General features: G+C 44.2%; 1 protein-coding gene across 4 annotated transcripts; it reads left to right on the forward strand.

Annotated features, from left to right (window-relative positions):
• Positions 21,401-42,903, forward strand: LOC110434908 (protein DEHYDRATION-INDUCED 19 homolog 4-like). 4 transcript variants are annotated; one of them, XM_021459853.1, is made up of 5 exons: positions 21,406-21,612; positions 26,556-26,695; positions 40,432-40,509; positions 40,602-40,891; positions 41,712-42,274. In XM_021459853.1, the coding sequence occupies exons 1-5, from the start codon at positions 21,513-21,515 to the stop codon at positions 42,043-42,045; spliced, it is 942 nt and encodes a 313-aa protein (XP_021315528.1). In that variant the 5' UTR covers positions 21,406-21,512; the 3' UTR covers positions 42,046-42,274. The 4 variants fall into 4 exon arrangements, with proteins under 4 accessions (XP_021315529.1, XP_021315528.1, XP_021315530.1 ...); XM_021459855.1 differs by lacking the exon at positions 41,712-42,274 and adding an exon at positions 42,468-42,903 and having other exon boundaries at positions 21,413-21,612; XM_021459856.1 differs by lacking the exon at positions 41,712-42,274 and adding an exon at positions 42,486-42,903 and having other exon boundaries at positions 21,415-21,612.

Raw genomic sequence — 72,089 nt, forward strand, 5'->3', positions numbered from 1 at the left:
TACTCTTGTATGCACATATTAAGGGGGAGTTTAGACTATATATTGTGAGACTATTGGTTTCTTTCAAGTGTATGTTGTGCAGTCCCACACAATGGAAAAAGTAAGTTGGATGATTCCAATGGATTCTCTTAGTGCTTCACAATTATTCTAGGATCTTGGTTTTTATAAACCAGGTGCTCCCAGTTTAATGTCGAATGCCCCAATCCTTAGTGGAACTGAATTTGAATGAGTTGGAGAAAATAACTGAATAATGAGCTTTCATGGCTATTTCTCCTCTCTAGAGCTCTCAAGTTTTCACGACTCATCTCATTGATTACCCAGGATCTTGTCAACAAAGAGTGGTAACTCCTAGTTCATAATTTGCAAATTTCATGAATTTTACCTTTTGCTCTCTATGTGGGTTGCCTTAGGTAAAGAAAGAACTAGGAACATAATTTGTATCTTGGATGATCATAAGAGCTCTAATCCACCACATGTCATCAATTGAGAAATATATGTCCATCCAAATCATTGGAGTCTCACTTATGATGGTCATATCAATGAAAATTTGTGTGGTAATCTATCTACCTTTGTGGTGGTATGTTCCCTTGGCATAATTTGAATTATTGCAAATTTATGATGCCTTGACCAAGATATAGGATGAACTCCTCTTGACTCTTAAACCGACTCAAATGCACTTTACAAGTAATTCAAGTACTTGCTGCATATATTAAGGGGGAGTCTATTCTATGTCTTGTGTCTTTGAGACTAACCTTTTCTTCAAGTGAATTTGTGTAGTCTCTTGGTGAGAATGAGTTTCTCATGGGTATGCTACATTAACTCAATCCAAATGGGTAAAGGTATCTCTCATATTTACATGGATTGCAATTTTACCACTTAAGTAGCTACTCTCCATAATATAGCTTAAATTCCCTTATTTGGACTTAATTGACCAAAAGTGCATATGTTCTTGCCTTCCACACATATATGTATGCACTATCAAAAAGGGGGAATTTAGTCTATGTTATGAGGTTTTGCAATTAGTGACTTACATGCCTTCCACATCCAAAAGGTCACTAGTTGTGAAACTCTAGCTTGTGCAATTTGATGTTATCTCTTGTCTTGTGAGCATTACCTAGGTGACAATATGAGATACAAGCATCCCATCCAATTGGCATCAGCTTTTGAAGATTCCTTCAATTGGTGTCAAAATTGAGAAGATCATATTTCAATTGGTATTGGTGGATAATCTTTCAACCTGTCATATCAAGAAATATGTCTTCAATTGGTATCTCAAAATGACAACAAGAGCTGGCAATGGACTTTCCACTGAAATCAAGCACAAGTTTATGATATCTCCTTCAAGATGATGATCAAGAGAGATGGGCACAAATGAAGTCTTTTTGCATTTTGCCAACCCCATCAAAGCACCAAATTCATAATATCATGATCACAGTGGAGATTATGAGGTTTAGAACAAAGGTATATCGCTCCATGAACTCTTGTATTACCTTTATGCATCTAGGCCCTTACATGCTAGTATGTGCATGTGTATGCAATATTTGAGCCACACCATGAGTTTGTTCTTATGGTGACGATTAGAGAATGACTTAGATATTTGGTTGATACCTCTGTGGTGATAAAGTGAGTTTGTCTCATGTTAAAACTATCATCTAAGTGAGGTATGAGCTAAATATGCTAACTTCTCAAGAATCTTGACTTAAGGTGTTGCATACTTGGTTTGGTAGAAAACTTAGGAGAGAAATCCTATATGCTAAACTTTTACCTACCTCTTGCCCTCATTTGTCTACCATTATTTCTTCCTTTCGGTTGAGAGATCCTTTTTGGAGATTAATGCCAAAGGGGGAGAAATATTGGGAGAGAGTGTAAGGGAGGAGAGATTGATATGTGGATTGAAAGGGGTAAAGGAGAGGCATATAAGATTTTTCAAATTTTTGTGTGGTGTGTGCAAGGATAGTTTATGCTCTTGATAAGGACTTTTTATGTTAGTATGTGCTGTTCTTGACTTGAGTGGTGGTTGCATTTACTTTTGTGCTGCTCTGGCAAGTGCGGCAGTGCTGCCCTCTGCTAGTCAGCAAACCTTGAGTGCATGACCTACCATGAGCACCACGTTTATCATGTTGACACCTTGCACCCCACAAATGCTAAGATATAGAAGAGTTCCCACACTTCATCTTGAATATGTGCATTTGGCATTTGAGGCCAAAACATGAAATTCTACTCTATGCACATATTTAAGGGGAGCTCACTATATCATAGGATTCAAAATCTTAATGTTTATCAATCTCTTGTAAGCTTTAATTGTGTTGTCATCAATCACCAAAAAGTGGGAGATTGAAAGTGCATCTAGCCCTTTGTGGGTTTTGGTGAATTGAATGACAACATGATTAAAGGTCTAATAAGTTTGCTAAGTGTTGAACAGGATATTGAGTCTATTGCACATACTTGTGGACTGTGTATTAACAAGTATGTTCAAGGCTCAACAAGCAGGCAAACTTGATGATATGCCACATAGTGTTGAAATGAAGGCCAAGTTGTGTATTGTTGTATTAGAGGATTATGGAAACAATCTAGGTCAAGAAAAAGACAACAATGCAAATAAAATCTATAGAATGGCTTATATGCTGTGGGATATCATAACATCATGAGAAAGCAAGCATATTTGACAAATGGCAAAAGAGACATGAGTTGATGTTCTTGGATTGGTCTCTACAATGACTTGCTTTTCATGAACAAGAAGAGCTTGATAGTGAACTAGGTTTGATCAAGCTAGAAGTATGAAGATCAAGATTGAAGTGAGTATTCAGTGTCAAGCCAAAATAGAGAGGATATAAGGTGAAGCTTGATGTTGATCCATATATGTCTCTATGTGAGTCAAACTGAAGCTTGATTGATCTCAATATTTATATCTAGAAGATATTCAAGCAAGGATCACAATATTGAAAAAATGATTATTCAATGGATACTTAATGTGATATGACTTGAGTATGGCTTGATAAGGTGAAGATAGCAAGGAAAGGGCTTCGAGGGACTAAGCGGAGGTGAAGGGATAAGCGATGGCTTAAGGACCGAGGTACCATGGCTAAGGTGAAGAAGAGAGTACTTGCATTGAGTCGAGGAACTAATCAAGCTATGAGAAGTCATATTGTGTTGAGGATCAAATCTTTAGTAGAAGTGACTTGAAGCCAGGGAGGTGAACTCATATGTGTTGAAATGGGTCAAGTCACATGCTCAAGATGTGTTTGCTCAAGAAACGGAGACAAAGTTGATTGCAACCCTTTATGGAGTAATATTGAGAAGAAATGGCATATGAAGACATTGAAGACTCAAGTGGTTAAATTAGTTATATTCTCTTGTTCTTGAGTATAGGTATGTCGTACTATCAAGGGGGATGCAATACGAATGATAGACAAGTCTCAAGTGCTCAAACTAACCGAACCCAAGTGCTAACATGAGAGAAAACACTTAGCACTGCACCTGCACAAGTTGATCTTGGAGCTTGTTCTCTGCAGGGTTAGATAGCCCTCGAAATAAGCTTTCCGAAAAGTCCAAGATCACTGCAAACGGAGTTTGGAGTAAAAAGTTATGGTTTTTTTCCGTAAGGTGACCTGTGCTGTTTTTACAAGGGCGGCAGTGCCGCCCCTGTACAGTCACAACGGCTAGTTTTCGAATCCTAACGGCTAGTTTGAGTGGGATGAGTATATATACCCATCCCACTGCTTCTGGTCGTGCTGCTGATGCTCCAGACCTTCCTAACCTTTGCAAAGCCTCTCCCCAACCCTCTCTTTGTGAGAGTATTGTGCTTAGTGCATAATTTAGTGTTGGGGCTGTGTGATTAAGTGTTAGAGAGCATATTAGAGCAATCCTAACCTTGAGCACTTGCTGAGCTTCGTCGATCTTTGTTGTGCATTTGTTACTCTTGGAGGTGAAGCCTCCTAGACGGCTAGGCGTCGCCCAGCGAGCTCCCGTGCTTGTGGTGAGTAGCGGGACAGTTTGTAAGACTCTATTGCAGCTAGTGAAATCACCCCTCCTTCAAGAGGTAACACTCTTGTTTGCAGAATGAAGGAAGGGCAAGCCTTGGTAGCAAGCCGGTCCTTGTGTGGGCACCTCAACAACGTGGACTCAGGCCAGCCTTAGTGGCGACGCCGAACCACGGGATAAACATTGTGTGCTGATTTATATTCTTGCAATATTGTTGTTGAGGTGATTGTCGGGTTTGTGGCCGATCTACTTGGTGGTACTTGTTCTGCTACGTATAATTGTTATTCAGTGACTAACATACTTGCAGGAAGCTAGGAAATTTATCTAATCTAAATTTCCTTGGTTGAATTTTGAATTGTGCTAAGTTTCTCCTGCGTAGGCCGGCAGTGCCGCTCTCCAAGGCCGGCAGTGCTGCCCTCTAATCAGATAGAGTTTTGAGTTGAAACTTTGCAGATTTGTCACTCGATACCTCTAGTACTTCTTCACCAAGTTTGGGCTCATTTGGACACACGGTTGCAGGAAGGCAGTGCCGGCCTCAAAGGGAGGCAGTGCCACCCTCAAAGGGAGGCAGTGCCGCCCTGAGTATTAATTTCAGTTTGAGCTGAATTTTTGTAGGCCTATTCACCCCCCTCTAGGCCTCCTAGGCGACATCAAGGTCCTATCAATTTTGAAGATATTTTACTGTGCAAAGATCGCCTGGTCGGTCCATCGGCAGTTTTCTATAACGGTAATATTGCCGATGAGCACATAAATGGGGAGGTTCGGTTCAAGAGGTTGAGAAATTCGAGGGATTTGTAGGAGAATCGGGCTAAGGTTGTTTAGATTTGGCGGCTGATTACTAAATTGGGAGAAGTAATTGCGGAAAGGCGTCATTAATGCAGAGAATTTCAGAGCATTAATGATTTTATACTTCGAAATTGGGGGGCATGTGTTGACACCGTTTTTGGACACGTATCGTTTGATACGCACCTGGAGTTAATGGAAAGTAGATCGGCAGATGGAGCAATGGTGATTAGTCTACAGGGGAGTTGCCGATGAAGGTGGTTGCCGATGAGGGAACAACTGAAGATGACTAAGTCCAGAAGTGGTGACGTGTTCGTGCCGATGACCAGTGCCGGTGTTTGCCGATGGCCACAACAGGTGGTCTACCGATGACTTTGAAGAAAAGCATGGAGGTTGCTGATTGATCCGTGGCGGTGTCCCGATCGGTTATGAGGGGGTAGTTTAATGTTTTCCTTAGTCGTTAGGATTCGTTTTGTATAAGGATTCCGTTTAATTTGGAATTCGAGTTCTAGTCGTGTCTATTTATACCTCTTCGGACAGGGTATAAATATAGACCCCAGGGCTATGTAATAAAATATCTATCAATCAATCAAACACAAGTTTTTACTCATATTCCAGCATCTACTTTTCGACGACTTCGTCATATTTTCCTTTTACTACGAGTTCTTCGGAATTCATCGATTCAAACTCGGCGTGTTCTCAAAGTTCTGCGTGAGCACCTCTTGGCCGTGACATCTGGGCGCATCGCTGTTGTCGGAACCAAAGTGTTCGAGTTATCACCTTTGTCGATTACAAGTCAAATCGGCTGGCACGCCTTAACGTTTGAATCGAGTATTAGCCCTTTGTGTTTGCAGATCAGCTTTTGCACCAACATGCTCTTCTTAGTTACATATGAATTGGTCTCATATACAACTGACGGGTGATTTTAATTTTTTAGACCTTGCTACAAGGCTCATACTTCGTCTTCCAGCAAGCTCGGGTGAAAGCCCTAGTTTGGTTTTGGATAATTGATGAAACCCTTGTACTAACCTCTATACTAAGTGTGTGTAGACTTAATAAGGTTGGTACATGCCAAGTGATGGAGCAAGTGATGATCATGGTGATGATGGTGATGACCACAAGATGATCAAGTGCTCAACTTGGAAAAGAAGAAAGAGAAAAACAAAACCCTATGGAGATCAAGGCAAAGGTATTGCTTAGGGTTTTGGTTTTGGTGATCAAGACACCATAGAGGGTTTGATCACATTTAGGATAGATAGCCGTACTATAAAGAGGGGAATTCTTTGGCTAAGCGGTTATCAAGTGTCACTAGGTGTCATTGTTCATGTGCATGCATTTAGAACCTAGTGAGCTAACTTAACTCCTTCGAAGAAAATGATTGTGAAAATGCTAACACATGTGCACTTGTTGGTACACACTTTGTGGTGTTGGCACACTTTGAGAAGGAGGTGGAGTTTGAAGGGTAGAGAGAGGATGGGTTCCTCTCTCCCTCCCGCCGAGCTTGCTGCAAGGCGGGATTCGGCGCTTTTGAGAAAATGAAGTGCATATTTTCTATTGCGCCGATGGGAAATTTGGAGAAGTCGTGGGAGTGTTCCTCGCAGAGAAACACTCACTGGACGCTGGTCTTTGAGGCACCGGACGCTGTGGCTAAGCGTCCGGTGTGCTGTGGTGCTAGGGTTAAGCACCGGACGGTGAACACCGGACGCTGGGGAGCTCCTGTTCATGCGTCCGGTGCTATCTGACTTCGGTCGGAGTGTTTGACTGGAAGCACCGGACGCTCGGTGGTTAGCGTCCGGTGTGCGGGCGTTTTGCGACCCTCTCTGCGCATGAGTCCGGTGTGCACCGGACGCGTCCGGTGCCAACTTGCTCAGCGTCCGGTGACCCTACAAGTTTGTAGAGCTCTCTACGCACGGGTCCGGTGTGCACCGGACGCGTCCGGTGGAAACTTGCTCAGCATTCGGTGCTCTACAGGTTACCGTTAGACTCCGACGCGTGGCTGACCTTGGAGCACCGGACGCTGGTGTTGAGTGTCCGGTGCCCCTTTAAGAGCGTCCGGTGACCCCGCAGTTTGCCCAGTGAAAGAGCCAACGACTCTATTTGTTTGAGGGGCTATTTATACGTGTTTGGCCGGCTTGGGGCTCACACTCTTGGCATTCTTGACTACTAGACATCCTTGTGAGCCTAAGCAAACCCCTCCCACTCATCTCCTTCATAGATTATACATCTTTATGAGATTGGGAGTGATTCCAAGTGCATTTGCTTGAGTGGTTGCATCTAGTGGCACTTGGGGATCGTTCTAGCTGCGGTTTTCTTGTTACTCTTGGTGGTTGCCGCCACCTAGACGGCTTGGAGCAGCGGAGGAGGATTGGCACGAGTTGGTGATTGTTCGTGGCCATCTTCCGGTGATTGTGAGGGGTCTTGTACCTTCCCCGGCGGAGAGCCAAAAGGTAACTCTAGTGGATTGCTCGTGTCATTGAGTTACCTCACTTGCGGGTAGGTTCTTGTGGTGTCCTAGTGAGGACGAGGTTCGTGATACACCTCTTAGCCATCGAACTACCAAGTGTTGGTCGACACAACGGGGACGTAGCGTGCCGGCAAGCACGTGAACCTCGAGAAAAAAATTGTGTGTCTCCTTTGTGATTGTTCATTGGATTTCTCCCGGTGATTGGACTTCATATTATTGATTGGTTCATCCCCTCTTCGCGGCGGTTTAAAGTTCAAACCATCTCTTTTACATTCCCGCATACTAGAGTAGCTTACTTACTTGTATAGAAACTTTAGGTAGCTTTCTAGTGTAAGTAGTGACATAGCTCTTGTGTGCCTAGTGATTATATCAACTAGAATTGTTGGATAGGTGGCTTGCAAACACCCCATTAGAGCTAGAGCAAAAAGCTTCACTTTGTTTTTTACTAAACTCTTGCTCTAGTGAGTTTGTAGAATTCTTAAAATAGGCTATTCACCCCCCTCTATCCATATTAGGACCTTTCAAGTGGTATCGGAGCAGTGGTCACCGTTTTGTGAAGGCTTAACAACCTCGGTGCTCAAATTATGGCTCAAATAGTGTTCAACCATGTTGGGGGCAAACCACCATTCTTTGATGGGACAAGTTCTTTTGACTATTGGAAGAGAAAAATGAAAATGTACCTTGGATCAATCAATGATAGAGTGTGGGAAGTCACGGAGAATGATTTTGTGATCCTTGACCCCGCCAACCCAACCGACAATGAGAGAGCAAACAAGCAATGCAATACTATGGCTCTCAACACAATCTACAATGGCATTGATTCAAAAGTGTTTGAGGAAGTCAAAGATCTTGAGAAGGCAAGTGAAGTGTGGACAAGGCTTGAAGAAACATATGAGGGCACTACAACGGTAAAAAGTGCCAAATTGTACATGCTCAAGGACAAGCTATCCAACTTCAAAATGAAGGATGATGAGTCTATACCGGAGATGTTCTATAGGCTCCAAGTCATCATCAATGATCTCAAGGGCCTTGGTGAGAAAGTAAAGGATGAGGACTTCATTCATAAATTCTTGATGTGCTTGCCCAAGAGGTTCAAGACATTGAGAACAATCATCTTTAGAGGTGGATTGACCGGTGTATCTCCCAATGAGGTACTTGGAGACGTCATGACCGAAAATCAATATAATGACAATGATGATGATGAGGTCATGAAGAAGGATGATGATGACAAGAAGAAGAAGAGTGTAGCATTCAAAGCTAGCTCTTCATCCAAGAGCAAGAACAAGGGCAAGGCCAAGAAGGAAGAATCAAGTGATGAGGAGTGCTCCAATGATGATAGTGATGATGAAGCACTAGCACTCTTCGTCCGCAAGTTTGGCAAGATGATGAAGAAGAAGGGCTATCATACAAGAAAGAGAAGAGATCACTTCAAGAACAAGGAGCATGTGAGGCTATGCTACAAGTGCAAGAGCCCCGATCATATTGTGGCGGATTGTCCTTACAATAGTGACAATGATGAGCATGACAAGAAGAACAAGAAGGAGAAGAAAGAAAAGAAAGAGAAGAAGATGGTCTTCAAGAAGAAGAAGAAGGGTGGATCCTATGTTGTGACATGGGATAGTGATTCTTCTTCAGATGATGATTCTAGTGATGATGACAAGGCATCCAAGAAGAAGGCACTTGCAAGCATTGCTATCAACAAGCCATCACTCTTCGACACTCCTTCATGCTTCATGGCCAAGGGCCACAAGGTACAATATGATGAGAGTGAAAGTGAAAGTGAACATGAACATGATAGTGGTAGTGATGATGAAAATGAATTCACTAATGAACAACTCATGGACATGTTAGAACAATCCGATTCTCTCATTCAATCTAAAAACAAGAAGTGCAAAAGAATTGGCCAAGAAATTAAAAGCTCTTGAGCAATCCTTTGATGAGCTCAATGCTAATCATGAGAGGCTAGTGGAAGCCCATGAGAAGCTTGGCAAGGCTCACACCAAGCTTGAGAAAGCTCACTCCTTGTTGTTAGAAGAGAACAAGGAAAAGGTTGTTGTATCATGTGATATGGGCACAACATGTGACTTAATTAAAGAATCACCCAACCAACCTATTATTGTTGCCACTAACTCTTCTTGTAGGTCTTCATCCACCACCACCAACTCTACCTCCACTTCTAGTGTTAGTGTCACTTGTGACACCTCACTAAAGGTTGAGAATGAGGCTCTCAAGAGAGAGGTGGATGAGCTCACTCATGCCCTAGGCAAAGCCTATGGTGGTGAGGCCCGCTTGCTAAAGTGCTTGGGTAGCCAAAGGTTTTCTCTCAACAAAGAGGGATTAGGCTATACCCTCAAGAAGGGCAAGAAAGCTTTTGCAACTCACAAGCCTAGCTTTGTGAAGAGCAATGGTCGGTATTGCAACAAATGCAAGCAAGTTGGGCACCTAGAGCTTAATTGCAATAAAATGAACAAGAATAAGAAAATTGCTAATGTACCTTACTTTCCTTTTGATTCTTGTTACGTGCTTACCAAGGGTGAGAAGGGTGTGCATGCTAAGTTTGTTGGTACACCAATTGTGGGTCCAAAGAAGAAGGTCATTTGGGTACCAAAGAGCTTAGTCACTAACCTCCAAGGACCCAAGCAAGTATGGGTACCTAGGAAACATTGATTTGTTTTGTAGGTAAACTATAAAGCCGGAGGAAGGCATTGGGTGCTTGATAGTGGGTGCACACAACACATGACCGGTGATTCAAGAATGTTCAATTCAATCAATCCAAATGATGACAATGGTGTTGACAGTATCACATTTGGTGACAATGGCAAAGGCAAGGTCAAAGGGCTCGGTAAAATTGCTATATCCAATGACTTGAGCATTTCCAATGTGCTACTAGTAGAGAGCTTGAACTTCAACTTGCTATCCATAGCTCAACTTTGTGATCTTGGTTTCAAATGCATATTTGGAGTTGATGATGTAGAGATCATAAGTGTAGATGGCTCTAACTTGATATTCAAAGGCTTTAGATATGAGAATATATACTTGGTTGATTTCAATGCTAGTGAAGCTCAATTGTCAACATGCTTGCTCACTAAATCTAGCATGGGCTGGTTATGGCATAGAAGGCTTGGTCATGTTGGGATGAAACAATTAAACAAGTTAGTCAAGCATGATCTTGTTAGAGGCTTGAAAGATGTCACATTTGAGAAAGACAAGCTTTGTAGTGCATGTCAAGCCGGAAAGCAAGTTGGCAACACTCATCCAAAGAAGAGCATCATGAGTACATGCAAGGCATTTGAGTTGTTGCACATGGACTTATTTGGACCAACCACATACACAAGCATTGGTGGAAACAAATATGGATTTGTGATAGTGGATGATTTCACAAGATACACATGGGTATTCTTTCTTAGTGACAAGAGTGATGCTTTTGCAACTTTCAAATCATTTGTCAAGAGAATACACAATGAGTTTGAAACAACCATCAAGAAAGTGAGAAGTGACAATGGAAGTGAATTCAAGAATACAAGAGTTGATGAGCTTTGTGATGAATTTGGCATTAAGCATCAATTCTCGGCCAAGTACACTCCACAATCAAATGGTCTTGTTGAGAGGAAGAATAGAACAATTGATTGACATGGCAAGATCAATGTTGAGTGAGTACAATGTGAGTCATTCTTTTTGGGCCGAAGCAATCAATACGGCTTGCTACTATAGCAACCGACTCTATTGTCACCCAATGATGGAGAAGACATCATATGAGCTCTTGAATGGTAGAAAGCCCAACATTGCGTACTTTCGGGTTTTTTGTTGCAAATGCTACATATTGAAGAAAGGCACTAGATTGAGCAAATTTGAAAAGAAATATGATGAAGGATTCTTGCTTGGTTACTCAACTACTAGCAAAGCTTATAGAGTTTGGAATTTGGCTAGTGGTACTCTTGAGGAGGTGCATGATGTTGAGTTTGATGAAACAAATGGCTCTCAAGAGGAAGAAGAAAATCTAGATGATGTGAGAGGCACTCAATTGGCCGATGCAATGAAGAATATGGACATTGGTGATTTAAGGCCTAGAGAAGTGATTGATGTTGAAGATGACAAAGATCAAGTGCTTCCTACCTCTAATGTGCAAGCTAGTGGTTCTCATGATCAAAATCAAGCTAGTACAAGTTGTACTCAAGTGCAAGATCAACAAGCTAGTACATCATCTCATGATCAACCAAGTGCAAGCAATCAAGTGCAAATACTCCAACCAACAAACATTGCAAGAGATCATCCATTGGATCATATCATAGGTGACATTCAAAGAGGAGTGCAAACTAGATCAAGATTAGCATCATTTTGTGAGCATTTCTCCTTTGTGTCTCACATTGAGCCAAAGAAGATTGATGAAGCATTGAGAGATGTTGATTGGGTCAATGCTATGCATGAAGAGCTTAACAATTTCAAGAGAAATCAAGTATGAGAATTAGTTGAGAGGCCTAATGATCATAATGTCATTGGTACTAGATGGGTCTTTCGCAACAAACAAGATCAAGATGGGATAGTTGTAAGGAACAAAGCAAGATTGGTAGCACAAGGCTATACTCAAGTTGAAGGTCTTGACTTTGGTGAAACATATGCCCCGGTTGCAAGATTGGAAGCAATTAGGATCTTGTTGGCCTATGCTTGTGCACATAACATCAAGTTATATCAAATGGATGTGAAAAGTGCATTTCTCAATGGCTACATCAATGAAGAAGTTTATGTTGAGCAACCTCCCGGTTTTGAAGATGATAAGAAACCCAACCATGTTTACAAGCTAAGAAAGGCATTGTATGGTTTGAAGCAAGCACCTAGAGCATGGTATGAGAGATTGAGAGATTTCTTACTCTCTAAAGGTTTCAAGATGGGCAAGGTTGACACCACTCTCTTCACCAAGAAGATTGACAAAGACTTATTTGTGTTGCAAATCTATGTTGATGATATCATATTTGGGTCAACCAATCAAGAATTTTGTGAGGAGTTTGGCAACATGATGGCTAATAAGTTTGAGATGTCAATGATTGGAGAGCTTAGCTACTTCCTTGGTCTTCAAATCAAGCAATTGAAGAATGGCACATTTGTGAGTCAAGGCAAGTACATAAAAGACATGCTCAAGAAGTTTGGTATGGATGATGCAAAGTCAATTAGCACTCCAATGGGAACAAATGGAAGCTTAGATAACGATACAAGTGGAAATATGGTGGATCAAAAGTTGTATCAATCTATGATTGGAAGCCTACTCTATGTGACCGCATCAAGACCGGATGTCATGTTTAGTGTATGCATGTGTGCAAGATTCCAAGCCTCACCAAGAGAAAGTCATTTGAAAGCAACAAAGAGAATATTGAGGTACTTGAAGCATACACAAAATGTTGGTTTGTGGTATCCCAAAGGTGCAAAGTTTGAACTTGTTGGATATTCCGATTCGGACTATGCGGGATGCAAAGTTGAAAGAAGAAGCACATCGGGCACATGTCAACTATTGGGTAGATCACTTGTCTCATGGTCATCCAAGAAACAAAATAGTGTTGCACTATCAACCGCCGAAGCAGAGTACATTACGGCCGGTAGTTGTTGTGCATAAATCCTATGGATGAAGGCAACATTGAAGGACTTTGGAATCAATTTCAAAGAAGTGCCATTGCTATGTGACAATGAAAGTGTCGTGAAGCTCACCAACAATCCGGTTCAACACTCAAGAACAAAGCATATAGATGTCCGCCATCATTTCATAAGAGATCACCAACAAAAGGGGACATTTGCATTGAGAGTATAGGCACCGATGATCAACTTGCCGATATATTCACCAAGCCACTTGATGAGAAGAGGTTTTGCAAGCTAAGAAATGAATTGAACATACTTGACTTCTCAAATATGTGTTGATGCACCCCCACTTTATGACATGCCTCTCCTTCGAGCAAAGCAAGGTGAAATTGTTTGACATGTCATCCATCTTTGCTAAGGACTTGTTTAGTGCATCTAGTCATTTCTTACATGTCCTAGGATCATTCATGAAATTCAAATGAATTTGATGCTTATATGGTACCACTATTGCTTGTATGCTTGACTTGATCTAGTGGTAGCATATGACATGTTTGTGGGCTTGCAATCCTAGTGTTTGATCTAGAATATGAGCTATAAGTGTTTAACTCAACATGGTACAAGATAACCCTTATTTGGAGGTGTGAAGAAGCTTGTCCTTGGATCAAACTGAGTTAAATATCTTAGGCAAGTAATCTAGATTGGACCAATTTGGTAAAATGATCTCACTTTACATGGTTTCACACTAACCTATCTAAGATTTGAGCTCACCTTTTGTGGTCATTGATGACAAAGGGGGAGAGAATTTCCCAAAGTTTTAAGATAGGGGAGTAACATGATAAAAGAAGGGGATCAATTAAAATTTTGAAGCACACAAGTAGAAGGAGCAAGCTCATAAACTTGTATGTTGCATTTGTATGTGCATCACATATGGTTGCTTGCATTTGCATTAGCTTTAGAAGCTTTCTCTTCGATGCCTTGCTTGTGTGGTGTATGCTAGTTGTAAGTTTGTTTGGTGAAATGAAGAACTAGCATGCATAGATAGTGTAACTAGACTTTTAGTTATTTCACAAGTGGTACTAGAACCTTGTTTATAATGTTGATCTCACGAGGTGTTCTAGTTTTTGTGAATGTCTAGTTACTAATGGTGCTAAGGATGGTATACATTGGCAACTCCGATTGGTATCACGCTTCAAAGGTCCATTCTTTACACCTTAGCATCATTTGGTAGAAATTGACTCCTATATTTCCTATTCAAGCATATGTGTAAGCTTTCAAATCCAAACTCTTGTCCATAAACTTTGCTACCAATTTGGGTTTATGAAACTTGTCCATAATCTTTGCACATGGTAAAATGCTTGGACAAGCAACATGAATCCAAGAAAATTTTATTGAAAATCTTTGTAAAAAGGGTTGTCATCAATTACCAAAAAGGGGGAGATTGAAAGCCCTAGTTTGGTTTTGGATAATTGATGAAACCCTTGTACTAACCTCTATACTAAGTGTGTGTAGACTTAATAATGTTGGTACATGCCAAGTGATGGAGCAAGTGATGATCATGGTGATGATGGTGATGACCACAAGATGATCAAGTGCTCAACTTGGAAAAGAAGAAAGAGAAAAACAAAACCCTATGGAGATCAAGGCAAAGGTATTGCTTAGGGTTTTGGTTTTGGTGATCAAGACACCATAGAGGGTGTGATCACATTTAGGATAGATAGCCGTACTATAAAGAGGGGAATTCTTTGGCTAAGCGGTTATCAAGTGTCACTAGGTGTCATTGTTCATGTGCATGCATTTAGAACCTAGTGAGCTAACTTAACTCCTTCGAAGAAAATGATTGTGAAAATGCTAACACACGTGCACTTGTTGGTACATACTTTGTGGTGTTGGCACACTTTGAGAAGGAGGTGGAGTTTGAAGGGTAGAGAGAGGATGGGTTCCTCTCTCCCTCCCGCCGAGCTTGCTGCAAGGCAGGATTCGGCGCTTTTGAGAAAATGAAGTGCATATTTTCTATTGCGCCGATGGGAAATTTGGAGAAGTCGCGGGAGTGTTCCTCGCAGAGAAACACTCACTGGACGCTGGTCTTTGAGGCACCGGACGCTGTGGCTAAGCGTCCGGTGTGCTGTGGTGCTAGGGTTAAGCACCGGACGGTGAACACCGGACGCTGGGGAGCTCCTGTCATTGAGTTATCTCACTTGTGGATTGTTCGTGTCATTGAGTTACCTCAATTGTGGGTGAACTCTAGTGGATTGCTCGTATCATTGAGTTACCTCACTTGTGGGTAGGTTCTTGTGGTGTCCTAGTGGGAACAAGGTTCGTGCTACACCTCTTAGCCATCGAACCACCAAGTGTTGGTCGACACAACAGGGACGTAGCGTGCTGGCAAGCACGTGAACCTCGAGAGAAAAATTGTGTGTCTCCTTTGTGATTGTTCATTGGATTTCTCCCGGTGATTGGACTTCATATTATTGATTGGTTCATCCCCTCTTCGCGGCGGTATAAAGTTCAAACCATCTCTTTTACATTCCCGCATACTAGAGTAGCTTACTTACTTGTATAGAAACTTTAGATAGCTTTCTAGTGTAAGTAGTGACATAGCTCTTGTGTGCCTAGTGATTATATCAACTAGAATTGTTGGATAGGTGGCTTGCAAACACCCCATTAGAGCTAGAGCAAAAAGCTTCGCTTTGTTTTTTACTAATCTCTTGCTCTAGTGAGTTTGTAGAATTCTTAAAATAGGCTATTCACCCCCCCTCTAGCCATATTAGGACCTTTCATCGGGGACTACATTGGTAAGTATCAGAATTTCTATGTGGACTTTTCTTTTTAGACCTGGCACCACGTGCCTACATCACCTACTACCAGGCTTGGGGACTAAGTGGGCACACTTGACCTTATGGTGAATATGCTTGTTTGTTGATGGACTATACTTTTCAGAAAACTAAAGTGGGCACACTTCATTAGGAAAGAATTTTTTTTCTCAACAGCACCATGCATTATTCGAACAACCTACTTCTTCGATGTCGACATTGATCAACTGTCAACTGTTTGGGTGATTTTCCTACTGGTCGGAGACGTCAGGCCTCACTAGTCGAAGAAGCTTAAGAATGCGTGTTACATCATAATACATGGTGCTCAGGGACTAGCTGTGGGGGTATAAACCCCTATACCCTTATGGCTAGACTTGGGCCAGGAGATTTGGCCCATTACAAGACAGTTCAAGGCTTGATCCAACTACTCAGAGTTACACGCAACGAAAAAAGGCGTGGAGATCAAGCAGGATTCTAGTCGGTTAGAATAGGAATTGATATCGTATTATCTATGACAATTGTAACCAACTAGGATTAGTTTCTAGATTTGTAACCCTACCCTCTAGACTATATAAGGAGAGGCAAGGGACCCCCCTTAGTCAATTCAACACATCTCAGATCAATACAATCAGACACAGGACATACGTATTACGCCCACACGGCGGCCGAACCTGGATAAAATCCTTGTCTGTGTCTTGCGTCACCATCAAGTTTGTAGCTTGCGCACCTATCGGCCGATAAACTACTACCGTAGGTATACCCTAAGGTAGACTGCCGACTACTTTTCATCGACAATTCTTTCCTGATGAAGTGTGTCCACTTTACTTTTACATTAGTGAATAGTTCAAAAAAAACAAGCATATTCACCGTAAGGTGAAGTGTGTCCACTTAGTCCTTGAGCCTGGTAGTAGCTGTCATAGACACGTAGTGTCAGGGTTTAAAAGCAAAAGTCTACATAGAAATTCTGATACCGAAATGTATCTCTAGATGCATCGTACCGATATAGTCTCCAAGTTTGTTGGAAGGTGAAGTATAAGCCTTGTAGCAAGGTCTAACAAAAATCAAAATTACCGCTCAGTTGTATATGTGTCTAATTCATATGTAACTGAGAAGAGCAGTCCCGAAGCTGTGGTCGGAGAGTGATCGAAGCAAGTCCCTAAGCACGGTTGGAAATGTAAACATGCTCGGTGGTCGGCATAGTCTCCGAGCATGTTATAGGGACTGGTGGACAAGTCCCCGAGCGTGGTTGGAAAAGTAAACATGCTTGGTGGTCGGCACAGTCTTTAAGCATAGCGTAGAGACTACTCGATAAGTCCCCGAGCAAGGTTGGGAACGTAAACGTGCTCGGTGGTCGAAGCAGTCCCCGAGCACAGCATAGAGAATGGTTGATGAGTCCCGAGCGTAGCTTGTTAACTGCGCCAAACTCCTAAAAAATAAATATAGAGAATATGTAGTTCATGATGTATAAACAAACTCTAAATAAAAAATCAGTAGTGATGCAAGATTTTAGCTTTTATGTTAAATTAAAGTTAATACGAGTAGTTAATTCATCCTAGAGATTGTACCAGCTCTAGTCTGGCTAACAATCTGGAGCATGAGATGCGAAACCTAGGCACGTGTAAGATCGCCAGCCTCGACAGAGAGCTACTGCCGACCACCCGGAACGTAGAGGGCGGATCTTGTGCACGTGTGGAGAGGTGTGGGAGACAGTCTCGGCTCTAGAAAACTCGTGTAGGAGAAAAACTAGTCAGCTAACGAAAAGTTATTTTGAAGGATAATAATGTCAAAAATATTATGTAAAAAATAAATAAAATATTAAAAGTGCACTTATCTGGTGACAAAATTGTCTCGCCTTCGAGCTTTCTAACGTGTTGTCATGAAGGCGATCACAGTTGTCGTAGCGTTGTTTTTCAAGTAGGCCAAATAGCTTGGTCGATAGTCGCCGAGTAAATCGGTGTTGTCGATTTGCCTCCTTTTGTAGCAGAGACGTGGGCAATGCGTTGTCGGTGTGGTCGGAGATATTGCTGGAGTGGTCGGAGCCAAAGCTAGCGTGGTTGGAGCTGTAACCGAAGTTGGTGAAGAAGTAATCAGCGCAGATCGGATCTGCACCTCCACCATGGTCGTGGCGGTGAAGCTGTTGAAATCGGTGGTCCAGGTGATCTAGCTGACGGTTAACATGAGACTGCTCACCACGGCTGCGGAGTCAGGGCTCGCCTGGGAAGCTGTATGCACCTGGCGCGCCACTGTCGACAAAAGCTGGTTGGCAGTCTACCTAGGGGTATAACCAAGATAGTAGATTGTCGGTAGATAGGTGCGCAAGCTACAAACTTGATGGTGACGCAAGACACTAACAAAGATTTTATCCAAGTTCGGCCGCTGTGAGGGCATAATACGTACGTCCTGCGTCTAATTGTATTGATGATATGAGATCAATGGGATCTGTTGAGTTGTCCTCTAGAGGACCCCTGCCTCTCCTTATATACTACTAGTATATTGCCCGTGCTAACGCTACGGTTATATCTAGAAAAAATAAATCATAAAAGCAAGTCAGTTTATGCAGCTCCTTGTTGCTTCTGAATATTGGTATAAAAGTAATATAATAATGGTATTGATACTTCCAAAAGAAAACTATTGCCTAGAGCAGTATTGCATAAAGTAAGAATCTGTAAAGACTTGAAAGCAACCAACATTTGCTAACTCCTTCAGATTCGAACCATGTACATGAATGAGCCCCTTCACAAACTTATCACACACACATTGTATTACAGACATTGACAAAATCTCTAGATAATTATTCTTCTATAGAGCAGGAAGAATCGACATAGCGTCCACATTTGTGCACTCACAAATTCTCTAAGAACTAAATGTCAATTTCAGATGAAGTGAGAAGAGAACATCGGCACAGATTTAGGGAACAACCAGATAGCTCTACACTTGCAAATTTAGGGGCCAGCCAGTTAGCTCTCTTTTGCTTTTTATGTGTAATGTGATTCCATACAAGCAGAAACTGTTCGTGAGTTGTGCTGAATCTCTATGGAATCCACAGGATCAAAATCTGGCTTGTCCTCACTTGAGCTCAGCAATGATAAACTATCTTTTGCAACCATCTTGACCCTAAACATTTTGTATAACAATGGCTAACTAACTTGATTCAGACATAATAACCTCACTGATTCAACAAAGGAACCCCACCGAAGCTATTATCAGTTTTCACTCGGTCAGTGAAAAAGCAACACCAGTGTTCCTTAATAAGGAGCCCACCCATTCAAATTCCTGCTATCAAACAAAACCTCGAGTCATTAATGCATTCAGGGTCTATTTTTGTGAGTTATTCTCAATTTCTCATCGCCACTGGAATATGAACCTGTGCAATATTTGAGAAAATAAAAGTTTTGTGCTTTTCTTCTTGTATGAGCAATGAATTTGCAAATGTAACATGGTTTATAAAATGCAAACTATAACATATTCATATAAATATAATTTAGCCCTTCTTTTTGGAAAAGGCAGAGCAATTAGTGTATGAAGTACTTGCCATGCCGGTCGAAGAGCGCCGAAATAGCATCAATCTCTTGTTCGCTCCAAATTAAATCCTCTGTCTCATCGTCCTCTTCAGCACCATTCTCAGTATATATCTGGTCACTAAATTCTGACTCCTCCATCTCCTTGCCGGGACCTCTGTCAGTACCAGATTACTCTGACGAGCAAGAAATCCGAGACATCGAGGGGAAAGAGCCATGGCTGCAGAATCCCCGGGCTCTGAGCTTTACCAATGCGGGGCAAATGGCAGGCGCTGCCGGGAGCAGCCAGCTCACCAGCGTAGGGGCGGCCTTCACTTGGGGCATCAGCAGTGGATAATCCAGAACAGAGCTGGGGTAATTCAAACTTCAAATGGATCCGCCCTGAGTCGCTGGGGGGCCAGCCACCGGCTACCTTTGCAAAGCCGACGATCCGCAGTCGCCGGGCGCTTGGGCCTGGCCGCCTGGGGGTTTGAGTCTCAGCAATAGATATGTAGGATTGATGTCTCCGTTGCAGCAGCTATGAAAACATTAATATTTTTTGGTCCGCGTCATTATTTTTACAGTTCATCATAAAAACGGACTTACAGTATTTTAAGTCAACAAAAAAATGTATTAACAATCTCTTGTACATACGTTCTTTTTTCCTATGGAGAGGTCTGCATGTTCACTCATTGCACTTAGCACTTTTGCATCAGTGTTGCTTTGCTGGCCATTGTCTTCCAGTGACAAAGCAGAGTCGTAGAGAGATATCCTCCGTGTCAACAATTACCGTTATCCAATAATTACTACCCATTATCCATCGGCTATGGGTAATTTAAATTTAAATGGGTCTGGGGAGGGTGTAGATTTGGGAAAGACCTCGTAGGTGTGGATGTGAAATAGCACGGTTATGCCCAAATGTTACCCAATGGCATCATTTTTGTTATTGTTATCTATATAATACATATATAAACAGTATTTCTGATAAGAAAAGCATGGCGAAAAAAACAGACAATTCCTTTGTAAGAATCCCAAAGTAATTCAACACAGCATGACAAATTATAGAACATTTTGGCATTTCCAGATGCATTGCTTTTATTTTGTATCTAGACATATATTTAGGTGCATAACAAAAGCTATATATGTAAAAAAGCCAAAATGTCTTATAATTTGGAATGAAGTACAAAAATAGAAGCACAACTACTTATATAATCTTGAGTTCTTAACTATCAACATAGAGGTAGGGAGAGTGATTCAAACCTTTTCCCATCCTCAACGGTTGCGCTCAGGCGGCAGAGGGCGGTTGAATCCACCACGGCGGTTCATGTACTGGCGCGGCTGGCGCTTGGTGACGACACGCACCCCGCTGATGTCGGCGTCGGGCACGTGCTTTCCCTTGGTGGAGTCGACCCCGACGGGGATGCCCATCATCTTCATCATCGCCAGTTCCTCCGCATCCACATCGCCGTCACCCACCGCCGCGGCCGCGGCCGCGGGGTCCCCTCCGCCCTTGGGTGTCGCGTGAGAGTCGGTGGCCTTCTTATCCTCCTTGTGGTGGTGGTCGGCGGTGGCAGGGGAGGCCTCGCGGCGGCGCTTGTGGCTGGGTCAGGATTGGGGAGGGGCCGAGGGCGCCGCCCGGCGCGCGCCGAGCCCCGCGGCCGGTATCCGCAGCCGCCCCTGCGCCGCGCCGGATGCACCCCGCCGACCCACGTAACGAGCCCCCGAGTCCCTGCTGCCCCCTGCGCCGTGCACTGCTGACGTTGCCGCCGGCAGATGCGCCCCGACGCCCAGCACCTGGAGGACCTGCCGCCGCGTATCGCCGGGGAGAAAGCAGAGTTTTTTCAGAGAAATTCAATTGGAGTAGGAATCGAACCTGCGTGGTGCGGGGAGGAGCACGACTCGTTACGTAGAGAGGACTCAGGAGAGTTGGAAGCGGCTTCTAACATCTTAATCTCAGACGTTGGATTCTTAGTTGGTGTGTTCTGGGCCGTTGATCTTGAAGGAGGGAGGTGACTTGAAGAAGATTTCAATTATAGTAGAGATAAAGGGACAAAATTATAAGTAAAGTATTTTATTTGGTATAATATTTTTTTTAGCCTTTGCCTACGAGACTCGTGGGATGAACGACTCAGATATGCTCTACGGATCTATAGGAATATGATCTATGGATCTATAGGAATATGAGAGAGCGGAAAACACTATTTATTTACAGGAAACTTCGCTGAAAATAAAAATCTATATAGACATGGAGATGGAGAAAAAACACCTCCCTAAATAAAAACAGGATAAATCACCATCAAACAGGAATTTTTTTTAATCCGCTTTTCGGTTGGTGGTGCCTGCCGTCTGCCCGTCTACCTCTACCGTGCGGAGGGGGAAGAGGGGAGAGGCCAGGAGGGGAAGCCTGCAGCCACCATGGATTCCGACCTCTGGATCTCGCGTCTCATGGCTGCCAAGCGGCAGTTTGCGCTGCAGCGCGCGCAGCGCCAGCACGCCGCCCCGGCATCCCACCACGGTACCTTTCCTTCTCGTTTCTTCATCCGGTGCAGAGAAATGCGACCTTTCTTCAGCTGGTGATTGTTCCAGCGGGGCGAAATTTGTCGGGGATTGGGTTGCGTCGTGGCGAAGCTTCTTTCTTGGATCTCGATTCCCCGTTTGACGCGATTCGGAGCTCGCCGCTAATTTCTAGTATTTTCCGCGATTTTTGTTGGATTCACTAGGTGTCAGGTGAGCACCTAAAGTAGGTTCGATTTTGCAGCAGGAATGCATCTTACTTTCTCCATTTAATTGCCGGTGTAGGACCAAATAAAAGAGAGGAACATTTTAGACATAACGGGACTTCTACAGCGTATGAACAAATTATGTTGAAATGTTAATAGATTATGCAACTATCAAATGTTATAATCCTTTCAATACTAGATAAATCTGAAATGTGCAGTTTTTCTCATGTTAGATAATCCAGAGATCAATCACATGTTTGGAAATCGACAAATGTTTCTATAGAGTATTCTGTGGTAACCAATCCATGACACTTAATGTCATGTGGGGCCGGCATACACCAGGTGTCGGCATGCCCATGACGTGCGGCGCGCGGCTGAGTGCGCCCAGGTCGAGCCAGCAACCGGTGGCTAGGAGGAAAGTAGGATTAGTTACTTATTTTATTAATTACCTATTTTATTAGTTACCTATTTCTTAGGAGCATGTCCTCCAGTCGGTTTAGGCCTTAGGCCATGTATATACTAGATAATACCCCGCGCGTTGCTGCGGAAATTAATAGTGTTGTATATCTATTTGAACATTTGAGAGAATTCCCTGTAGGCCATTATAAAAGATGCGACTTCCTTGTACGGCACTAAAAAAGTTTACCTTGTCAACCATCGGCTCACAAAATTCGTCCCCTGCAAGCCACTACTGTGAACTTTGCCTCTAACATGCCTTAACTGGAGGACGAAATGTCCATTCTGCCCTCCGCTGACGTGTCTTGCAAAAAGCTCAGAGGTTCCTTGTATGCCAGCGAGAGTTGCTCCTGAGCACCATTTTGGTGTATGCGTGGACGGCTGCACAGAGAGCTAGCTTCTACCTGCGGTTCTGCTTTGCCGACAACTGCGGCGAGGGGATACGTCGTGTTGCTCATCTGCCATCCCCTGTTATTGTCCCGCCTCACCATCGCGTAGGCCGAGGACACGGAGTGGGAGCTGCTCGATGCTGACTTCGTGCGCGCATTGTCCTCCGGCGGGGACAGCAGCCGGTGCGCACGATGGACGTCGTGGGCCATGGGGCACGTCGATGCGTGGGAGTGGGACAACGTATCTGCGACAGTACTGGCGATGCCCAGCAGGGTGGCCGCGTCGCCGTGCGTCTGCTCGACCCTCTCGTGCGCCACATCGGATGGGTGCCGCAAGTACCTCGTGGAGCTAGCTCTCGCACAGGTGGCACAGCAGGCACGACGTGGCCGACGCGCGGCCCTCCAGTTATTTGTTGGCAACCTGCGTAGCAACACCAGCACCATAGGCCGCCGCCGCGCCTTGAGCTAGTGATGGCGCACACGCGGGACACCGAGGGCCACGACCACGAGCACGAGGAGGAAGCTGAGCGGGTGAAGCGCTCAGCGCGGGGCGCGTGCCACTGTCTTCCTCACCGTGGCACAGGCTGCTGGAAGAGCCGAGCAGGGTGCGAAAGTTGGGGAAGTAGGGGCAGATTGGACATTAATCCAGAAAAACTAACACCCAAGCCCTACGGTGCACTAACGGGGATGACGGCAATGGCTTGTAGAGAACAAAATTTGTGAACCAGTGGTCGACAGGGAAGATAAACTTTTCTGGTGTCATATAAGGAACTTGTATCTTTTATAATGGCCTGTAGGGAATTCTCTCGAAATATAATGCATTTCACAGTACATATACAATGGCCCGAAGAAAATATGGAAGTTATAAAAATAAAATTGCAAAATAGTAAACAATTCTTTAAGCAAGGTTATGAAGAGCCATATGATGAATATATGAACATGGAGTTACTTTAGATGTACGAAAGGAACTATGAGTACGAAACTAATTAATAATACTTCCATTTGTAATACTTTCTCTGTTCCTTAAAACTTTAACTCCTAGAATCCGTGCGAGTCATCAATATATATGATATAAAATAAGTATCTTATGAAAATATATTCTATGACAAATCTAATGGTATTAATTTGGTACTATAAATCTTAGTGTTTTTTTTTCTAGAAATTCGGTCAAAGTTTTAAAAGATTGACTTACGACAATTCTAGAAGTTCAAGTTTTCACGAACAGAGGGAGTAGATACCAAACACACAACTGAAAGTAGACGCTGCTATTTGATATTGAAACTGCAAAAATACTGGATTTCAGGAAGCAAGAGAAAAAGAAAATGCTAAACTAAAAATAGAATAAATTGTTTGGATTCTAGTAAGCAGGAGAAAAAGAAGATGCTGTCCTTGACTTATATCCATCAGTTACATTTACAAAACACGGATTTACAGATAGTACTTTTTTTATAAGAAAAAGATGGATATATCTATCTTCACTGCCTCAACTATGGCATGCACATCGTAGTCTAGTTCACCCATGGATCCTGTGTGTTTGTGTCTACCATGAATCCGTTGTAATATGCTCGGTCAGCCATGGATTTGGCCGTGCTTTTGTGCATCCAAGAGTTGGAGAGCTTCGTAGATATATGAGAGAGAATTGGATTGAACAAATCCATCCATCAAAAGTGAGTCAGGACTCAGGGGATGACAGTGGACCTTGGAGAAGAGTGAGGCTAGCGCAGAGGAGCAGGGCACGAACGTCGCATCCCGCAAGCGCCGCCGGCAGTGAATGGACTCTGCTGGCGCCATAGGCCGCGAGCGCTGCCGACCACGAGGGGTCTACGCGAGAGCGACCGGCCTTGAGCGCTTCGTCCACCTACGCGGGCGCTGTGGCCGCTGCCTCCGCACGCGCCTCCTCCTCTCGTGAGCGCCAGGGGCTGCTAGAAGAGGAAGAAGTGGTTCTCGTGACGGATGCGCTGGCATGCTAGACCATGATAGTAGCACATATTTACACATTTAAACTTGAGAAGACAGGTAGCGACGGCTCGGTTTTTGCATTTGTGGTGGGCTGGTGGCGGAGGAATAAATGTGGCAGCTAATGACCATGCCTATTCGTTTTTATGTGCACTGCATTAGTGGAATGGCCATGCATGTTCGATGCCCAAATGCATTTATTTTCTTCTAGTGCACTGTTGCATTGCGGTTTAAAGAATACCTAGTGACATGGCTGGCAAGTCAGAAATGAAGAGCCGCCGCTGCCTGAGCTGTGAACATGCAGGGAAGGGACTGTTCAGCTCCTATGTATAGGCTTGTAGTTGTGGGACCCTCAGATGACGTGGCTTCTCGAAATTGCAGAGAATTTCTGTAGTGGGTTCCTCCTATTTAGGTATAGTAGATATGCTGTACCAGACATGGATTGAATCAAGAAAGATATTATAAATCTCATCTATCTCCCTCTCTCAAGTAAGCCGACGGCAGAGGGGCAAAACCTTGCCAGCGACGACGGACCAAGGCTATAAACTGTGTAGCCGAGGGCCAGCTACCCTAGGCCCTGTCACGCCGCGACACGGAGGAGGAGGCTGTATTGGCTATCTCTGCGCCGCAATTCAACTTCATTGACCGCCTCTGCCACGCCCAGTCCATGGATCCAGCTCTCATCTCTACACGAGATGAAATTCTCTCTGGCTCTCGAGCGGCGCCATGGGCCTTGTGTGTCGGCATGGTAACGTTGGACTCCAGGCATTCCGTCGTCATTGTCGCTCCTCCAGGAGATCGTGATTGCCGTCAATGAGGACGACCATGATGGGGTGCAGTGCACTCTGCACCGACTTCGCTGTGATTTCCACTTCCCTGACATGCGCCATGTGGTCCAGGACTTCGTCCGCGCGTGTGACACGTGCCAGTGGTATAAGTTCGAGCACCTACACTCGTCCGGACTGCTACTGCCTCTGCCGGTGCCCACAATGGTTTGGGCTGACATTGGACTCGACTTTGTGGAGGCCCTTCCCCGTGTGTGTGTGTGGGGGGGGGGGGATCAGTGATCCTTACGGTGGTGGACTGCTTCAGCAAGTATTGTCACTTCATCTCGTTGGCTCACCCGTATTCCGCAGAGTCCGTGGCGCAAGCCTTCTTCGCGGACATCGTGTGTCTCCACGGCGTACCTCAGTCCATGGTGTCAGACTCATGGTGCGAGCTCCGATGCCTTCTACGTTCTGGCGCGAGCTCATGCGACTCATGGGCACCAAGCTTCACATGATGACCGCCTTCCACCCACAGGCTGATGGCCAGACGAAAGCGGCCAACCGCGTCATCGTGATGTACCTCCGGTGTTTCATCGACGATCGGCCGCGTCAGTGACTCCGATGCTTCCTTGGGCGGAGTATGTCTACAACATTGCCTACCAGATTTGGCTACATGACACACCCTTTAGTGGTGTATGGCCGTGACCCTCCCACCATCAGGTCTTACGAGGCGGGCGAGACTCGTGTTACCGCCGTCGCCCGAAGCATGGTGGACCGTGAGGGGCAAAGGGGCAAAACCTGACGGCAGAGGGGCAAAACCTTGCCGGCGACAACGGACCAAGGCTATGAACTGCGTAGCCGAGGGCCAGCTACCCTAGGTCCTGACGCACTTGACACTTAAGACATAAGACACTTGTACAACACTATTGGTCTAGAATTTTGTTTCTGAAATGATGCTGCAGATTTTGCTTTGCGATATGGCTTTCCTTTTGGTATTATAGATGTGCCCATTTCTTTGAGATATTCAGGTGCTATCAGTGTTGTTATATGTTATTTATTTTTCTTATGCTACTTGCTGTTCAATTCATTTGCCTTATTGCATGCAGATTGAAATGAATCTGTTTCAAAATAAAAACACTTCGTTTGTGTCGCAAATAAACACACTTGCAGATCGATTCGGGTATGATGATATCGAACCTGAGGATGATGTGCGCTCAGACTTCCCATGCCCTTACTGTTATGAAGATCATGATGTTACTTCTCTGTGCGCCCATTTGGAGGATGAGCACCCTTTTGAGTCTAAAATTGTGGTGAGTTCAGATCCTTCTAATTGTGCAATACTTGCAGGAAATAGCAGATTGAAAGCAAGCCAAATCCATACTAGTGGCATTCTGTTTGAGATGTAAGAACTAAGTACTATAATTGGTCCTCAGTCCTTTGTAGCTGAAAATGCAGTCCTATTTAGCTACCAGTTCTTTATACTGAATATCCATATTATACTTTTCCACAAATTTTTGTTAGACATTACATTTTATTTGTCGTTGTAGCTAATTCTTTTTAAATATTTTTTATACAAGATATATATTAGCAAGTGTTCAGATCAGAATGATTGTTTTTTTATTCAAATAATACATCTCAGTCTTTGATGATGAAACTAATAGGGATGGAATAATCATGGTTCTGGCAATATTTTACATGACTTGCAATCTTATTCAACCGATATAACCTTGTCTATGGGTGTTAGCCTAGTGCTAAACCCATGTATCTAGTTACCTATTACTTTTACTATTCACTGTAAGGTAGATTAGGTTCCTTGGCAACCAAGTTGATCATGGTGCCTCGAGAACCAAGTAGAATCATAGCATCTGCTTTATGCAGTTAGAATATGCCTTGGGTAGGTACACCACCACTTGCTATATATAAGCATTGGTCTTCTTTTTGTAAGCTAAGTCATTATTGCAATTTCAATACAATCCAAGCGGCATCCTTGCCAAGCTGCCCTCTGGCAGCCCAAAACTACCTATGTTCTATGCCTATGATTGCAACAGTCTATCCACAAACTTGATTGACTAGAGGTGCATGTAAAATTCCTCATGCGCTCATCTAGATTACTTGGCAGGGAAGGACTGCCCCTGCAGCATAAGTTGAAGGTTACTTGGCATGATGTCAAGCTTCGAAACATAGTCACTATGTTCTAGTTCAAGGTCTACAATAGTATTAGGCAGTACAATTAGAAGAAAAAGTCAGATCTTTCTGTTGCTTCTGTTGGTGAACACAAGACAATTCTGGTAACAGCCAGAAGGCAGTTTGCCTGCTATGGCCTTTTGATTGAATTTGCAAAGTGGAAGTCTTGGTTACAGAAAACCCTTGTCCCAACTCCAGCTCTTATAGGCTGAGAGCCACCCCTAGGACTAAGCATATTCTAAAGTAGATGCCCTGATTACTTGGCTGCCAAGGGTCTTATCTTCTTGACCCCCAAGCAAGCCTTTTACAGCCATCTAATAACCAAAGTAAAAACAGGAAAACTGTAATGGGCCATACTTAGGCCCTGCTAAACTAGGTACATGACCAACTGCTATCAATTCTCGCCCTTGGTCTTGTTCCCCTTTGCTGAGATTGCCTCCAGACCGATCCTTCCCCTGAGCTCTTCAAACTTGGTCTTGTCCAGTGCCTTGGTGAGAATGTCAGCCAGCTGATCACCTGTTGAAATGTGCTCTGCCTTGATGCTGCCATCCTCCAAACAACTTGAAATGGTACTTAATTCTGATATGCTTGCTGCGCTCATGGAGGACAGGATTCTTTGCTAAGGCCAGTGCAGACTTGCTGTCAACCTTCAGCTCAACAATGTCTACAAGTCTTCCAAGTAGCTCAGCCAGCAATCTTGACAGCAACATGACTTGTGTAGCAGCAGTGGTAGCAGTCACATACTCTGCTTCACAGCTGGAGAGTGCCACTACTTTCTTCTTAATGGACTGCCAGGACACCAGACACTGACCAAGGAAGAAGAGGACTCCAGTGGTGCTTTTGCTTGTATCAATGTCACCACCAAGGTCACTGTCGTAGTAGCCGACGAAGCGGGCGCTGCCATGGGCTCTGGTGAAGTGCAACCCGTAGTCCAGCGTCCCGGCGAGGTATCTCAGGATGCGCTTCACAGCTGCGAGGTGCTCCATGGTGGGCTTCTCCACCTGCTGACGAAGCCGACGGCGAAAGAATGTCTGGTCTTGTGTGAACCAGAAAGTGCAGACTGCCAATCAACCGCCGGTAGTGGGTAGGATCGACCGCTTCGGCCGTGCTGAAGCGGCTGAGCTTCAGTCTTTCTTCCATGGGAGTTGCTGCAGGATTGCAGCCCTCCATGCCTCCGAGCTCCAGGATCCTGTCGGCGTAGTGTGTTTGCAGGAGATTGATCCCTGAAGCTAATTGGCGGACTTCGACACCGAGGTAGAAGCTCAGCAGCCCGAGGTCGCTCATCTCGAATGCCTTCATCATCTGGGCCTTGAATGCCGCCACTTCCTTCTCGTCGGTGCTGGTGATGATCAGGTCGTTGACGTAGACGCTGACGAGCAGGATTGCCCGCCCGCTGTTCCACCGGTACATGACAGCCTCGTGAAAACTCTGCTAGAAGCCCATCTCCTTGAGTGTTGCATCCAGCTTCTCGTTCTAGGCCCGAGGCGCCTGGCGCAGGCCGTAGAGCGCCTTGCGCAGGCGGTACACCTTGTCTTCTTCCCCGGCGACGGCGAATCCCGGCGGCTGCCGCACGTAGACTTCCTCCTTCAGATCGCCATTGAGGAAGGCAGACTTCATGTCCATGTGGTGGACAGGCCACCCTTCCTGAGCTGCCAGCGCGAGGACCCTGACCGACTCCATGCGCGCCACTGGCGCAAAGGAGTCATCGTAGTCGATCCCCTCTTGCTGGACGAACCCGCGGACCACCAGGCGCGCCTTGTGCTTGATTACCGCGCCCCGCTCATCCTTCCTGAGCTTGAACACCCATTTGAGGGTGATGGGCCGGTGGCCAGCTGGGAGCGTCACCAGCTCCCAGGTGCGGTTCTGCTCCACGGACTTGAGCTCCTGCTCCATGGCCGCGCGCCAGGCAGGGTCATCCTTCGTCTGGTTGTAGCTTGCTGGTTCTCTCGCATGAGTCAGATGGACCTCAGCAAAGAGACGCGGTGGCGGTGGTGGTGTAGGAGCGTTGCCGATGATGTTGGCCACCGTGCGGTAGTGCAGGGGCTCGTCATCATGCCAGACATCAACCTGGTCCTCATCCCCCTCCAGTGGCGAGGCGAACTCCACCGGGTCGCCGGTCTCAAGCCAGCGGTAGGAGTCTTCGGCTTGTCCGCGTCGCCTCTATCGTGCTCCCCTGGAGCAGAAGACAACACACGGGGTGGACTCGGTGAAGATGGTGTTGATAAAGCGGACGTAGGTGCCTCCTCTGCTTCGGCGGGCCACTTGATGTTGAAGTCGCTCGATGCCGTTGCAGAAGGTCTGGCCACCGGCGTTGCCCAATTCCACCCGCGCCCTTTGTCGAAGATGACATCGCGGGAGGTCTGACGCGCCCAGACGCCGGATCGTACACCCGGTAGGCCTTGGCGCCCTCAGCGTAGCCGATGAAGATGCCGGGGACGCCGCGGACGTCGAGATTGTGCAGCTGCCCCAAGTCGCGTGTGTATAGGCGACGCAGCCAAAGACGCACCACGGACGGCGCGCGCCCATGCCAGGCCTCGTAGGGTGTCATGCCCTGCAATGACTTGGGCGAGCGGTTCAGCAGATGAGCTGCGGTCACCACTGCCTCCCCACAAAAACGAGCCGGCATGCCGCGCTGCTTGAGCAGAGCCTGCGCCGTGGCCACCACAGTTTGATTCCGCCGTTCCACAACGCCATTCTTCTGTGGCGAGTGCGGCGCGGAGAAGTGACGCTTGACTATCTCCATGGCGAAGTGCTCGGTGAGCTCGGAGCAGGTGAACTCTCCACCATTGTCGGTCCACAGCACCTTGAGTTCGTGGCCAGTCTCCTCAGCCTGAGCCTTGATCTTCTTCACCGCCTGCGCCGCCTTGTCCTTGGTCGCGAGCAGCACCACGAACATGAAGCGCGTGGCATCAACCATGAGGAGGAAGTAGCACCGGCCTTCTGGAGTCGCCGGCGTGATTGGCCCGCACAAGTCGCCGTGGACGAGCTCCAACGGCTGCTCGGCGCTGTACGCGGCCTTCTACGGAAACGGCCGGCGGCGTATCTTGGTGGTGATGCAGGTGTCGCAGACCTGCGCCGCGTGCTCAATCACCGGAGTGCCTCAGGCTATCGCCTCCTTGCCGAGCCAGTGTAGAGCGTCGAAGTGCAGGTGTCCAAACCTCTCGTGTCAGCGCCAGGCATCGTCGTCCTTGCGCGCGGCGAGACAGACTGGCTACACGGCGTCGAGGTGAAGAATGTAAAGGCGGTTGCGGTCGCGCTTTACCTTGGCGAGGAGACACTTGCGCTGATCCCAGATACGCAAGGTGCTGTGCTCGATCTCCACCTTCGAACCCGCTTCATCAAGCTGCCCTAGGGACATGATGGAGTTGCGAAGCGTCGGGATGAAGTAGATGCCGTGGAGGATGCGGTGCTCGCCGTTCTTTGCCTGGAACACGACTGAGCCCACGCCCTAGATCTCCACGCATGATGCATCGCCGAACTTCACCGTGCCATGGACCGTCGTGTCGAGCCCGGAGAAGATTTCACGACGCCCGGACATGTGGTGGGTGGCGCCGCTGTCAAGGTACCATCCGTCTAGCTTGTCCTCGTCGCCGGCGTCACCGAGGAAAACGCGTGCGCGTGGCTCGGTGAAGTCCAGGAACGCGACAGCCTTGGTGTAGAGGACTTTAGGCGTCTTCTCCTCTAATTGTACGACACCGTGGGCGAAGAAGAGTGCGCCATTGTCTGAATCCGCCTCGGTGACGTGTGCTGCTCGTCTTCGTGGCGCTCGTTCTTGGCCCTCTGCTTCTTGCCGCCACGGGGACGGCGCTGCGGCTCCTTGCCGCTGGCTAAAGCAGAGTCCTGGACGTTCTTCTTCTCCTTCTGTCGGGCATGCCACTGCTCCTCCAAGAGCATTAGCTTGCCGGCGATGACGAGGGGCTCCCCAGGGACCGACCGCCTTCAATCGACCCGACACCTCCTCGATGGTGAGATCTTGGAAGTCGAGAAGGGTCTCGATGGCGATGCAGAGCTGCGCGTACTTGGCCGGCGCAGCGCGCAGGAGCTTCTCCAACGCGCGCTCCTCGTTGACGTCCGTATCACCATGGAGGGCGAGCTGCTTCTTCAAGGCAACCAGGCGCAAAGTAAAATCCTCAGCCTGCTCACCTGGGCGGAAAGACAGCAACTCCCACTCATGGCGCAGACGTTGCAGAGCAATGCGCCGAGCTCGTTTCCCTCTGATTCGTGCAGTAGCGAGGGAGTCCCACGCTTCCTTCACCGTCGCCTTCTCCCATAGCGGCATCTGCATCTCCTGAGGGACGGCGGCGATGAACGCTTCGACGGTGCGGCGGTCTTCATGGTGGGGAAGATCACCGTACTTGATCACGTCCCAAAGCTGGCGAGCTTGAAGCTTCAGCTTCATGATCGACGCTCACTCGTGGTAGTTGGTCTTCGACAACATCGGCCATGTGGTGGAGCCACCGGAGTCCTTGTACACGGTCTGGATCACCGGCGAGCGGCCCCTGCCGCCACGTCGGCAACGGCGATCCGTATCCGATGACCGTGACTGCCTACACATCCGCTTCGGGCTCCTCTGAGGAAGCGGGCGACGGCGATCGCGCGGCTCCTCGCGCTGCTCCTCCTCCTCCAGTGGCTGCTCATCCCAGAGCTCTCGACGCAGAGCGACGGCCGTGGTGGCGGCTTGCCAAGCTACAGCTGCTTCAGCCTCCGCGGCTTGCTGCGCCTGCGCGACTGTGGCCTCTGCCGCTGCCAGTCGCTGCGCACGCTGCCCGACGGCTACTGTGGCGGCGGCGGCTCTCTCTGCGAAGGTGGCCATCTCTCCCCGGATCAAGAACTCGCTCTGATGCCAATTGTTGGTGAACACAAGCCAATTTTGGTAACAGCCAGAGGGCAGTTTGCCTGCTATGGCCTTTTGATTGAGTTTGCAAAGTGGAAGTCTTGGTTACAGAAAACCCTTGTCCCAACTCCAGCTCTTATAGGCTGAGCCACCCCTAGGACTAAGCATATTCTAAAGTAGATGCCCTGATTACTTGGCTGCCAAGGGTCTTATCGTCTTGACCCCCAAGCAAGCCTTTTACAGCCATCTAATAACCAAAGTAAAAACAGGAAAACTGTAATGGGCAATACTTAGGCCCTGCTAAACTAAGTACATGACCAACTGCTATCAGCTTCTAGTAACTATACTACATGGACGATGTTCATTGTTGGTAGGCAACAGATGGTGATTACAAACAGGTGTCTGAATGGCCTCTAGCAAGGACCTAGAACTTATCTATATAGGTACCTATGTGTATGTGCCACAAGCTTTAGTTTCAACCCTAAGCTAGTTTTCCCCTTGACATCTAAACTTTTGAGCATAACCCTCTGTTGCGATTGCTAGTGGTACGTAGGAAATAGTCGTGAGAGGTGGGTGGTCGGGACAATGAGCGGCGAGAGCGCTAGGGAGCCAAGGAGCGAGAGAGAGAACTCAATCTCTGGTTGACTTCTATTAACTTAATTGTTCGTACGTAAAGCAAATCTCAAAACCTCTAATAACTCATGATAACATTTAGGATCTCTTGATTGACTCTAGGACTAATTCTTGACCGTAGGCGTCCGCACGGTGATCGTGCCCAGTGCTCGTCGTCCGCAATTGTGCATGCGCCTTGTGCGTGGCTCTAGCCACGATGGCGCTTGTACACGTTGTCAACCATAATACCCCCACCCATCCATATAGAGCCCCATGGCCACCCACACCCACATGCTCACACCATGGTCACATAGAATTAATTTGATGGTTCAAAATGGACACAATCATCAATCGCGGTCCCATTTGACCTGTTGGAAATGCAGATGTGATGTCACTGTTATAGTTGTTTGTTCAATTGCTGCTCCTGCATTGCAGTTAACCTCTCTTCACATATCTACCATGCCTATGGCAGGCGCCACTTCATAGTGTCAATGTGGGCGAGTTTCACCCTTCTTGCAGTTTTAAGGTACATTTGTTCAAAATGGGATAGACAGGGTGGCTGGGTGGGGGATCTCATGTTTTTCAATGACATTCACTAAGTTTTAACAATTCCCACATTTGCTTCATGTCGACATAAGAAATCACTTTATAGGAGTAGGTTTGTTATATTGCAGTTTTGCACTGGACAATTAGGTTATGTGAATAGGGTACTGGGGTACATGTGTTGTGGAATCCTTCATTGGGCCTGACCGTGGCTAAGGCCAGGTTTGTTAGGAAAGGTAGCTTTAGGGAGGATTTTAGGAGATTTAATAGCTATGTGTTAGGCAAGTGCACCTGTTATATAAAGGGCACCTTAGATTTATTTGTAATCATCGAAGAAGGAAATAAACCTCCCCTAGGCAGGTTGGGTTTACCATCGATGGTGGCTGTGAGCGCTTCAGCTGTAGCCGCTGACAACAATCCCCCACCGCTACTGCCCCGATATCCTTTGCATTCTAATTCTCAATCAAAGCTGCTCCTCAGATCTCCTTTATGCTCTCCCCACCGTATTAATTTGGTACCGGAGACCACCAAGGACGTCTCTCCTTCTATGGCCGCCCCACTCGCACACAACCCCAATCCTATGGCCATTGACGCCAAGCTGGACCGCATCCTTGGGCAGCTGGCGACACTCAACACACGAATGGACTCCCACAACAAGTGCATCGCGTGCACGGAGAAGTTCTAGTCCAAGGATAACAGCAGTGGAGATCTCGACGGCAAAACGTGGCGCAATTCTGGCCACAGGGGTGGCGGCGATGACCACGTCGACGCTGAGGATGATGCCGGTGGCTATCTTGGTCGTGGCAGCACTTGGCACATGTTTCGCGAGCGCATGTTCCGCGACCACGACTGCTACTTCAACTACACAAACGATTGCGGGCGTCGTAAGCCACGTGCGCCATACCCAGGGCATGACTCATACGCGCGCAACTACTACGGGCCGCGACGGGCCCTGACGTGATGGTTATGGCGGTGGCTGTTGGGTATTTTAAACGCACAGAAAAATCCACAAGCGCACGGATACCGATGTATCCTTCACCCGGGAGTATTCCAGAGTATCGATTTCCACGGGGAACATGAAGTGTATTAGAAGAATTAGGAACGTCTAAGGGAAGAGTAATTATAGGGTAGAGAGGAATTTTAGGGTTTTCTAAATGGTTCAATCTAATCAAAGGCTTACTCTATTTTACTTACTTCGGAGCAGCAGTACCTTTCTGACTCTCGAAAAGATTAGGAAGGAGGTAATTGAAAGGCTGCCAAAAAGCTCTACGAAACACCAACCCTAACATGGTGGATACAAAGACCTAACATAGCTGTCACCTCTGGGGCTACCACAACTATCCAGAGGATTGGGCACAAACTAAGGTAAACCTTAATCTAGACGTCATGTCTACACTAGTGCTTACTACTCTAATTACCTAGAATAACTTGAGCACTCAATACGAGTGGAGATACAGTAAATATATTAAAGCAAGAACTAAAATTAAATAAATACTTACAAAAAAAAGATGAAGAACTCGGAGATTGCTCAAGACGAACCAGATGCTGCAAAAGTACTACAATGTTCAGGAAGATTTGAGAGGTCCGGCTCCTTCTCAGCTTTCTCCTCTCCTCTCTCTTCTCTAGTTTACAACTAGATGAACTAGAACTAGAAGATGAACTAGAACTAGACGATCATCTAGAGGACCTCTACTTCTTTACTTGATGAAACCCTAATTTCTGCTCTGGATGTAGCTAATGAAGGAGATGCCTCTGAGGGGGGGGGGTGTCTGCTCTGCTTATATAGCCCGATGGGATAAACGACAGCCTTCGGATCAAACCGACTTGAAACAATGGTCAAGATGTGTCGTAGAGGTCGGTTGGAAACCGTCACGCGAAGGAGGATGACAGGTGGGACCCAACTAGTAGCCGCCGAGCCTCCACTTTGTTCTTGTGCCTTCTGGTGTCTTCCACATCCTTCTAGTGCCACTTTCCGATCCGTTTGCGCAATGAGTCGTATCGTGGATGGATTCTTTCCTTTCCCAGCTTCTGGATATATCCCTGGAAAAAGATTATTTCACAGAGCTGTGGAATCTTGTGGAATCTTGTTGGTTTAGTCCCTAGTCTTGTGATGATGATGGTTCTATGGTCTTCTAGAGTCTTCCGAGTTGTATCTATCGAGGACTTTCTCTCAGGTGCTCCAAATATGGCAAATGATATGTCTGTCTTGATCGTCTCGACGAGCTCTCTGCAATGGCGTACTCAGATTCTCTACTTGAAATACTTTTATTTGGTGATTCTAGTCTTTTTCTAGTTTAACCCTTGTAAAACATAGATTCACCAAAACTCGTGGAACTTGATAGTTTCAAACGCTACAACTATGCTTTGTGGTTCATATCATGTTATATCAAGCAATAGTGGATGGATATAAATGAGCATTAATGACCGTCAATAGTGGCGACTACCACAGCCGCGAGACCCGCTTCAGTCTTGACCGTTGTTGGCATTTCTTAGTGTCGCTACTAAGAATCATCCTAGCAACAACGTCGAGAAATGTTATTGGTATTTATTAATGTAACACTTGGATTTAACTTAGTCACCTACTGACTACCTACACCTCTAGCTATCAACCAGGTTGTCATCCCTAGTAATAGAGCTAAAGATGTTCTAAGGATTTATAAACTATTATTTCCTGTGACTAGAGTAATACAAAGATAAAAAGAAATGTATTCGCAAGCGCACAGATTAATTATACCATTGTAGCATTTTACCAAGTTGTCGATTTATATTTATAATACCACTGGGCAGGGATGGCTAAGAAATATGATTAACACCTAATACCTATCACTTGCACACACGATGGAGAGTTAACCATGTACTCGATAACAAGGGTGTCACAAGTCATAATAATGTATGATAAATGATGAATATCCAAGTCATAAATAATAATTATTGCATCATTCAATCTAAGCACGTAGTGTCTCATTAGGTAGAGCCGAGAGGAATAGATTCCTAAGTTATTCTAACTATAACTCTAGGAATATTATGATTAGTGCAATTACATTTAGTAATCATTGTTAAGACCACTATTATATCTATGCATAAGGAACATTACTCTAGGGAGGTCTAGGATCGTAATAAGACAACTCTAGGCAACCGCGTCTACTAGTCCTACATACGGGGAGTGGACTACATAGAGCTCAACAAGATTATTGTCACACCTGCGATTTGCCACATGGCCCGGCATATAGGGTGCATTCGCTGGTAAATACCATCTAGACACCATGTCTACATAGCACCCACCACCTATCCAGTGATCATCTAGACGAGCACTATATGAACATATACACAAAGATAATACTAATCCAGCTATACTAAGCATATAACCAAAGTAGTCAAAGAACAATATAATTGAGAATATAATCAAGTAGAGCAAAGTCATAACTATAGTCTAAACAAAAGTGTGTGTATATATATATATATATATATAACACGAGAGAGATTCAAGGTATTACCATGCAACGCTCCCGACAGATCCGGAATCCGGTGGAAGTGCCTCCTCTCTACTACTATCCTATGTAACTAGGCTCTAGATTTGGTGGAGCTCTAAGGAGACTAGAGTTTCTACCTCTGATGACTTGAATCAAATGTCTTGGATCTTGGTTCTCCAGGGGGAGGGGCTCTATTTATATAGGCCGGTGGAATGAACTGTAGCTCTTGGATCAAACTGACTTGAATGGATGGAGGAGATTAATCCCTAGAGGCGGTGGAGGATATGAACCCTAAACCCTAAATCATATCTCCCATGAAAAGGTGGAATGGTAAATTTAATTTTAGCATAACGATCATCGTTACCTTGGTTTTGCTGATTTTTAAATCCACCGATACCTGTTTTATTCTTCTAGAGCCTCTTTTGTATATGGTTTTCGTTGGTCAGTCTCTCATCAGCTAAACCATCGGAACCATAAATGATAAATGATATCGTCATCCTCATCGTCATATCCTTTGTTCTCGTTCGTCTTGGGAGGGGCAATCTCAACCCATCCTGTTAGTGTGGACACTCGCTTTTCCACACCCTCAATATGATGGTTGGCGTTTCTAATTTCATTGGTTATTGTGGTCACTTGTAGCATGAAATCCTTCAGCTCCTGCAAATTACTTTTCAAAATAGGCTCGTCGGCAGGCATGGTTAGTTATAAACAAAAGCCCTATTAACTATTTATGGATTGGTGGAATCTCTCCTTAACACACGTCTTACCAAGTTCTTATCAATGCGAGCAAAGGATGGCAACCGACGGCTTGGTTGTGATACCTGTGAGAAAGTGACATCGCGATTATAAGGTCTTTCTCTATACTGACCTGAAGAATATGTGAAGCTTAGAAGGCACACAGAGAGGAAAAATATGTATATGTGGCACACAAGGTAGTAATAGATAGTAATGATGAATTATAATCCCAAATACTTGTTCTCGTTGCTGGCCTAACGTGCTCCAAGTACCAGGTGTGTGACAACAAGTATGGAGAAACAAGTATGATGGATAGCAAGAGCAACAGGAACAAAGCACAAGACAACACACACTAACACTGCTCAACTAGGCATTCTCTATGTGCTCCTATAGATATTGTTCCTCTTTTTTCTAATTTTTTTGGGCTGTCATTGTTTTTTGGGAAACTTTGACTTTGTTTCTTTTTTTTTCTTGACTTGAGAGCACACAAGAAGCAACCATAGAAAATTTGAGCTTAATTACGTAAAAGATATGGCTTGTGAAAAATTCATAAGATGTGCTAACAATTGACAAAAAGCTTCCCGCCTCAAAAAGACAATCTTGTGACCAGTTTTTGGGCAAATTAAAATTCTCCAAACCCGACAAGTGGGGGACGGACGATTCCGAAATATTTTGCTGATCAATTTTGATATAAAGAACGTCTCAATCAGAGTTTATATGCAAAAGTTAAGACCAGTTTAAGAACTGACTCCGAAATAGAGGGCAAAACAGGAGCAATGGGCGCAAAATTGGTCACAGCGGCTAGGGTTTGATTGAAACGATAGGGAAAACCACACGAACTGGACTCTAAGTCTCTAACACAACTTAACCAGCAACAAGACCTCGACCTTGACAAACTTAACACGACGGACTCTGGAACTGAATTATGCAAAAGGCTATGGCGCGGAAGGTTCTAGGACTAGAAAAACGAGTATGGCACTGGACTATGGGACGAATGCGAAATACTCAAAACAATGGGGTAAATGTGAACTTGACGGTATACCTAGCTCTGAATACCACTTGATGGGGACGTGATTCCCAATCTTTTGTCGCGTATATGATAACTATCGTTTTAGGCGGAGCACGACACACCGATTCGGCTTCAGATCGAAAGACTCAAACCCTACAATCTTAGCACCACAACTCCTTTGGTTACCAACCGGTTGACCTCACCACGAAGGCTAATCCCTGCCTGCGAAACAAAGAACACAAGCAAGAACTCGAAAGAACACAGCTTAATGATTTGGAACTACTGCAGATGACTCATAAGTTCTCAAAGTAGGGTCTCACAAACCGATGAACGGCGACCGTTAATGGACAGAATGATCTAAGCAAAATCCAAAACCTAATGACAGCGGTGGCGTATGATTATAAAGATCTTAAGGTCGTCGCCTACCATGGACGCGTCCCCCTAACGGGCTTTAAGACGGTACACGGCCATTGAACCAAATACGGTGACGCAGCACCTGGACAGAATCTGGACTCTGACTTGTTTCGACAATTCCCGTTGATTTCGAAGGGCTTCTGACGTGAGACCACTTCCATTCGCTTCTTTATCAAATTAGCTTTGCATCCATATATGGATTGTCAAAAACGGAGTATGGATGTGTCCGTGTGACCAGTTTTATGGTAGACTGGTCCTGTAGGCTGAGGCAGACTTGAATTCATGTTGGACCGCGCCTCTGGCTTTTGTTGTACGTCCTTGCTGGTCATCTTTGCCTCCATTGCTTCCTTCAACTTCTTCATGAGCCTTTCCAATAGCTATTTTTTAGGAGATTTAATAGCTATTTGTTAGGCAAGTGCACCTGTTATATAATCATCGAAGAAGGAAATAAACCTCCCCTAGGTGGTTTGGGGTTTACCCTTGCCTCGATATCCTTTGCATTCTAATTCAGTAATTCTCAAGCACAGCTGCTCCTCTGATCTCCTCTACGCTCTCCCTGCCGTCCACGCCGTATCAATGTGTTCTGTTCTTCTCTGTAATACTGAAATTTTCAAATAAAAGAATGGAAGATGCTGCAAGATTTTCAGAAACTATTGCAAAAATGTGTATGGACAACATAGCTTAGTATGAGTGATAATTAAGATCTTGTGAACTTTTGGTGGAGCTAAAACTGGTTCAGGTGCTGTAAAATCTTGGGCCTATGTGCACATGGACATGAGTTGCTTCTGTGAATATTCATTCAGTGTACTAACACTTGATTTTGCAGTGTTCTGTCATACTTAACAATTAGCATGCATACTGTTTGTCCAAGTAATGCACATGTAGAACACACTACTAAAGAAAAAAATGCTTATTTGCTTGACCTAGCATTCCCACAATGGTATTATAAACTTTTTTTTGGTTGGTAAGGACTCATAGGGCACACTATATTGGAACTGGAAGCAATGAAATTTATTTTTTCTCATTGCCTTTTCATACTGAACTTTACCTAGCTACGTTAGAGCTCCTGTGTGGCTTAATCTAAGCATAAGCTGAAGTTGTGGACAAAAACCTTTTTTATTTTTTGGGCTATACATCATAAGCACAGAAACTAGCTATTAGCATTATGATATGAGCAACACAGCACATTGCATCAAATATATAATAAATTCTATTGTTTCTAACTTCACTTTTATATCTCTACAGTCTTGCCCTGTTTGCTTGGCTAGGATTTCGAAGAACTTGTTGGATCATATAACCCTTCAGCATGGCTACCTATTTAAAATATCCTTCTTAGATGATTGTATCTTTACAAACAGGTTTTGTAAAAGTGTTTGCTGAACTGTAAGTGTCATATATTCCTTAATGATGTGCACTTGCAGAGACATCACAGAGTACGTAGAGTTACTGGTAATGGCAACCACAATCTCTCCTATGCAGGGAGAGATCTTCAGCTTCAAGAGACCTACTTAAAGGTGCTTCTTGGAAATAGCAGTCGAAGCAGCAGTACCAATGCATCAAGTACAGTCACTGATTCACTGCTATCCTCGCTAGTTTTAAATCTATCTTCATTAGAAGTGGAGGACACGTCAAAGTCTTCAGCTCCTTCTGTGGTGGAAAATAATTGGTTTAAACGATCACTACCTTCAAAGACTTGGAAGTTAAGGTATGATCCATTTGTTCTCCTGTCTCGTACTGCAATTTGTTTGCTGAGTCTTGTTCTCCTCTCCCTCTCTCTCTCTCTCTCTCTCTCTCTCTCTCTCTCTCTCTTTTGGTTTCTATTCGATGTCAGGTGAAATCTCTAGCCTCTTTTGAATGAAAATGTGTATTGCTTAAAGTTTATTACTAAGCCATAAAACCTGTTTAGGTACACTTAGCTTAAAGATGCATGCATCATCCACATTAATCTCAGTTTTTCTTAATAAAAAAAAAGAACTCGACCAGGGGGAGAGACGTCCCCCTGGTTTTCGTCTTAAGAAGATGGTGCCGTGACTCGAACCCGGGCTTGCTCAGCCAACCGCTTCTTTGGCGTGTTGTGCTGACCAGTTACACCTTGAGAGTGTTGGCCAGTTTTGCTTAATATCTACCTACTTAGCTCAAAGTCCATACTTTTGTTCCTGATTAGACTAAGTTCTTGCTTGGCCTAGCCTATATATGTTATGGAAACTTATTATGCTTATTAATTATGAACTACACAGCTTTTATGAAGCTATTTTGTCAAATCCAGCACATTCACTGCTCACATGAGCCCGTTGCCATGCTCGAGTCCAGTTTGGAGCCAAAAGTGCTAGCACGGTTGGTTTTGCTCCAAATATTGGTGTAAACTAAGATGGGTGACCTATTTGATCACTCATCAAGCTATGACCTTTTTTTCACCTACTGTGCAAATTCATGTTATCATGTACCTTGGTGCAATTTACTCTATACTGAATGATTTGCTTACTCGTAGATCTTCTCTGACAAGCTTAATCCCCTTGTATACATAGGAACTTAAAACTGGACCTGCGAGGGGCAAGCCGCCCCCCGGGCTTTGAACTAAGAAGAAGGACCTTCTCACACAGGCCTAGAAAACCCCCGAACCCTGGCCCCGCCCATACACTGGGAGACATTACCCGTGAGATTACCTGCCTGGGCCTCACATGGTCCTCAGGCCGACCTGGGCCGATCTCATTACTGTTGCTTTGGACACGGGGCCAACGAGGAGATTTTTTTACCCAAGTTTCCCAAAATCCGCTCAACCAGGGGTTCGAACCTGGGACCTGGGGGTGCCGCCGGAACGTGCCTAACCACTGGGCTTGGCACCCTTTGGCGTATACATAGGAACTTAAGTTTGACTAAACATGCCTGGAGTGTAAATTTATGAAAAATGTTTAATTATATATTGTTCTTATGTTTTTTATTGATGAAGTTTTATTTTTGAAATAGTATTACAAATAGTACCAGATCCAGCAATTCTGGTTCTCGTCTAGACATGAAGTAAGCTTGCTGAACTGTAGCAGATATGGAGAAATTGAGTTAATGCATATACACACACGAAAGTCCTATGCAACCCCACTTTATATGGTTAGTGGTAGTCGAATTGAAATGAAAACTCCTATGCAACCCCACTTTATTGAGTGTTGTAGTCATATATGTTAAACAAGGTAAGCATGGTGATGGGTCGTCTCTTGTTTGTATGTAGATGAGATGCAATTACTGTGACAGTATTTTAAACTCTTCTGAGTGCATGATTTTATGTTAAGGCAATGCCTTTTTTTCAGTGCTGTTGATTCGAGCCTTAGTCATGAAGAGAGGGAGCGTAGGAGGAGGAGAGCAGTTGTGAGATCAGCTTTTGTGCAGCATCTCCTTGTCACTACCCTTTTCGAAGACTAGCAGATCAAACACAGCTATGCACGGGAATCGCACTAGTTGTTTTGGATATCATGAAGTTGTTCATCCGGTCTGCTGGGTAACCTTGACAGGAAAACTGAAGCACCGGGCGTCTTACCTTATTTATTCTGTGGAAGCAGCTCTGTCATTTATTTTCTAGATCCTATTCATTTTTGTAGGGCTGTTGATCAGAGCCTCTATAGTAGAGTCGTGATGCTTTTTTTGTTGGGTTTCAGTCTGCAATTGGAGAATATGCCAATTTAATTTATATATTACTAAACATGATTCCGAGTTTGGAACTTGTTCTAATTTCGAGGCTCTGGTCCAGACATGCTTGGCATAATATTTATGTCGACGCAGAATCTGATCACCACGCAGGACACATGATAAGCCTCGAAGATCTGCTTGCGATCGCTAGACATGAGCGAACACGGTGAATATCGCGGACGACGACGAGCAGAGCAACCCCTCTGTCTCTAGCTGCTTTACTGATAGAAAAAATAGTCTGAATGTTCATACACGCAACAGGGATCCCTATATGGCACACCCTTGGCTTGCACAGGCGGAGTACAAGTGCATACACAGCAATAGTTGACGCCATCTCCATTCCTTGATGTTCTACGGTAATATGCCATCACCCCTGGGTTGTGACAACTCCCCCGGCCCAAGAATCTGCTTGTCCTCAAGCACGCGCTAGTGGATATCGAGTCCAGAGATTGTTGTAATCTTCCCAAGTAGCTGATGCAGGCGACAAACCTGACCACTTGGATGAAGACCTATGGAACAGCTGCATTACCTTTCTTTACCAGACGACGTTGGAGTGTCAGTTTAGGCACCGCATTTGATGCTTAGAGATCAGTTACGGCAGGGAGGTCCGAGTAGATGGGAGTGTAATCTGGAAGGAAAGGTTTGAGCTAGAGATGTGGAAGACAGGATGAATCTCACTATAAGGGGGCAATTCCAACTTTTAGGTGACAACACCAATTCGCTCTAGCACCTTGTAAGGCCCAAAGAACATGTATGCAAGTTTGGGTTAAGGGCGACTGGCAACCGATGACTGAGTATAGGGCTGCAGCTTCAGTAACACCTGATCTCCCACTGAAAACTGACGATCAGATCTCTTTTTATCAGCCTAGAGTTTCATGCGGTTCTGAGCTTGCTCTAGCCTCTGTTTGAGCATAAGGTGGTGAGCTTCGCGGTTACTTATGACCTAAGTAACCTCTCGGGGTGTGTCGTCAACTGGATTGGCTCCCAAGTTTGGTTCGCAGCCAACCAGGGCTTTGAAAGGAGAACAACCGAGAGAAGAGTGGTAGCATGAATTGTACCACAATTGTGCCAATGATAACCACGACTTCCAGGTCTTCGGGGCATCCTGTACCGAACATCTTAAGTATATCTCGAGACACTGGTTAATACGTTCGGTCTGACCGTCTATTTGAGGATGGTACGCCGTGGATAAGTTTAGTTTGACCTTGTAGAGCTTGAACAAATGTTGCCAGAATGCGCTGACAAAGATCTTGTCTCGATCACTCACAATGCTCTATGGAATGCCATGTAACTTAACAATGTTGTCCAGAAAAACTTGGGCCATGGTTGTTGCAGTATAAGGGTGTTTGAGTGGTAGGAAGTGGGCAAATTGGGTGAGTCTATCCACAATGACCAAAATCACTGTATATCCTTTGGATCGAGGCAATCCTTCCACACAATCCATGGAGAGATCCTGCCACACACTAGCTGGGACAGGCAAGGGTTGCAGTAATCCAGCAGGATGTGTGTGTGTGTGTTGGCAAATGGCACATTGTTTGACATAATTGTCCACATTAGCCTTCAAACCTTTCCACACAAATAACTTTTTGAGTCCATGGCAAGTGGCATTGATGCGAGAATGGCCTCCAATTGCTAAAGAATGAAAGGCAACAATGAGCTTGGTTTTCAAGGCTGAGTTATTGCTGATCTAGATAAGCTGTCCTTTTATGATCAGACCTTTATCCAAACTATAACCCTGAGCATTGGGGCTACAAAGAGCCAACTGAGAGAGTAATTCTGTAGCCTCCAGATCAGTGGCATACAAATTAAGTACTTCTTGAACCCACTTGGCTGCACCAAGGACACTGCCTGCAGGGCCATCATGTGAGCATTGGGGCTACAGAGAGCCAACTGAGAGAGTAATTCTGTAGCTATGTTTTCCTTACCCTGTGTGTACACAATCTTGAATTGAAGGCCCATAAGTCTGGTCATCGCCTTACGCTGCATTTCAGAGTAGAGGTTCTGTTCATTCAAGTAAGACAATGATTTATGGTCAGTCAGAATTTGGAATTCCTGCCTTTGCAAATAAGGTTGCCACTTTTCTACAGCCATAATGAGAGCCAAAAACTCTTTCTCATATATTGATAAGTGCTTGTGCTTGTCACCCAGAGCTCTACCGAGAAAAGCAATGGGTTGCCCTTGCTGCATATGAACTGCCCCAATACCCTCAGCACAGGCATCAGTCTCCACCTGAAATTGCTTCTGAAAATCTAGTAAAGCGAGAACTGGTGTGCTAGTCATGGCTAGTTTCAACTAATCGAGTGCTTGTTGTGGTCCTGAACCCCATTGAAATTGCTTGAGCTTGAGAACACTTGTCAATGGTTTGACAATAACTCCATAATTCTTCACAAACTTTCTATAGTAACCAGTTAGGCCCAAGAATGCTCTCAACTCAGTCATGTTAGTAAGAGTAGGCCAGGCCAACATGTCTTGAGTCTTGGTTGGATCAGTAGACACTCCCTTATCAGAAATAATGTGTCCCATATATTCCAACGAAGTTTGAGCAAATGTACACTTAGATGATTTGAGGTAAAGCTGGTTGCTTCGTAGGACTTCAAACACCTGCTGAATGTGCTCAAGGTGTGCATCTTTGGTTTTACTATAGATCAGAATATCATCTAGAAAGACCAACACAAACTTCCTTAAATAAGGTTGAAGGATCTGATTCATGACACACTGAAATGTTGCTGGGGCATTAGTGAGGCCAAATGGCATAACCCTAAACTGGTAATGACCCTGATGGGTTTTGAAAGCAGTTTTATCCTCATCTTAGTGAAGAACTTTGACCCAGCCAGTTCATCCAAAATCTCCTCCACAATGGGCATGTGAAATCTATTCTTGATGGTGAGGGCATTAAGTTTGCTGTAATCCACACAAAATCTCCATTGGCCATCTTTCTTTTTAACCAACAATACTGGGGAAGCAAAGGGACTGTGGCTATGGGTGATTAAACCAGCTTCCAACAATTGCTTCACCTAACTCTCTATCTCTGTTTTATGTTGGGGAGAATAATGATAGGGTTTGGCATTGACCGAGACCGCATCAGGATACAGTGGTATAGCATGGTCATAAGCCCGATGTGGTGGTAACTGTTTAGGATCCTGAAAAAATCAGCATATTGCATGAGCATGTCCTGGATATCCTTAGATGTATCAGGAGATAATTGTGGTGAAGACTTAGTTATTGGATTGTCCACCAAAACATATGCCCAAACATCATTACCTTGAATAGACTTGAACATTTGCTTTGCCGAAATAGAACTAAGTGAAACTGGTGGTGGTTTCTGTCCTTCTAGAGTAACCATTTGGTTGCCATGCTAGAATTGCAATGTTTTGGCGCCCAGTCATAGTGCATAGGGCTGAACTGCTGAGGCCAATCAAACCCCAGGATTGCGTCATATGGAAGTTGATCCAGCACAATCATGCCCTTAGTAAAGGTGTGACCCCGAATGTACCATTGCAGATCCCGGACCAGTTCAGTAGTAGACATGGAACTGCCATCAGCTAGCCTTATCTTTTGCCTTGGCACTGGTGCAGTTGGCAAACGTGCCATGTGAACAAACTGAGAGCTAACAAAGCTGTGGCTACTCCCTGTGTCCACCAAAATCAATATGGTCTTGTTCTGTACCGTGGCCTTCAACTGAATGGAATTTGCACCCTCAGTACCAGCTATCGCATTGAGAGATAACTGACCGAAAGTCTCTGTCAACATCTCATCCATAGCCATTTCATTGAGTAATTCTTTAGGGATCTCCCTATCCAAATCATTGACTACCATAGCATGCAGTTGTGTTTTGTTGCGTTTAGCACACACCTCAGCAGAGATTGTTGGCCTTCCTGTAATTGCGTAGCTGCTTGTCCCTCCAAAGGTTACCATAGATAGATACCATTTTGCCCACAATTTTCGGCTATTGATAGGTTACCGATATGAATCGATACGAGGGTGACCCGATCTTCACGACAGTAGATCAAAAGAACAAGGATAACTTGCTGCGAACAGCGGATAACTAGCTTTATACCTGACAAAGGTTGGATGCGACCAAGCGACGGGGAGAGAGGCACCGAAACCGCGAAGACTTCGACTCGATCTCCGAACGACCGCAGAACCACAATCCGGAACTAATCCACACAATACGGCGCAGCCGAACGGAAGCCGTAGAGCACGAAGTAGGGGAACCCAGAGGATTCACTTCACAAGTCCAAGAAGAACAAGGAAGAACAAAGGTTGAGTAAGCCACTCAGCAGCACGGCTGCAATATCATGTAGTTTATCAAATGATCAAAGGTTGCTGATAGCTTAGAGGTAGGGTATATTTATACTAGAAACAACCCTCCTAGATATATAGGTATGAAAACAAAATAGAGTTTCTGAGGGAAGGCAATGTGAAAGGTCCCCTCGGAATGGATTCCCGAACTGGCTTCGCGTGACTGTTGGCCTCCAGAGCACTTTCCAATAAACTGACCATAACTTTTTATTGCAAAGTCCAAATGATGAACCATTTCTTGGATGTGAAACTAGACTCCAAGAGCTTTCCAACAATGTATGCCATGCACCACGAAACGTTGTAGATTGGTACAGTTTTGTACGGCAAGTTGTACCAACATTCTGTCATGACAGACTGTTGACCTTCTGAGCTGTCTGTACTAATTCTGGTCTGCAGGCAATATGGAGTATCCAAACTGGTCGCCACTAGACTCATTGGAAAATAGACTCGACAAGCTTTCCAACAAGTTCTCATGGGCCTTCATAGCTTTTGTGATTAAAAAGTTATGAAGATTTCTTTGCACTGGTCCGTTCTTGACTTCCACTGGTCCGTTTTTGACTCTCTGGTCCGTTTTGTAGTGTCTTCTGAAACTTGCACTGGTTCGTTCTTCACGGTCTGATTCATCCTTCTCTTCTTCTATATACCTGAGTACAATCAAGGTAGGACACTTAGGTAGTATATAATTCTCATTAATATTATAATGAATCTCACAAAGTAGCGCGTGGACCTCTTGTTGTAGCTTCTTTGCACGACTACGTGTAACCGGTCCATTGATGACTTGGGCTGGTGTCGGTGTAGTTAAAACTTGAGTGATTGTAGCTTGACTTGGAGCTTGTGACATCTTGCTTGCTGGCATGGTCATATCATCCTCCCCCCTTCAAAAAGAGTCGTCCTCGACTCGTCCAATCCTAGGAAAGGAGATAAATCGGCAGCATTGAAGCTTGTACTCACACCATATGTACTTGGGAGATCAATTTCATATGCATTGTCATTGATCTTGCGAAGCACTTTGAAGGGACCATCAGCTCTGGGCTGCAACTTGCTCTTGCGTTGTTCAGGGAATCTATCCTTGCGTAGATGTACCCAAACGAGATCTCCAGCCTCAAATAACATTTTTTTTTGACCCTTGTTTGCACGCTTCTCATATATCTTGGTCATCTTCTCAATGTTGATTCGAGCTCGGTCATGAAGGCTCTTGACAAATTCAGCTCGCTTGCTTGCATCGAAGTTCAATCGTTCCTGCACAGGTAAAGGCAAAAGATCTATGGGAGCAGTGGGTTTGAACCCATATACAATTTCAAATGGGCAAAATTTAGTAGTCGAATGCACTGCCCTATTGTATGCAAACTCAACGTGTGGCAAACTTTCTTCCCAAAGTTTAAAATTCTTTTTGAGAACAGCTCGCAGTAACATTGATAGTGTTCGATTCACAACTTCAGTTTGTCCATCCGTTTGCGGATGACATGTTGTGGAAAACAACAACCGTGTCCCAAGTTTCCCCATAAAGTTTTCCAGAAATAGCTAAAAATTTTTGTATCTCGATCAGAAACAATAGTATGTGGTACTCCATGCAAGCGCACAACTTCTTTGAAAAATAAATCAGCAATATGCGAAGCATCGTCACTTTTGTGGCATGGAATAAAATGCGCCATTTTGCTAAATCGATCAACCACAACAAAAATCGAATCCTTTCCCCACTTAGTGCGTGGTAATCCAAGAACAAAATCCATAGATATGTCTTCCCATGGAGCACTAGGAATAGGAAGAGGAGTGTAAAGTCCATGAGGGTTCAAACGAGACTTAGCTTTGTGGCATGACTCGCAGCGAAGAACATGTCTCTCTACGTCTCTTCTCATCTTTGGCCAAAAGAAGTGGTCGGCGAACACTTGCTCTGTCTTCTTGGCTCCAAAATGGCCCATAAGCCCACCTGCATGAGCTTCCTGCACAAGTAAAATTCGAACAGAGCAATCTGGAATGCATAGTTTGTTAGCTCGAAATAAGAATCCATCATGCACATGATATTTTTCCCATCCTTTGCCATCACAACACTTGGTATATGGTTCAGCAAAGTATGAATCAGTAGTGTATATTTCCTTTATACTTTCTAATCCCAGAATTTTAGCATCAAGTTGTGTAAGCAAAGCATGACGTCGGGACAAAGCATCAGCTACCACATTTTCCTTTCCTTTCTTGTATTTAACTACATAAGGAAAAGATTCAATGAATTCACACCATTTTGCATGTCTTTGGTTCAGTTTTAGTTGACCTTTAAGATGTTTCAAAGATTCATGGTCCGAGTGTATTACAAATTCTTTAGGAAAAAGATAGTGTTGCCAAGTTTCCAAACTCCGAACAAGAGCATATAGTTCTTTATCATAAACTGAATAATTAAGAGTTGGACCACTTAGCTTTTCACTGAAGTATGCAATTGACCTTCGTTCTTGCATGAGCACACCTCCAATACCAATTCTGCTTGCATCACATTCAATCTCAAAAGTCTTACCGAAATCGGGAAGTGCAAGGACTGGAGCTGTTGTTAGCTTCTTCTTTAACTCATCAAATGCCCTTTGATGTGCTTCTTCCCATTTGAAAGGCACTTCTTTCTTAGTAAGCTCGTTCATAGGGGCAGCAATGGTGCTGAAATCTCTCACAAACCGCCGGTAGAACCCAGCAAGCCCAAGGAAGCTCCTCACTTGACTCACGTTCTGTGGAGGCGTCCATTCTTGTACAGCCTTGATCTTCTCTTCATCGACCTCCACACCTTGCCCTGAGACAACAAATCCAAGAAAAACTACCTTGTCGGTGCAAAAGGTGCACTTCTCAAGGTTAGCATACAATTGTTGCTCACATAGGACAGCAAGCACGCATTGGATATGTTTTACATGATTGTCAAGGGACTTGCTGTAAATTAAGATGTCATCAAAATAAACAACAACAAACCTTCCAATAAAAGCTCTAAGCACATGGTTCATCAATCTCATAAACGTGCTAGGTGCATTTGTCAAACCGAAGGGCATCACCAACCATTCATACAACCCAAATTTTGTTTTAAAGGCTGTTTTCCATTCATCTCCTTCTTTCATACGAATTTGGTGATAACCACTCCTTAAATCAATTTTAGTGAAAATTATGGCACCACTAAGTTCATCAAACATATCATCTAATCTTGGGATGGGATGCCTATACCTCATAGTGATGTTGTTAATTGCACGGCAGTCCACACACATTCGCCAAGATCCATCTATCTTAGGAACTAAAAGGACTAGGACAGCACAAGGTGAAAGACTTTCTTGCACATACCCTTTCTTGATCAAGTCCTCCACTTGTCGCTGGATTTCCTTGATTTCCTCCGGATTGGTGCGGTAGGCAGCGCGATTTGGGAGGGAAGCACCAGGAACCAAATCAATTTGATGCTCGATCCCTCTCTTGGGTGGCTGCCCTGGTGATACCTCGTCTGGAAACACATCCTCGAAATCCTGTAAGACATCAAAAACAACACTTGGCAGGGTAGAGGGTAAGGTGTTAGAAGGAAAAAGAGTGTCCTTGTACAAGAGTACAAAGAACTTGGCATTAGGTTCACTCAACTCCTTTAGATCCCCTTTCCTAGCCATCATAACCAACCCCGGTTTTCCCAGTTTTTGGGTTCTTTGTAGCTGTGGGGTTTTATTTGGCTGTGGAAACTCTTCCTTACTATATTTGTGGGTCACTCTTAAGTGGTTCTCGCTCTCTCTCTGTTTCTTCTTGAGATCATCTTTTAAGATTTCCTCCGATGTCAAAGAAAGCAAAGAAATTCGCTCTCCTTTGTACACAAAAGACAGCTTGTTGGTTCTTCCAGAAATCTGAACATCACGATCATATAACCATGGTCTACCTAGCAGCAGCTGGCATGCTTGCATAGGCACCACGTCACACTCCACATGATCATTATACCTCCCAATAGAGAAAGGAACTGTCACAACATGGCTCACACGCAGCGTGCCACAATCATTCAGCCACTGCATCTTGTATGGATTAGGATGATGCCTTTGTTTTAGCTCCATTCTATCAACCAATTCTTGGCTAGCAATATTGTTGCAGCTGCCATTGTCAACAATAATTCTACACAACTTCTCTTTGATCATGCCTCGAGTGTGGAAAAGATTGTGTCGCTGCCCATTCTCTTCCTTTGCAGCAGTAACACTAAGCACACGAAGAGAAATAAAGCAGTTGTTATCACCTTCATCGGGTTGGATCTCATTATCATTGTTTTCATGATCCTCATCATATCTTGGACCTTCTTCCTCTTGATCACTTTCAGATTCCCATTCACCATTCTCATTCACAATCATGGTCCTCCTACTGGGACATTGTGCAGCAATATGTCCACGACCATGGCACTTGTGGCACACAATTTCTCTACTATGTGCAGAGGAAGTAGTAGCTGAGGAAGCCACAGTTGGGGCTGCTGCGCTTGTAGCATGACGCTGCTGATTTCTGGGAGATGATGTTGTAGAAACCACCATCTTTGAAGGAGCATTAGATGAGGAGGGCCTAGCTGCAGCACCTTGGGACCGTCCCCCACCGAAAGAAGTGTTGGACTGCTGCTTGTGCCATGGGGCTACAATAGAAGGACTTGCATAAGATTTTCCACGTGTCTCTTGCTGAATTTTTCTTTCAGTACGCATAGCTTGATCAATAAGGTCTTGCAACGTATGATATGGAAACATCTCAACAAAACCAGCAATGTCCTCATTGAGACCACCCAAAAATCTTGCCATTTTTTACTCTGGATCCTCTCTAATTCCAGTCTGCACTAACAACAGTTCCGTCTCCTTATAATACTCATCAACCGATCTTTTTCCTTGCTTCAACATTTGTAACCTATTGCGAAGGTCACGCTGATAGCTTGACGGTACAAATCGCCTTCTCATCACTTGCTTCATCTCTTCCCATGTGTTGATATGTTCACGGCCCAACACAAGTTGATTCTCTTGTATCTGATTCTACCAAGTCAGAGCATAACCAGAGAACTCCACTGAAGCAAGATTGACACACCTCTGATCAGAGAGTTTATGCACTCTAAAAATTTGATCACACTGCTCAGCCCACTCAAGATATGCATCTGCATCCTCTCTTCGAGTGAATTTTGGGATACTCAACTTGACACGAGCAATGCTGTCCGGATCTTCCCTATTACGACGACCATGATGATGCTCTCTATCTCCATGATCAGCATGCCGCCGGCGATCATTGCGCCGCCTATGCAGCCCATCATTTGCAAAGGGATTCTCATCAGACCCCTCTTCTTGATCAAAGTTATCAAATTCTTCATTATCAAAATGAACACGATGGCCACGACCACGTCCATGAGCTCGTCCTCCATCTTGGCCATGATGACCAGCTCGCCTGCCACCACCACGACCATCTATAAAACAGTCATGTCCTCCATTAGAATTTTCAGCACCAGATTCATCAGATTGATGCCGAGGAGCCCTCCGCCCATCTACAGGTATGCATGCATCAAGCATCCTCTCCATGGCCTGCAAGAGTGAGTCTGCCATTTGGCGCAACTCAGCCCGTGCAACAGGGGGTTCTCCTTCTCCATGACGATTACCATGAATACTTGAGTTGGATCCTGCCATGTTAGCACTAAAGCAAAATATAGCGGAATGGGTAAATTTGTGGAATCACACAACCTCACCTTTTACTTACCAATGCTCTTTCCTGTTCTCAAGGACAGTGAATTGTGCTAGTGTAGCAGCTCAACAGAAGTGATTCTGAGGTCGCAAGGATTACGAGTCGAATGTCCTGGTTTCAGTTTTAGGTGGAGCTATAGGTGGTTAAACAAGGGAGGCTACGGTACTGAGAATCAAGTGATTTGATGTGCTCAAATGATATAATGTTGCTGGTATATAAATCACCAAGAATCTGAATTCGTAAACTGAATGAATTTTTTCAGTAAGCAAACCGCAATACAACCCCTTTCCTCTTTTTCTACTTTTTCTGTTTTTTCTCTTTTCTTTTCTCTGAATTTTTTTTTCACTGACTTTTTTATTTGAACTCTTTTTTATACTAACAGGGATGCGGATAACACCGTCAAAGGGCTCTAGGATTTTTTATGGCTTTTTCAGTGGACTATAGGTGATGATCAAAACAGTAACAAATGATAGATAAACTAAAGGTAGATATGTGGATGATTGTGAGATCTACCGTGACAACGAAAGCTTTGATACCAGTTGATAGGTTACCGATATGAATCGATACGAGGGTGGCCCGATCTTCACGACAGTAGATCAAAAGAACAAGGATAACTTGCTGCGAACAGCGGATAACTAGCTTTATACCTGACAAAGGTTGGATGCGACGGGGAGAGAGGCACCGAAACCGCGAAGACTTCGACTCGATCTCCGAACGACCGCAGAACCACAATCCGGAACTAATCCACACAATATGGCGCAGTCGAACGGAAGCCGTAGAGCACGAAGTAGGGGAACCTAGAGGATTCACTTCACAAGTCCAAGAAAAACAAGGAAGAACAAAGGTTGAGTAAGGCACTCAGCAGCACGACTGCAATATCATGTAGTTTATCAAATGATCAAAGGTTGCTGATAGCTTAGAGGTAGAGGATATTTATACTAGGAACAACCCTCCTAGATAGGTATGAAAATGAAATAGAGTTTCTGAGGGAAGGCAATGTGAAAGGTCCCCTCGGAATGAATTCCCGAACTGGCTTTGCGTGAGTGTTGGCCTCTAGAGCACGTTCCAATAAACTGACCATAACTTTTTATTGGAGAGTCCAAATAATGAACCGTTTCTTGGATGTGAAACTAGACTCCAAGTGCTTTCCAGGAATGTATGCCATGCACCACGAAACGTTGTAGATTGGTATAGTTTTGCACGGCAAGTTGTACAAACATTCTGTCACGACAGACTGTTGACCTTCTGAGCAGTCTGTACTAATTCTGGTCTGCAGGCAATATGGAGTATCCAAACTGGTCGCCACTAGATTCATTGGAAAATAGACTCGACAAGCTTTCCAACAAGTCCTGATGGGCCTTCATAGCTTTTGTGATTAAAAAGTTATAAAGATTTCTTTGCACTGGTCCGTTCTTGACTTCCACTGGTCCGTTTTTGACTCTCTGGTCCATTTTGTAGTGTCTTCTGGAACTTGCACTGGTTCGCTCTGCACGATCCGATTCATCCTTCTCTTCTTCTATATACCTGAGTACAATCAAGGTAGAACACTTAGGTAGTATATAATTCTCATTAATGTTAATATGAATCTCACAAAGTAGCGCGTGGACCTCATGTTGCAGCTTCTTTGCACGACTACGTGTAACCGGTTCATCGATGACTTGGGCTGGTGTCGGTGTAGGTAAAACTTGAGTGGTTGTAGCTTGACTTGAAGCTTGTGACATCTTGCTTGCTGGCATGGTCATATCAGCTATGGAGCCTTGGGTTGTTGTTGTCTTTGCTGATACTTCAGTTTGCCCCTTTCAATGACCTTGTGTTGGATCTTTGCAACGACCATAGCTGTTTACACTGTTGGGGGTTGTTGTGGCTCAACAACCGCTCTAATGTCCTCCCTGAGACCTCTCACATAATGAGTAGCAAAGAACAGATCATCATAAGTACACCCATGCATTGTGACATCAAACAGAAGAAATTTGAACTGAGTAGTGTACTCTTCCACACTTGCTGTTTGCTTCAAATCGATTAAATCATTGAGAGCAGATCTATGATCATCAGAACCAAAAGTAGCCTGAAAATCTGCAGAGAAGTTGGTCCAAGTGACACCTAGGTGCTGAAGCTTGTATGTCTGCCACCACTTGGCAGCATTATCCTGAAGATGCATACTGGCAGCTTGCACCCACAGGCTTTCATGCATTTGATAGATATGAAAGTAATTGAGACACTTATCCACCCACACCTTGGGCTGAGTACCACCTGTAGTTGGGAAGAACAACTTGGGCAAGATATGGCGAGGCAGATTATCAGACTACGATGTATGTCGAGGTGGCCTGACATGGTGACTTTGGCCAGGGCAAGCAGGATGTTTACCCCTGTCTGCAAACACATTTTCAAACACATTTTCCTCATTAGCAACCTCTGACCCATCAGTTACTCAGAAGGCATCAGTGTCAAATTGGCGAACAGTTAAGTGTGCTACTGCCTGACCATTGGCTTGAACTTGTTGAGAGATATGTCGCTGTTCTACAGTACACTGATCCAATTTGAGATTTGTTTCAGTCAGCTGTTTCTTCAATTCCTGCTGTGTAATGCCCACATCATTCAAGTGCTTGGATAGAAGATCCAAATGCTCCAACAGATCACCCTAACGCTGTTATTTGACCTCATCCCGGCCCGCCATGTGTTCAAGGAGGATTTGGGTCTAGGCCAAAGGCTTTGGCTGTTTGGACGGCGCCGTTGTGGGAAACTGAAAGCAGAGACCGGAGTAACACAGGATGTAGCAACAGGTTCAGCAATGCCTCCCCTATCGCGTGCCACACCCAATACCCAACTACTGGAACTGAGGCTCGATCGAGGGATTTTACAACAGAGACGGCGCGAGCGACACTTTGCAACCCAAATCGACGGACAGTTCCCCGCCAAACACCACCGCTACAGATCGACTCTAGCTTATGGAATTTTACACGGAGACTAGCGCTCCGCAATCCTAGGCTAAGAATCGACCTGAGCCAGAGAGAAATTGGGAGCGATGTTTATGTGCTCAACGCGGTTCACGCCTCCGAACCGCAACCGATCGATGCAGAACCCCAGTCGAAGACGATGTCACCGTAGCCGGAGGCGCGCAGAGGTGTGCTACTTCTGGATCCCGTCGCACCGCCGCCGTGCGCCCACTCACAGTTGGTGCTGCGAGCAATTCCCGTCACGCCGCCACAGTGCGTATCTGGTGGCTGGAGGATCGGATCAATCCAGCAAGACCAGACTCGTATGGATCTCAAGCGGTTGCGACGGAAATTAGTGGCCGACGTCGAGCCGATCGAGAAACGAGCTGGGTGGGTAGGGAAGGGCCGAGGAATAGCTGTCTTTGATACTGTAACACTCCTAGTGTTAGCTTGCATGTAAACCATGAGCATTGCATCAACATAAGCATCATCATGATCACTCATGAGCATCATACCATGATCACATGTCATTTGGTGTATACACTATGTAATTGAATAACTTATATGACTTGTTCTATGTGTAAGTCATGTATGACCAATGTACACAATTGCACATTTGTCTTCCAAAATACTCTATTCGTGTTTAGAATAACATTTTGAACCAATTTTATGTTGGAGGTCTCACCCAAAAATGCCCCTAAGTCATGGTTAACCCCTAGGTTGACCTAGTTGACCCCCTAAACCTCTTTTCAAAGATATTTTATGAAACCTATGCTAGAGACCTTGCATGTAAATGACATCTAAAGCAAAGTTGTAGTAAATTTTATAAACTACAAAAGTTGTTTTGATACCTTTTCACGAAAATGCTTGAAACCTGCCCAAAAGTGGTCCACAAGCCAGAAATCAGTGTTGTTTCCAACACTTAGTCAATTTTGGCTAAGTCTGGGTTTCGTAGAATCGAGGTAGGGTACTTGGGAGCCTTGTAATTTGAAATCTAGGCTGAACCAGACCTTGATATTTTAAGCAAACTTGTAGAACTCGTGTAGCTCTATCCATTCGGACAAATCTGAGCAAAAACCACAGAGTGAGTCACGAGATAAACGCCAACGAAGATCGAGTTTCAGTCACTGCGATCGGGAGTTTTAGACACCAATTCAGTTTGGATAGTCGCCGTCCGCTGCCGCGTGTCCGGCCAGGTGGCGACCGTACGCAGTCGACGGCTCCGCCTGTCAGCTTGGACAACGCCCTCAAGTCGCCATGAAGCCACTCCGTGCCTCAGACACGACATCCACTCGCTTAGAGCGCCACATTTCGCCCGCCTTCGTTCTTGGTGAGCTCCGCCGTGACGTCCTCTACCTCGACGTCCATCTCTTTTCCCTAGCCGAGCACCATGAGGTCACATTGCCAACTCCGTCGCGGACTCCACCTCACCGGAGTTTGCAGAGATCACCGGCAACATGGCCAGACCTCTCTGGTCCACCTCTGGCCGTGATTCTTCTTCCTACTGCTTCCCCTTGCTTCACTCTTGCTCGTCCGCAACCTCTAGTGGGTCGTCGTGGCTTCAGTTCGCCGGTGTAACGCCGCGCAGCGCCGCCGCTCCGCCATTCTCGATGGCGAGCATCGTAGAGTCCAGTAGAGCGTGAGCCAAGTAGGTCAACGAGTTCGCCTTGATGTGAGGAACACGTAGATGCCCTCGGTTTCCCCGAAGACCTCACAGTCGATGAGATCTCCGGCAACCGAGCTCGCCTGTGCTCTGTGTGTTGCTGACGAGTGGGACTCCACTAATCCCCTCTCCCCTTATCTCTGTTTTTGGCAGATTCAATGCTATTCTTGGAAAATTCATAACTTGAGTTAGGCAGATCCAAATGGAGTGATTCCAATTTTGTCAGATCCTTGAGTTAGTCTAGTTTTTAATAAAAATATGAAGCATGCCATGTTTTTGCAGAAATAAATAGATATGATTCCTTTTAGGACCGACAGGAGGTTCTTGTGGTATTTTTAATAAATAAAGTATGACTCCTTTTAGGATGGAACTTGCTGGGTGATGTAAACATGTGAAGACAAAGCTAAAAAAAATCTGAAATTTGTTGTTTGACGCTTTTTAATAGGGTTTCACATTTATGCCTTTAATACCATTGTTAGCTTGTCATTTTTGTACCTCACAATTTGCATGTGCAAGAGCCATGAGAATTTTACAGTAACCTTGTGGTAGCCTAGATAGCTTGCTGTAAATTTATTAAGATTTTTAGAGCACTTATACTACATGCTCATTAATTCACCTTAATAAATAAATAAATAGAAAAGGGGACAATAACAATGAGTTTAAACCTTGCCATGATTTTTTATAGTATTTCTTAGACATGTTCTAGCTACTGGTATTTTTGGTTTGAACCAATGTTACATTCTTATTATGTGCTAAAATATTATTTTGCTATTTATGCCTTGTCTAGAGCACATTCTGGGTAGCTGATAGAAATTACTTAAGAACTGCTTGAAGATGAAGTTTTCTGGAAAACTTTTCTATAACAAACTTGTAGCTAACGTGCTTATGTGCCTTGTGTTCAAATTTCACGACATTTGGCTGAGTAGTTTAAAAGTTATGACTGTTACAAGTAGCCGCTGCGAAGTGCTTATTCTCTAGATTTTCCAGAACAGCCAGGAGACTTTGTCCTTCCACCTACGTCGAAGGCAAGCCCCGGAGCATTATAAGACTCCTACTATTTTTGTTATCATGTCTAGCTGTCAATTAACTATGGTTATGTATTGTTGCATTAAGTGTTAGGCGTTGATATGACAACCTTGCTGCACGAAGACTACCTTGTCCACCTTATACCTCACCTGAGTAGGTCCAGGATCGAACTAATGCTTAGCCATGCTTAGTTCCGTAGAAGCCGGGTGATTTCCTGTCACCTGCGAGAGATAGGTGGATACTTGATCATGGTTGGTGTTGACACTTACTAACACCACTTAGATACTAGGTTGTCATCCCCAGCATGGTGCCAGAGTGTACAAAGGTATTTATGAATATGGAGGCTCTCTAGAAAATAATCTATTCTATCCGCAAGCGCATAGATAAAACACCTCATTATAGCATTTCACCAGGTAAGTATTCCAGGTATCGTTATTTATAATTTTGCTTAAGAGAACAATGGAGATAAAGATAAGGATAAAATTTATCAAGGCATAGACTAGAGATAAACTTGCAAGAACATGATTACTAATGAGGAACTCGTCACACAGTCACTTACTTTGGCAGGGGGTAAGCCATAATAATAATGATAATGAAATATAAGCTCTTGGGTAAATAACACAGCGATTAGAAAATAGACTACTACTCATATATGTAAGGTGACATCGGATTAGCTAGAGAATGGATTCTAAGTTATCTACTATCTACTAAGTCACAATCTACTCTAGTTATCTACAGGATCATATATAGCATAAAAGACTCTTCATTCATGTATAAGGAACATTGCTAAAGTAAATCTGAGCATCGCAAGACGGAGGGTGGACTATATAAGAATCAACGAAGCTGTCACTATCGCGAACTACCACACGACCCGGCCAATAGGATACATTTGTAGGTAAATAACATCTAAGCACCACGCCCACATGTGATCTACCACTTAACTCCCACGTGTGAAGAGCTAAGCGCTTTGCAAACTTATACATAAACTCATTATCAATCATAACTATATCAAATATAGAACTAGAGCAAGACATAATGCAATTAGAACAAAGTAGTAGAGAAAAATATGAAATAATACCAATCTTTATTGATGAAGATCCGAATCTAGAGCGCTAGGCTCTACTTCTCTAATTCCTATCTAATCAATCCTCTAAACTTGAAGGATTAGAGAGTAGCTAATTCTAATTCTCTGTGGGAGAGATGTTCTAAACCCTAACTTTGATGGCTACCTCATATAATGATTTCTTCTCTCTCCCCTATGGTGGAGAGGCCTTGATTATATAGTCCTTTCAAGTGAATTTGGGCCGTCGGATCAAACCGACATTGATCGCACAGTTTTCCTTGATCCTTTAGGTCGGTGGAGCATGATCTAGGAGATTGATTCTGATTGGCCCCGAGGCGAGGGTGGGCGCCCAAGGGGGGAGGGCGGGCGCCCTGCCCCCGAGCCTGTCCGGTCTCCCGTTCGTTCCCGTGGCTTCTGGACTCTTCTAGATTAAAGAAAATTGCGCGGCACGTAATTATCTCATTGTAAACATGACATGTGGGCCTTCTCTCCATATTTTCTGATAACCCCCTGTAGAAATAGATATACACCAAAGCTCGTGGAATTCTGTCAGATAAAACCCTAATTCTAGATGTTTGGTGCATATTGATCCTTTTACATGTTTAATTGATGGTTAATTTTAGTACTTAAGGACCGTCAACAAACTCCCCAAAGCTTACCCTTTGCTCGTCCCTGAGCAAACAGCTAAACTCAGATGGATCAGGAGTTGCTTTGATGTTTTCTTTCCTGATAGGCACACATTCTTTCACATAAAATTCTTCCAGATTAAAGTGAAGTGTCATGGAGCTTAGTACCTGCACTTAAGTCTTAAGTAATCGAAAGACAAAATAATTAAGTCAAGCACTATTCCTCCTTTCTATACTTCACCTTTGTTCCAGAGTTTTTCATAAGTTTTTAAAATAAAACTCAGAGTTCCCAGCAATGATTTTCTCAAATATCTCTATATGTGGTATTTGTGGATCCATACCAAAATATCACTTACCTATAGCTAATGGAATATTTAAGTGGAGCTCATAGAAGTGAAAAACAGCTCATACATATGTTGTCTAATCGAGCCATGGATCCAAAGGAACTCAGCATATAATTAAATCAAGATGTGCATGTGTGGTGGAGTAAATGATAGTGATGGTAAAAATGTATAAGTGATAATAAAACTTACTTCTCCTTGCTCCTCATATTGCTATCTCTCCTCTTTGATCTTTGCTTTGAGAGAACATGGGCTATCTCTTTTTTTTTCAGGTGGGTAGTAGATACCCCTAATTCTACTATCGGACACTTGTCCATTTTTTCCGCTTATGTGGGCATCTTTGTACCCCTAATTCTACTCTGGACACTTATCCATTTTTACCTCCTGTCTCACTCTTTTTCTTTCTTTTTCGAGGTTCTGGGCACTTGCCCGTTTTTTATTTCCTCACATATTTTTGCATAACCCATGCCTCTTCTGCATTGAATCTTTTTAGAGAGAGAGAATAACAACACTTGGGACAGTGAGTGATAATATTATTTTTAGCAATTTTAATGCATGGTGGTGAATGGTGTAGTGGATGTGTGCAAGTGAATATCTTAATTTAACCACATGAAAAGCTCCTAAGGTTCTACATAGCTCGATCAAACTCAATGTGAATATAAGTAGCAAAAGATGTTATAGCAAGTATGGCTGTGGTAGGAATTTTGTCATGCTAGGAACTCATCATGTAATTTGCAAGTTTTCAAAATAAATCTCCAGAACTTAGTGTAGTAGGAACAAGATAAACAAACAGTAGCTCAAACTTTATATCATGTCTTTCTCTTACCTAGACTTTAGTTTTATGCTTCCCATAGATAGTAATTTCAGTTTTAGTAATTCCTAGAAGAACTCTAATATAAAAGCTAGGTACTTGAAAGTAAGCAAACAGAGCAACTGTTCATCATTTCCATCATGCATCTTTTTGGTCTTTTATTTTTTTTCTAGAGATTAACACTTAGCAGATAAATAAAGCACACTTATCTACACACTCTTTTTATTTTGTTTTCATATTTATGGAATGCAGTAAATTAAAGCAAGAAAATATTTATTGGGTTTTCTAATTTTTTCTCTTTAAGATAAAATACTAAAATAGAAAAGAATAAATAAGAACAGCAAATAAAAACTTACCTGATAAAACGGGGAGGAACTCCCCCAAGCTGGATGTGGTTGTCGGTCTTACCCAATGTTCCAGAACCGCATCATGGTGGTGATGTTGTCGTTCATTGTCGTGGTGTCTTGTCTCAGTTCTTGTACTGCAGTGGGGTGGTCCTGGTTCCATTTTTGTTGCTGTTCCAGGAGTCGTCCATGTTCCACTTGCGTATTCTGGATGTCGAGGAGGGTGTTGTCGGTACGGGTGAAGAAAGCGCCGGCCTCTTAGTAGTAGTCGTTCGTGAAAGCATAAGAGGCGTCGGAGTACCGTCCTGCATCGAATTGGGGTGGAGGTCTGGACCCTGAAGCTCCATATGCATCAGTGGAATGCCTGCCCGTATGGAAAGGCAGGTTTGTCCACTGGTGATCTTGGCTCTCCGGCCATGTCTCCTGTGTTGGCTCTTGTGGTTGAGCATGTCAAACCCATGGGTCCCGAAGGACTCGGGGGTTGTAGTCGCAATAATCCAGGTGCGCTGCTTCTTCTAGCCCGGGATCAGCTCCATAGCAGGTGCGTTCCCGATGGGTGGTCATCCTTTCAGATGCCACTCATTGTGGAGCTCTCTGGTTTACCGGTGTCACTGCAATCTCAATCAAAAAGTTTTGAACAACATAGAGGCTAAGGTTTGGGTTAGGTAACCGAATCTTGCCTTTATTATCGTATAACATATACATTATGTTCGCCTCTTTTTTCAACATCCGAGCTTGCCTAAATGTGTCGTAGCCATGATAAATTCATAACTCATCTATGAATTCCAATGACGAGTTTTCTTGTAAATGAAGACTAGAGGCTAGACGAGTGATAAGTGAAGTACACCCTACAGGTCCCTGAAGACTAGGTATACTAAGCCAATGAGAAACCAAAAGTGTAACAGGTGAAGTGGGTACTTTATTTATAGCAGCATATAGAAGTTGCAAATCTCCTACTCTTACTTTTCTAATATCATCAGGATGAAAAAGATTGTACCCGAGCCATTTGTGGAACATCCTAAGAGTGGGGTGTTCCATGTCGCTGGTTCGGGCTTGGCTATAAAACTCATCTCTAGATATCTCTCTCCAGAACTGGTGTCTCTCAAAATTGGGTAAGTCGGAGTCAATGCCCAAGATGCATCTTGAAGAGAAACCGAGATGGTCGCTCAGTTCTCTCCAAGACAACATAATGTCCTGTTTGAACATCCGAAAAGCAATTCCCCCCTCATAATATTGTAAAGTACAAAGAAATTCAAGGGTGAGAAGACGGGAACCCAACTCAGTTATGTTCCAAAAATTTGTCCATCCCACCATCTAGAAAATCAAATCGAATTCAGTATCCATACCTGTTTCTTGTAGCAAGATAGGATCAAGAGTGGGGGTGTGAATGAAATCTTTGTTCTTTAGCTGCTGGTAAACTTCCTTTTCCCTGCGGGTCTTCAGTCCAAGGTCTCCTATCTTGAGGAGGACCTTGACTTGTGGATCAGATGAAGATGAGCTCGCGGGGGTGTTGGGTCAACGCTCATCTCTAACTGGTGCGAGGAGTATCGAGATGAACTCCTTGTACCTATGTTCCTGAGGACCTTCCCTGCGTTCTTCACCTTCTTGAACATCCTGTAGACAAAAGTTGACACACACACAACTAGTGGAAAATGTGAGAGAAAATGTTAGTGGTCAGCTGTCCAAAATGTCAGTAGTCCAGGGGTTAGTCGTTCAAGACAAGTTTTTATTTTGGCAGCACCTCCCCTAAACAACTTTTACTTCCACTTTGGACAGTGGGATCACTACTTACTAGGTGAACCTTACTCTCAAAGACTACCAACCTCTCCTCCACTCTTCTCTTCCTCTCTACTCTCTTCTTACTTCACTACAAGAGCTCCTTCTATGGAAACTGAAACTTGCGTGGTTTTCTAGAATGCATGTGTGAAGAAGTTGGAGGCAGGAAGTCGCAATTTATAGGAGGAAGGGGGGACAGGGCGGGCGCCCTCTGTAGGTGGGTGGCCGCCCACCTTTGGTGGCCATCCTAGCTGCCTTTTCTCCACTCCCTCCTTTGCTTAGCTCTTACGCATAATAATAGTTCATGGGTGGTGGTTGGTCGGTGGATAAGTGTTGGTGAGTGGAGTTGTGTTGGTGAATCAAATAATGTGATGGGATGTGTGTGAGGTGTGGTGTATGACATGTGGGACCCAAGGAGTGTGGGTCATGCTTCTAGAAGGTTGCTATAATTAAATATAATGCAGGAAAAACTATGAGAATTGGAACTTATTGAAAATGATCATGGAAAATATTTTTGTGCCTCCACAATAATTAATAAATATGGGTTGTTACACACCATAAATATTATTTATATGAGGCTTTTGATTATTATAAGAATGCTATGAATAAATTTGACTAATGCAAGAATTAAATATGAGAGAATTAATGATGCGGATAAATACCGATTTACCTCCCGGCGAGGGTTTGGGATTTTTAGGTCTCCCAAGCTGGACCTCCAAATCTTTTAATCTTCCTAATTACCATCCTCCGGAGATGGTGTCTCCTGTGGTTCTTCTTCATGAACTTCCTTCACTGTAGAGTCTCTCTCTGGTCTGGGCTTGAATGTGAAGTGTTCTTCTTGTCCATTTATGTTAAACTTGATTTCTCCCTTCTCGACGTCAATGTGGGCATTGGAAGTGCTCAGAAATGGCCTTCCAAGGATAATGGACACTTTTGAGTCAGGGCTCATGTCCAGTACCACGAAGTCTACTGGCACAAGGAAATCTCTTATCTTGATTGGAATGTTTTCAGCGATACCCAACGGGTGTCGAACTGATTGATCTGCTAGTTGTAGGCACATTGATGTTGGTTCTAGGGTCGTATGCTTAAGCTTCTCATAGACTGATGCTGACATCACACTGACACTTACTCCGAGATCACAAAGTGCATTGTTAAAGTGTTGGTTTCCGATTGAGCAATCAATAGTGGGGCATTCTGGATCGTTCTTCTTCCTTGGTGGTTTGTTGAGGATGGCCGCACTACATTCTTCTGTCAGCTTGATAACCTCAGTGGTGGGCAGTGGTCTCTTCTTGTTAAGAATATCTCTGATGTACTTTGCATATGTAGGTACCTGTATGGCATCAAGGAGAGGTATGTTGACATATAATTTCTGAATGACCTCTACAAACTTACCAAACTGCTCATCCGACTGCAGTCCTCTGTTTCTTCTAGGAAATGGCAAATAGTTGGTGTCGTAAAAATCTTTCCTCATTGTTACAGTTCTTGGTGTTTGTAGCAGATCTTCTGCTTCAACTGGGCTTTCTTCTTCTATCATTGCTGGTTGCACTGGTGCTGGTGTTCTTTGTTTCTCTTTTGGGTATGGGGGATCCCTGGTAGCTTTGCCTCCTCTAGTAGTTATGTTCTTTACCAGCTCAATGTTAGTGGCAACAGGCAGTGCAGCAGCTAGCTTTACTAATTTAAGCTCTACCCTTTTATTAAGAATGTTTTGCTCATCAAAGGTAGTTAATAGAAAATCCATTTTATTGTGTATATCTTTTTGATATGATTCATTTGTGTCTAGCCTTTGTTTAACTTCATCATTAGTCTTTGTCTGTTGAGCAATTATCTCTTTTAATGAAAGCTGCTTCAAAGTATTACCTGAATTCATACCTTTGCTATTGGGTTGACTCGAGGTAGGTTGATATTTGTAGCCCTTTGATCTCCTTTGAACCTGGCCCTCTGTTCAATCCAATGGAGCAAATTTTCCATCTTGGTTGATAATGCATTTACTTCTTCTGGTATTTCTTCACTTTGATGACATTGTTGAGCTTTATCTTGGAACCAGCTTTGGTTTTCTGCTATCTTATCCAAAAGTATCTCTGCTTTTCCAATTGTGAGCTCCAAGAATAATCCCTTAGGAGATGCATCTAGGCACTCACGATCCTTCTGGGTTAATCCATGGTAGAAGGTCTGCATAAGTAACCATGTGGCCATTCCATGGTGAGGACAATCTGATATGTATCCTTGAAAACGCTCCCATGCTTCTTGAATGGTTTGTGTCTTCTACTGTTGGAAACTGACAAAATTTTCTCTTAAGGCATCTGTCTTGCCCATTGGGAAAAACTTTGATAGAAAGGCATCTGACAAGTTCGTCCAGTTGTTGATGTTATCTTGATGAATGTAGAACCACTTCCTCGCCTTTCCTTCTAGTGAGAATGGAAAAAGGTGAAGCAGTATGACATCTTTGTCGACTCCGTTGATGTGGATTGTGCTTCCAATCTCTATGAAATTCTGCAAGTGTGCACTAGCATCTTCATGTGCCTTTCCACTGAATTGTGTAGCTTGTACCAAATTGATGAGGCTTGACTTGAGCTCAAACTCGGGTGCTCCTTTTTCTACTGCAAATCTTGGACCAGTTGGAATGTTCTCAAGGCTTGGAGCAGAGAATTCTCGTAGGGTTTTTTTTTGTGCCATAGCTTCAGCAATTGGTAGCTAGCTTCTTCTTTCTTTCTTGATTGCTTTGGTTCTGATGATGAAGAGTTGAATGTACCCAAAGTCAATCCTGATATACCCTGTATAAAAATATAAACATAGAAAAACAACAGGGTGAACCTGCCAAAGCAGAGGTGCCTTGTTATGATTTCTCACTTAGTAGCTGTTTTATGCAATTATTTCTCTATAGTCTAGTCTAATATTTTATATGAGTAACCTTAACTGATTTCCTGACTTTCCTTACCGTTCCTATGTGTTTCCCTTTTGTGTGGTCCCCGGCAACGGCGCCAGAAATGCTTGTTGACACTTACTAACACCACTTAGATACTAGGTTGTCATCCCCAGCATGGTGCCAGAGTGTACAAGCATATTTATGAATATGGAGGCTCTCTAGAAAATAATCTATTCTATCCGCAAGCGCATAGATAAAACACCTCATTGTAGCATTTCACCAGGTAATTCCAGATATCGTTATTTATAATTTTGCTTAAGACAACAATGGAGATAAAGATAAGGATAAAATCTATCAAGGCATAGACTAGAGATAAACTTGCAAGAACATGATTACTAATGAGGAACTCATCACACAGTCACTTACTTTGGTAGGGGGTAAGCCATAATAATAATGATAATGAAATATAAACTCTTGGGTAAATAACACAGCGATTAGAAAACAGACTACTCCTCATATATGTAAGGTGACGTCGGATTAGCTAGAGAATGGATTCTAAGTTATCTACTATCTACTAAGTCACAATCTACTCTAGTTATCTACAAGATCATATATAGCATAAAAGACTCTTCATTCATGTATAAGGAACATTGCTAAAATAAATCAGAGCATCACAAGACTTACTCTGCAATACAAATTCTGCCTGTCCTATCAACGGAGGGTGGACTATATAAGAATCAACGAAGCTGTCACTATCGCGAACTACCACACGACCCGGCCAATAGGATACATTTGTAGGTAAATAACATCTAAGCACCACGCCCACATGTGATCTACCACTTAACTCCCACGTGTGAAGAGCTAAGCGCTTTGCAAACTTATACATAAACTCATTATCAATCATAACTATATCAAATACAGAACTAGAGCAAACTAAGAGCATAATAAATAGAGACATAATGCAATTAGAACAAAGTAGTAGAGAAAGATATGAAATAATACCAATCTTTATTGATGAAGATCCGAATCCAGAGCGCTAGGCTCTACTTCTCTAATTCCTATCTAATCAATCCTCTAAACTTGAAGGATTAGGGAGTAGCTAATTCTAATTCTCTATGGGGGAGAAGTTCTAAACCCTAACTTTGATGGCTACCTCTGATAATGATTTCTCCTCTCTCCCCTGGGGTGGAGAGGCCTTGATTATATAGTCCTTTCAAGTGAATTTGGGCCGTCGGATCAAACCGACATTGATCGCACGGTTTTCCTTGATCCTTTAGGTCGGTGGAGCACGATCCAGGATATTGGTTCTGATTGGCCCCGAGGCCAGGGCGGGCGCCCAAGGGGGGAGGGCAGGCGCCCTGCCCCCGAGCCCGTCCGGTCTCCCATTCGTCCCCGTGGCTTCTGGACTCTTCTAGATTAAGGAAAATTGCGCGGCACGTAATTATCTCATTGTAAACATGACATGTGGGCCTTCTCTCCATATTTTCCGATAACCCCCTGCAGAAATAGATAAACACCAAAGCTCATGGAATTCTGTCAGATAAAACCCTAATTCTAGATGTTCGGTGCATATTGATCCTTTTACATGTTTAGTTGATGGTTAATTTTAGTACTTAAGGACCGTCAACAGTTGGCTATATTTGCTATCGTGGAAATAACCATGTGCTAATAATGAGATGAGACCGGGCGGGATGACGATAGTGAAGCAACAAGGCATGGATGTCTTGAGTGTGAATCTATCCCCGTCTGTGTCGTTTAAGGACCGATACGCTGTACGTCCTCGTGTCATGTTGAACGCATGCCTAACACTTAGTTGGCCAGATAAGTCGTTCCGACCATGAAACCTACGAGTGCAACTCTAGCCGGATACCCCGTTCTGTTTGAGTGCGCACCCCGGTTGGTAGTAAGGATGTGCGGGGAGTCAATGGCGTAAGACCGAGGTGTCAGGTTAGAGTCCTGACCCTAGCAGATTGGCGGTCCCTGGGGGTGCAGCGCTGGACGGACCTGCGAATTGGTCTGGAGTTGTGCTAAAGGTGATCCGAGCTGCCCTCGTGAGGTATGCTTGGGTGAGTGCTAGGAATACCCCTCCAGCTGGATAGGAATCGATTCGAATCGCCATCTCTCCCGGATAGTGAGAACTGGACTCGAGCAGCGGCAATGTAGGATTTACTAAATATACTTAATGGTTATGATGAGAATGATGATGGCTATGTGATAATCCAGATATGGTTATTATTGTGATGCTTAATAATCAAGTGTATGCTTAGAACAGGTGCTAATCTAGAGGATAGCTGTTTTAAGTAATGAACTTGCTGCTGAAAATGTTATAAATGTGTTACTCAAAACTAAGGCTTTTATGCAAAATGTGAGTCAAACTAGCTCACTGTTTGTTGACGGTCCTTAATGCTCATATTTAACCATCAACTAATCATGGAAAAGGATCCAAATGCAACCAACACCTAGACTTAGGGTTTTATTTGACAGAATTCCACGAGTTTTGGTGTTTGTCTATTTCTGCAGGGGGTTATCAGGAAATAAGGAAGAAATGCCCACACGTCGGGTTTACATAGAGATATTAACGTGCCGCGCAATTTTCTACCATCTAGAAGACTCCAGAAGCCACGGGAACGAACGGGAGGCCGATCGGGCCCGGGGGCAGGGCGCCCGCCCTACTCTCCTAGGTGCCCGCCCAGCTACAGTGCCCAATCAGGACTCTCTTTCGGGACAACGCTCCACCGACCTAAAGGATCAAGGAAAACCGTGTGATTAATGTCGGTTTGATCCAACGGCCCATATTCACTTGAATGGACTATAAAACCAGACCCCCTGGCCCCTGGAGATCATACCTCTTCTACAGAATCAAAGTTAGGGTTTCAATTCTTCATCCAAGTAGACATGATCCCTCTAGTTCTACCTCTAGTTCATCTAGATCTAGTTCTAGTTCATCTAGTTCTAGTTCTAGTTCCTCTAGTTCTAGTTCTAGTTAGTTCTAGTTGTAATCTAGAAAATAGGGAGATAGAAGAGGAGAGCGGAGGAGGAGCCGGATCTGTCGGATCTTCCTCAACATTGTACTTTTGCAGCAACTGGTTCGTTCTTCATCGTTCTCCAGGTTCTTCAATTCATAACTCCTGAGTTCTCTAATTACTTTTATTTACATTCAAGTTATTGATTGGATTCCCGCTTGCATCAAGTGCTCTAATCTTTGAAACATTAGAGTAGTAATTAATAGATTAGACGTGGTGTTTAGTCTTGCAATTACCTGGAATTGCACCCAATCCTGCGGATTGTTGTGGTAGCCCTATGGTAGTGACAGCCCTAACGGTCGACGTATTCCACCTCGTTCGGATCGGTGTTTGTAGGACCGTAGTCGGAGCTTCCTAGCCCCCTTCTCATCTCTTTCTATGGTTAGTGTTCTGATGTCCCGAAATAGATAATCTTGAAGTAATTCTTGATTCTTAGATCAACTAGAGAACTCTCAGGAAACTTCCTCTCTTCCCACCAAAAATAATTATATAGTTATCCTTGGGCGATCTTGGATCTTAATTAGTACACTCACGTTCTCTGTGGAAAATCGATACTCTGGAATACTCCCGGGTGAAAGCTACATCGGTATCCGTGCGCTTGCGGATTTTTCTGTTTGCATTTAAAATACCCAACACTGTTGACGGCCCTTAAGTACCAAATATAATCATCAAATAAATAAAGAAAAGGATCAAAATGCAACCAACACCAAGACTTAGGGTTTTATCTGATAGAATTCCACGAGTTTTGGTGTTTGTCTATTTCTGCAGGGGGTTATCAGGAAATATGGGAGAAAGGCCCACACGTCGGGTTTACATAGAGATATTAACGTGCCGCACAATTTTCTATCATCTAGAAGACTCCAGAAGCCACGGGAACGAAAGAGAAGGCGATCGGGCCCGGGGGAAGGGCGCCCGCCTTGGTGCAAAGTCCAATCAGGACCCGTCTCGCAGATTACGCTCCACCGACCTAAAGGATCAAGGATAACCATTCAATCAATGTCGGTTTGATCCGACGGTCTAGATTCACTTGAGGGGACTATATAAGCAGACCCCCTGGCCCCTGGAGGAGAACAAGTTCATCATAGAGTTGAGAGGTGCCCTCGAAGGATAACCTTTCCTCTAAATAGACTTAGGGCTTAGCATCCAATGTGAGAGTAGACTAGATCTACTAGATTGAGAGAGATAGAGTGGAGGTGTAGATCGGAGGAAGCCTGACCTGTCGGTGTCTACTCCGAGGTTGTACCTGCGGGATCAAGTTCTCCTAACCCGAGGCTTGCTCATAGGATTCTTCAGTAATTCGACTTCTAAATTCTAGTAAGTTCTTGTTTTATTGTTCTTTGGTTTATGAGTTTACTTTAATCTCTTCCGGTTGAGTTTAGAGTAATCATTGCTAGCATAAACATGGTGTTTGGGCTAGGGTACTCATAGATATCCCCTAACTAGCTGGACCGTGGTAGTAGCAAGGAACGTGACATTTCCGAGTTACCTTTGCATCCCACATCTCGTTAGCAGGATGGGTAGGGTTTATAGGTGCGGGTCGAACATCCTTTGTGGTGTCTAGATTCCGTGTGCCTCCCCAATAGAACAGTAGATCATCCTTACGAAGGTTAGAACGAGACTACGGTTGCAGTCTTCTGTATACATCGCTCACATCGAATCATATTCTTTGTAGCCTAAAGGGTAGTAGCAATAGATTTAGTTAGTCAGATGCACGCTTTCTCCCAGTGGTAAAAATATAAATACGATACTCTGGATAACCTCCCGGGTGAAGTGCTCACCGATATCCGTGCGCTTGCGCATCATTTTCTGATGGCGTTACCAAATATCAACAAGCATTTCTGGCGCCGTTGCCGGGGAGAAAGACGGTTTGCTGAGATAACTTTGAGTCCTGCTATTATCTTGTATTATACTTTTATTCTTTTATTCTTTTATCTTTTTATTTTTTTCCATCTTTATGGATAACTCAAATTCCACACCTATTATTGAATTTTTTGTACCTCCGGAGACCAGCCATAGACCATGAGAGTCATCCAGTCCTTTCTATGCCCCTAATTATGATCTGTGTCCGAAGTTGATTGCAATAGGTCAAAACCAACCCTTTTCTATAGCCGAGGTCCTATCTTTTAATCAAGAAGATAATGAACATTTAGCTACACCTAGGGAATCTGTTAATCTTTCTATAAATTCTGGTTTAAACCAAGCCCTACAAGACCATGTTTTTTCTCGATATTTTCACATTGGTCTTAATCATATAACCTTTGGTAGAGTCTTTCTTTCTTTATTTATTAGTAAAGGAAGGTATGTCTTCATTTGTGGACATACTTCTTGCACTAGTCTTCATAAAAAATTCCTAGAGATAGAGAAGGAATCATCTCCCAGACAAGGAAAGGAAGTTTCAATAGCCGATTTCCAAACATTCCAATCCCATCATTCGGCTATCCGACCCATCCTTGAGCCTTATAATTTCTCCTATGCTCTTTCTCTTGAACCTCCTGATGATCCTATGAATCTCTCTAGACATCCCATTCATAAGAGTCACCAAGACCACAAGGAGGATCGAGAAGAGCAGCATCAATGGCTAGAGGGCATTAAAAATCCATGTGCTATCACAAATGAATGGATAGATAAAACAAACTTGAGAGACAATCCTAGTTAAGCATTCATGAAGAATCATCCTTGGAGTTTGAGAATAAGAGAAACAACAGTGAGCATGAAAGTGATTTCATAAATACCTCACCAAATCCTTGCTCATATAAAACATCTCCCCAATCAATTGGTCTC

Source organism: Sorghum bicolor, chromosome 4, assembly GCF_000003195.3.
Source record: "Sorghum bicolor cultivar BTx623 chromosome 4, Sorghum_bicolor_NCBIv3, whole genome shotgun sequence".
Classification (NCBI taxonomy): domain Eukaryota; kingdom Viridiplantae; phylum Streptophyta; class Magnoliopsida; order Poales; family Poaceae; genus Sorghum; species Sorghum bicolor.

What these genes read in the sequence shown, in the direction of transcription:
- LOC110434908 (XM_021459853.1), top strand. Translation starts at nt 21,513, where the DNA reads ATGGATTCCGACCTCTGGATCTCGCGTCTCATGGCTGCCAAGCGGCAG. An exon ending in CGCCCCGGCATCCCACCACG is followed by an intron (nt 21,613 to 26,555) that starts GTACCTTTCCTT and finishes ACACACTTGCAG; the next exon opens with ATCGATTCGGGTATGATGAT. An exon ending in CTTTTGAGTCTAAAATTGTG is followed by an intron (nt 26,696 to 40,431) that starts GTGAGTTCAGAT and finishes ATATCTCTACAG; the next exon opens with TCTTGCCCTGTTTGCTTGGC.